We start from the raw sequence: 72,089 nt of genomic DNA, 5'->3' as shown, positions 1-72,089 counted from the left end.
GTAATTCCTGAGTCCGTTCCAGTGAGAGTAGTTCCCGAATCAGTTCCAGTGAGAGTAGTTCCCGAGTCCGTTCCAGTGAGAGTAATTCCTGAGTCCGTTCCAGTGAGAGTAATTCCTGAGTCCGTTCCAGTGAGAGTAGTTCCCGAGTCCGTTCCAGTGAGAGTAGTTCCCGAGTCCGTTCCAGTGAGAGTAATTCCCGAGTCCGTTCCAGTGAGAGAAGTTCCCGAGTCCGTTCCAGTGAGAGTAATTCCCGAGTCCGTTCCAGTGAGAGTAATTCCTGAGTCCGTTCCAGTGAGAGTAATTCCCGAGTCCGTTCCAGTGAGAGAAGTTCCCGAGTCCGTTCCAGTGAGAGCAGTTCCCGAGTCCGTTCCAGTGAGAGTAATTCCCGAGTCCGTTCCAGTGAGAGTAGTTCCCGAATCAGTTCCAGTGAGAGTAGTTCCCGAGTCCGTTCCAGTGAGAGTAATTCCTGAGTCCGTTCCAGTGAGAGTAATTCCTGAGTCCGTTCCAGTGAGAGTAGTTCCCGAGTCCGTTCCAGTGAGAGTAGTTCCCGAGTCCGTTCCAGTGAGAGTAATTCCCGAGTCCGTTCCAGTGAGAGAAGTTCCCGAATCAGTTCCAGTGAGAGTAGTTCCCGAGTCCGTTCCAGTGAGAGTAATTCCTGAGTCCGTTCCAGTGAGAGTAATTCCCGAGTCCGTTCCAGTGAGAGAAGTTCCCGAGTCCGTTCCAGTGAGAGTAATTCCCGAGTCCGTTCCAGTGAGAGTAGTTCCCGAATCAGTTCCAGTGAGAGAAGTTCCCGAGTCTGTTCCAGTGGTAGAAGATCCCACAGCTTAGCCCAGAGAGTGCAACACTGACCATGATAGCTTTTGCATTTATGTGTGTCTGCGCTCCAGCCTATGAGCCCATTTCAGTTCACAACGCCATAGCTCCTCCCACGAAAAGTTTTTTTGGAGGGAAGGGTTATACGTTTTTTTTTTTTGTGACACTCAGTCCTAAAGAGACAAGAAAACCTGTGATTTGTCGAGTGATCAGTGCCTTACAAGTGGAATTCATCGTTAGTGGTATTTCTCAGCAATTACCTCAACACTGAGTATCGTACAGAACTGATTGTTGCACTACAGACATTTTTGCACTACGCCAAACCAAGAGACTTTCACATTTGTTTGGATACATATTATTTCAAAGCAGCTTTACAGTAAGTGCATCTCATAAATGTATTTCATATATATAGCCGATATAAAGACCCGGCCGAACCCGAACTCGAGACTCGAGTGACGAACTAATCATTTGTTCTTATTCTGTTCACTGGCTATTTTATTTATAAATGGATTTAGCTGTTTTCATGAAACTGTTGGCTGACAATAAATCACATTTAACATTGAGGTCCAACTTCACCAAGATCTGCTCACTTTAAAGTTTCTGGCCTTGCCAGTCGCCACTGCTGTATATCTGCATGTATTCAAAAGAAGACCCTATAATTAGGCTACAATTACATAATAAGGGAGAAATGTAGAAAAACTGTAATTGAGTAAATGTGAATATATTGTTGAATCCATATATTATATGTATTATTGTGCATTATTAATTATTATAATAGTGGATTTGGTCCATAACAGAGTGGAGATGTGATTTACTGAATGCGGCCCCTTTAAGAAACATTACACCTGTGCATGCGCAGAAGAGAGAAGTGTGAGAGCCTTTATTTATTTATTTTTTATTGAGCAAAAAGCACAGGGGATACATGTATCAAGCACAAAAAAATAAAATAAATAAAAAATAAGACAGTAAATTCAAAGTAAAGCAAGGCAATAGATAAGGGATAGTCTACCAAAAAAATAATAACAATTCACAAAACATTCATAGAAACTACAAATACAGAAAATGAGCGAGAACCTCTCTATAGTTTTGTTTTCTTTCTTCTCAAGGGGGTAATCCAGCACCCAGAAAGCGTACCTTCCCCGGGCGCCGCCATTGATTAGCGGACCCTCACCTGCTGTTAGCATTCCATTGACTCCCATTCATTTCGGCGTCACTTTGACAGCGAATAACTTTACATCTGAGGCGTTTAAAGACTCCATTTGTCCATTATTTATTTCTAAAGAAACACGAAAATGTATAAAAGGCTCCATTACCTTGTATCTTACGTTATGGCCCCGTAGATGCAGTTTTTGTAAAAATAGGCTAACGATTGCGTCATAACCACGCGACTCTCTGTCGCACAGTAGAGAGATTACCGTATGGACAGGAGGAGAAGCTCGCGGGCAATCGGGGGACGTGGAGGCAAAATGACATAATAATGAATCAGAATACTTAGCAAAAGTTTCTCCTACTCCTAGCTCATGGACACCTCCTCCTCACGCTCTCCGTCTCTGCAAGATTCGGAAGGAAATGATTCAGATTTCTCTTGGCACAGCTACTAGAAGACAGACGGGTTGCTCACGTCACATCTACGTCGTCAAGCTCAGTTTGAGTCTGCGCAGTCGCTCAGCCATCAGGAAGTGAGTGCTTCTAATTGACTTCACTTTTCTCTGTTGAAATCTATGGGGTCACAAATTGACATTAAGAATTGAATATATCAGAACAGCTTATTATGCATTTCTTCCAATATACACAGATGGATCAAGAAATCCAGAGATGGGTCGTACTGGATCAGCATTTTATGTTCCAGAATTTAAAATAGAAAAATATGGGAGATTAACAGATGGGACTTCAGTGTATACCGCAGAATTGGTGGCAATTCAGATGGCACTTAGTTGGGTGGAAGAAGTGATGCCAAATAAAGTTGTGATTTGTTCAGATTCAATGGCATCACTTATAAGCCTACAAACATATCAAACAGTTAGATATGATATCTTTATAGAAATATTGAATATTATGTGTAGATTATGGCAAGCTGGAACAATAATTAAATTTGTTTGGGTACAAGCACATGCTGATATACCAGGAAATGAAAGATCTGATAAAATGGCTAAAGAGTCACTTAAACTGAACATCCCTACTATTACAGTTGCATTAAGTAGGATGGAAGGAAAAAGTATCATTAAGAAGCTTGCAACTAGAAATAGCAAAGAACTTGGAATGAACATTTTTTATAATATACATAATACTGTAAGAAAAAGTATATTGACCCAAAATTTAAGTAGAGATGATCAGGTTATTTTAACAAGACTATAGGATGTGACATACAAAACTTAATTCTACACTTCATATTATAGGGAAACATGGTACAGGATTATGCGAAATATGCCAAGTAAAGGAAACAGTTGAGCATGTGTTGTTATTTTGTCCTTGGTATGAACAGGAAAGGAATGAGTTAATAAGAGAGCTACAGGGAATGGGATGCAAAGAATTTACAATCAACAACATATTAAACACAAAACAAGGATCCGGGAAAATTGGTCAGTTATAAAATTCATTAAGCATAGTGATCTTAGCCTTAGGAATAGAATATAGACATATTTTAACATAGCCTACATCTAGACTGAAATCACTTCACAAGCCAGCACAGGTGGCGGCGGTATGCACCATAAGTTGGTAAATCCATAGAAGAAGAAGAAGAGGAATTCTATGGGGTCGCTGTGTCCATTTCTTTTGCTGTCTATGTTTCTTCTTTCTCTATCTTTCTTTTTGTTGTTTCCTTAGACGCTATTATGAATGTAACAGTCAAACACGTTGGGATCCCCTGTAAGTGTATGTTATATTACTGTCCTTGTTAATGCAATAAAAAAGAGAGAAGCGCGAGAGACACGAGACGAGCGCTGAAACTTTAACCAGTTGAGGCTTAAAGTGACGCTGTTAACGATCGTGAATGAAGGACAAATGTGGAATATTTTCTTCGGATGTCGTATATTTCCAGTCTGCAGGTCGGAGATGTTATATTTATCATGTAAGAATATATGTTTGTGTTGTCTAAATGTACATTGTTCATAGTGTAACGTACAGAGAATTAAATATAGTCATTATTTTTGATCAGCCACTATTCAGTGTGTCTAGGCATATTGTGCATGATTTCTGTTATCTTTGTTAGATTCCTGTTTAATTCATATATTAATTGAAGAATTTAACCTGTGACTTGTTTCATCCTTATAAAGTCACATAAAAATGAACAACCCTCATATAGAGCCTATATAACATACAACCATATCAAAATGCTCTATATTTCTAAAATCAAGCACACATGGTCATTTAATTTAAGAAGTGTAATTATTACAGTATTTCAGTATAAACTCTGTATTGTAACCTTGAATTTGGCAGATCTGGTGTCCCTCACAACAATTCACCAGATTTTTGAGCTTTTGTTCAACTGTTAATGGCAATATATGAAATTAAATGAAATAACCAGCAATATATTATTAATTAATTATTCTGAAAATACATTTAAATTATCATCATATTGTATTGTACTTGTTATCCACATTTTGATGGTCAAGTGTTTATTTCCTTTTGTGCATCATTCTCAGTCCCTTAATCGATGGTTGATTTCTGTCGTCTTATGTTATATTTCTGGGTATAATATAATTGGTTTAGATATTAATTGAATAATATAACCTGTGCCACGTTTCATCCTTATTATATCCTGGGTTACTTAAAAATTATCAACCTACTGTTGTTTTATATCCTACTAATATGTAACCATCAAAATGCTCTATATTTGAACTACATTAAAGGCACCATTATGTGTTTTGCTGTTAAAGTAATCCAGTATAAGTTCAGTAACTTATCTTTGATTTTTCCAGATCTGGTCCTGTGGGCGTCAGTATCACACAGATATCACAGTTCACACCTGCAGTGAAGCCCCTCCCACAACCATTCACCAATAAATACTGGGAATATTCCCATCATCCTACAAGAGAAGGACAAACTCCAGGAGTAGCAGCTGAAATCTGTGTGACTGTTAAAGATGGAGTTTATTAAAGAGGAGATTGAAGACATGAGTGATCCAGAACCATCCAGAATAAAACATGAAGATACTGAGGAACAAATAGGTTGGTGTCCATTCTTGATTCTTCATTGTTGACTGCTTCAGTAGCTCTGAAATATGAATGACAAATGATAGAGAAATGCATCTAAATGACCATAACCCAGTTTTAATCGAACTTTGCACATTAAAGAGACTTTATACAGACAGGTGTCTTGTTTTCTGCTTGCTAAGTGTTTTTAATTCTCACATTTAACCTCATTGAACTGATTCTAACTGATTAATATGTTTATTTTAGACCAGATGGAAGTGACGGAGCAAAGACAGAAACTAAATGACGTGAAGAAACACTGTGACTTACAAACTCAAGGAACAAAAGCCAAAAAGCTGCACTCCTGCTCTCAGTGTGGAAAGAGTTTCCAAAATAAAGGAAACCTTAATAAACACATAAGAATTCACACTGGAGAGAAACCGTATACATGCACTCAGTGTGGAAAGAGTTTTACTCATGCATCAGGTCTCAGTAACCATCTGCTCCGTCACTCTGGAGAAAAACCATTCAACTGTGATCAGTGTGGTAAAGATTTTAATTCATCATCAAGTCTAAAACAACACCTGATAGTTCATTCAGATGAGAGGCCTTATGTGTGTTCTCTCTGTGGAAAGAGTTTTCCACGGCTGAACAGTTTTAAACTGCACCAGAAAACACATGATGGAGTGAAAGATCATGTGTGCTTTAAATGTGGGAAGAGCTTTATTGCAGCTGAATATCTGGAACGGCACCAAAGAACTCACACTGGAGAAAAACCTTACAAGTGCTCATACTGTGACAAGAGCTTCATTCATTCTGGACACCTGAAATCACACGAGCGAGTTCATACTGGAGAGAAGCCGTATTACTGTACTCAGTGTGAGAAGAGTTTCAAAGATGCATCAGGTCTCAGTGTTCATCTGCTCCATCACTCTGGGGAAAAGCCATTCAACTGTGATCAGTGTGGGAAATATTTTAATTCGTCATCAATTCTAAAACAACACCTGAAAGTTCATTCAGATGAGAGGCCTTATGTGTGTTCTCTCTGTGGAAAGAGTTTTTCTCGACCGAGCAGTTTTAAACTTCACCAGAAAACACATGATGAAGTGAAAGATCATGTGTGCTTTAAATGTGGGAAAGGCTTTACTAGACCTGACCATCTGAGACGGCACCAAAGAACTCATACTAAAGAAAGAACATACAAGTGCTCATATTGTGACAAGAGTTTCATTTATTCTGGAAACCTGAAACTACACGAGCGAATTCATACTGGAGAGAAGCCGTAATACTGTACTCAGTGTGATAAGACATTTAAACATTTATCAAGCCTTCACACTCATATGAAAAAAATGTTTCAAGTGATCAGCATTCGTTTTCATGTCAAATACATTCTTCTTTCAGACGAATAAAATCAGAGAGAAAATGTTTTTTTTATGTTTTGAAGTCCACCAAAGTGCATCCACACTGTTCTGCGGGGGTTAATAAAGGCCTTCTGAAGTGAAGCAATGTGGTCTTGTAAGAAAAATATCCATATTTAAACCTTTATTCACTAAAATTACTAGAATAAATATGGAGTTTTTCATTAGAGTACTATATCATCTAGATTAATTTTGTTAATTTGGTGAAAAGATTGGTTAACTAGTAAGACTTAAAGGGAAAGTTCAGCCAAAAATTCTGTCATTAATTACTCACCCTAATGTCGTTCCAAACCTGTAAGACTTTCGTTCATCTTCCAAACACAAATAAAATTATTTTTTTTTATTATTAAATCTGAGAGCCTAATTTCAAAATGTTCATCATATAAAGTGACCGTGTCTTTTCAGAAAATGTTTGACTAAACCGCTGGTGTTACATGGATGATCTGTTGCCCATGTTTCATTTTGTTTTTGGTTTAGTTCTATGACCCAGTTCTTCTTCTTTCTTTTTTTTTGGCGATTCGCATCGATTTCGTGCATTACCGCCACCTACTGTGAACTTGATCCAGGGACTCTAACAACTACCCACTCCCCATCCTTACCCACTATATTAAAACCTTATGCTACAGCCAGCGCAGCGTGTTCAGCTCCTCTGGCTTAAAAAAAAAAAAAAAAAAAGAAAACACCCTTTCAATTCCTATTAATTAAACCTGTATTCTCAAGATATTTAAATAAAGCTTCTCTATTATCATTTTCCTGTTCTGGTTTTAATATGTTTCTCAAAGTTATATCAGTCTCCTCTTTCCTCGGAATCTCTTCAAATAATTTATCTCTATCCTCTTTATATCTTTCACAATACATGATAACATGTTCTACTGTTTCATTTTCTCCACACCATTCAAGAAAGTCCTGTCGGATGCTTGGACAATAATTTCAATGATTTATTAAGTCCTGTATGTCCTATTCTAAGTCTGCTAAGTCTTGATAAAATGTTTTCCTCCCTTCTACTTCCACCTGAGTACCTCTTTTTCCCAACTTTTGGTTGGATTGCATACATATGTCTACCCGTACTTCCTGTTTCCCACATTTGTTGCCATCTTTGATTTATTTGCTTTTTAATTATAGCTTTAATTTCATCTCTACTATGTGTTATCTGTGACCCAGTACTCCACTGTCTTTCTAATTAATCATCTCATTCACTTGTGTCCTGTTAATAATCTAATTAAGTTCCTTTTGTTTGCTCTGTGTATTTAGACACTGTGTTCTCCCTCAGTCTTCTCTATTCTCGTTAATGTTAAGTGTGGTTTTGTCATTAAAGACCTTTATTATCGTTCTCCTTCATGCTGTTTCCACCAACACATTAGGTAACAGCTGGATTCATATGGATTAGTTTTACAATCTCTTTATGAACTTTTTTGCAAAGTTGTTATTGCATAGATGTTAATGGAGGGACAGAAAGCTCTCAGATTTCATTCAAGCCGGATAATAAAAGATGTGGGGCAGTGGTGAAAAGTATCTGTATAAGTAAGGAATAATTGATGACAGGCATTTGAATTATTAGAAAACAATGCACACCTTAGTTGGTAATGTTACCCCTTGGATGTGCATTATTTTCTAATTCAATGGACTGGAGTCAAATATTCCACTTATACTATGGTTACCCACACCTCAAGACATTTGTCAGGTTTTTTTCAGATTAAGCGTGTATGAATTACCTCTGTGTCTCTCTCAACAGTGTTCGGCAGCATCATCTCTACTGTTTCAAGAATAGCGCTGATATTACCCTGCTAGTGAGAAAGGTCATGCAGCTTTTAAGTTGTTAAACTATTTTACTGATAATATCGTCAGAGCAGCCCTGACAACACATTTCTGTGCAAGAGTGTGTGTCCGTACTGTATGTGTGGGAGAAAGAGCGGGAGAAAGAGCATGCGCCTTCTGTACATAACAAAACTTATTTTTGTGGCCAAAAAAACATGGAAATAATTTGTCGTTTTTATCATATTGTTTAGTATGGGTGTGTTCACACTTGGCATGTTTGGTTTGATTAAAACAAACCCTGGTGGGATTGTTCAGTTAGTGCGTTTCATTTGAACAAGTGAGAACGCTGCCATCTGAACCCTGGTGCCACCAAACAAGCGGACCGAGACACTGAACAAAGAGCAGATCCCCAAATCTGTTCCAGTGAGAGTAGTTCCCAAGTCCGTTCCAGTGAGAGCAGTTCCCGAGTCCGTTCCAGTGAGAGCAGTTCCCGAGTCCGTTCCAGTGAGAGCAGTTCCCGAGTAGTTCCCGAGTCCGTTCCAGTGAGAGCAGTTCCCGAGTCCGTTCCAGTGAGAGCAGTTCCCGAGTCCGTTCCAGTGAGAGCAGTTCCCCGAGTCCGTTCCAGTGAGAGCAGTTCCCGAGTCCGTTCCAGTGAGAGCAGTTCCCGAGTAGTTCCCGAGTCCGTTCCAGTGAGAGCAGTTCCCGAGTCTGTTCCAGTGAGAGCAGTTCCCGAGTCCGTTCCAGTGAGAGCAGTTCCCGAGTCTGTTCCAGTGAGAGCAGTCCCCGAGTCCGTTCCAGTGAGAGCAGTTCCCGAGTAGTTCCCGAGTCCGTTCCAGTGAGAGCAGTTCCCGAGTCTGTTCCAGTGAGAGCAGTTCCCGAGTCCGTTCCAGTGAGAGCAGTTCCCGAGTCTGTTCCAGTGAGAGCAGTTCCCGAGTCCGTTCCAGTGAGAGCAGTTCCCGAGTCTGTTCCAGTGAGAGCAGTTCCCGAGTCCGTTCCAGTGAGAGCAGTTCCCGAGTCTGTTCCAGTGAGAGCAGTCCCCGAGTCTGTTCCAGTGAGAGCAGTTCCCGAGTCTGTTCCAGTGAGAGCAGTTCCCGAGTCCGTTCCAGTGAGAGCAGTTCCCGAGTCTGTTCCAGTGAGAGCAGTTCCCGAGTCTGTTCCAGTGAGAGCAGTTCCCGAGTCCGTTCCAGTGAGAGCAGTTCCCGAGTCTGTTCCAGTGAGAGCAGTTCCCGAGTCTGTTCCAGTGAGAGCAGTTCCCGAGTCCGTTCCAGTGAGAGCAGTTCCCCGAGTCCGTTCCAGTGAGAGCAGTTCCCGAGTCCGTTCCAGTGAGAGCAGTTCCCGAGTAGTTCCCGAGTCCGTTCCAGTGAGAGCAGTTCCCGAGTCTGTTCCAGTGAGAGCAGTTCCCGAGTCCGTTCCAGTGAGAGCAGTTCCCCGAGTCCGTTCCAGTGAGAGCAGTTCCCCGAGTCCGACAAGAGTTTCACTCAGTTTCCACACCTGAAATCACATGAGCAAGTTCATACTGGAGAGAAGCTGTACTACTGTGTGAGAAGAGCTTTACACGTTTATCAATCCTTCAAACTCATTTTAAAAAATGTTCTAAGTGAGCAACATTTGTTCCCTTTCGAGAACGGTCACTTCGTATTGTGTAGCTAATATGCAGTTGGGAAACTCCTTTCCTCGAGAATATTGAAGCCTATAATTTAAAACCTAGTGCAGCTGCACAGCAAATACCAGCAGAGCTACTAGCTCGCCCATTGGCTGTGCTGAGGCGACTGCTCATCTTATGGCGAGGCGGCTGAGACGTGCGAACCAATCAGGCAGCAGTAATACAGTAATCTAGGAGTTTTATAAAGCATTTTACAGTGGATGCCATTTAAAACACAGTAAGTCTATCCTTCACAGCCTCGCTTTCATTCCTGTCATGGCACTGCTCTGAATACGGTCTAGTTCCCTGTTTTCACCTCATTAATTATGGTGAGGTCATTAGTGTCAACACATTGAGGCAACCACCAATATGCTATTATTATGGAGAAAACTGATCCTAGACCAGCAGTTATGAGCAGTTTTTCTCTCTAAAAGCAATCAAAAGCTTCAGCTGGCAGTGGTTTGAGTGAGAACTCTTGTCACACACACCTCCTATGATTATTTACCTTCGTGTTTTGTTCTTATTCTGTTCACTGGCTATTTTATTTATAAATAAAATATATAATTCTCATATATTCTTTTAGACATTCTTTTGGATACCGTGCCAACTTATGTCGAAGAACATCTTGAGACAACATTGCTACATTGCAGCTCACCATAGCTGGTTGTTATAGACATCTGTCGGCAACTAGTTGTGTTTTACATTCTGTAGTGAATTTGTTGGCTTCTTTAAAATAATAAGAAACTGATCTTACTTGATGATTTGAATTGGATGCATACAATATCCAATCATTTTAAAATGCTTTGTGATAATCTAAATATTTTTCAATTGGTAGACTCCACTAGGCCTGACTCGAAATCTCTGGAAAAATCTACTTTAATAGATCTTGTCATTACAAATGTCCCATATAAATACTCTTCAGTTTCTGTTTTCGCAAATGATATCAGTGACCACTGTGTTGTGGCAGTAGTTAGAAATATGAAGTTACCTCAGCAAAATCCAAAAATTATTACTAGTCGTTTCATGAAATATTTTAATGAACAAGCAGTCTTATATGATCTTGCTCAAATTGATTGGGACAAAATACTGGATGTTGATTGCACATGGGAATATTTTTATGATAGTTTTATGTTAATTATAAATAAGCACGCACCCATGAGAAAATATAGAGTTGAATGACGTGATAATCCGTGGACGTGAAAAACAATACTATAATTGTAATTGAGTGAAGGTGAATATATTGTTGAATCGATATATTATATATATTATTAGTGAGCATTATTAATTATTATTATAATAGTGGATTTGGTCCATAACAGAGCGGAGATGTGATTTACCGAATGCGTCCCCTTTAAGAAATATGACACCGCGCGCACTGAGCATGCGCAGAAGAGAGAAGCGCGAGAGCCTCTCTATGGTTTTGTTTTCTTTCTTATCTCTTTTTCTTTTTGCTGTCTCTTTTGACGCTAAAATGAATGCAACAGTCGAACACGTGAAAAGAAAGAAACGCGCGAAAGACGAGCGTGAAACTTTCACCAGTTGAAGCTGAAAGTGACGCTGTTAACGATCGTGAATGAAGGACAAATGTGGAATATTTTCTCTAGATGTCGTATATTTCCAATCTGCAGGTCAGAGATGTTATATTTATCATGTTAGAATTGATGTTTGTGTTGCCTAAATGCACATTGTTCTTAGTGTAACGTACAGATAATTAAATCATTAGTTTTGATCAGCCTCTATTCAGTCTGTACTCTGTACATGTGTAGCCTACATATGAATTCTTTTTTTATTTTTTTATTTTTTTAGTGAACAAAAAGCACAGGGGATACATGTATCAAGCACAAAAACTAAAATAAATTAAAAATAAGACAGTAAACTCAAAGTAAAGCAAGGCAGTAGATAAGGGATAGTCTACTGAAAAAAAATAATAACAATTCACAAAACATTCATAGAAACTACAAATACAAAACATGAATACAAGTAATTAGAAATAAATAACATTGGGAATACATACATAATAATCTTCAGAAAGTCAGGAGGTAATTTATAATGAAACCATCATTTCTTTGAGCAACAAAGAAGTTTTAGCAGCTTTCTTATTAGAGAGTCATATAATAGAGAGTTATATAATAATTTTAAATCAACACAAAAAAGTCTAAAATTGGGCTTAGAATCAGTTACTTTACATTTATGAAGATGAAACTCGCCAAATAAAGTAAGCAGTTTTAATCTGTCATCCATCTCCTTTGACCCGGAGTCCCAAATCAAAAACAGCACATTCATAACCTCAAAAGTAAAGAGTTTGTTATAAGCAGAAAAAATAAGCCAGGCTACTTCTTTCTTTCCAGAACTCCTTTGCATAATCACATTCAAAAAACAAATGTGGTATTGTTTCAAGATTAGAATTACAGAATGCGCAGTGTGAAGAGATGTCTAACTTAAACTTAGAAAGAAGAGAGTTGTAGGGATAGTAATTATGTGGAATTTTAAAGTGAAGCTCTTTCCACTTGTTAGGTAACAGAAACTTATTAATGCCACTCCATATATTAATGGTAGAAAGAGAAGGATAATTTAATTTCCATTTGAAAAAAGCTTTGGGATGACAGCTGATTTTCCTAATAAGAAATCTTCTAATCCAAAAATTGGATGTCAATAGACCATTCGTTTGATTATTGCAGATCTAATGAGTTTTTATTTTAATGTATAGCCTATCTGAAGGGAAATGAATATCTTCGTAATAGCTTAGATGGCATCTTCTTTTTATCTTTCCTCAGTAATGCCTAATAAAGTAGTGTTTATAAGTGCTTGTGTTCAGGAGTAACCATTTCTGCTTTTCCACAAGCGCCACCTTCTGTCAGAGAGAGAATTTGCCTGTCTGCCTTTAAGTTAATTAACGCTCAAATGTGAGGTTTACCATTTTTTAATAACTTTTTATTTGGTAACAACTGTAACGTTTTTTAAATTGTATATTGTTATTTGACAGTTTATGATGTTACCAGACATTGACGTTGATTCAAAACAACTTTGTGACCTAAACATGTTTGTTCTAATATCAGAACTTTTTTGAAATTATTTCACAATTTTTAGAAGAATTGTTACTTATGCTTATTTCATGCTTATAATATCCTGGGTTACATAAAAACGAGCAACCTAGAGCTGTTTTATACACTATTAATATGTAACAATCAAAATGCTTTATATTTGAACTAAATATTTTTTAAGCACCATATGTGTTTTGCTTTCAAAGTAATCCAGTATAAATTCAGTAACTTATCTTTGATTTTTAGTTGTTCACACCTGCAGTGAAGCCCCTCACACAACAATTCACCAATAAATACTGGGAATATTCCCATCATCCTACAAGAGAAGGACAAACTCCAGGAGTAGCAGCTGAAATCTGTGTGACTGTTAAAGATGGAGTTTATTAAAGAGGAGATTGAAGACATGAGTGATCCAGAACCATCCAGAATAAAACATGAAGATATTGAGGAACAAATAGGTTGGTGTCCATTCTTGATTCTTCATTGTTGACTGCTTTGGTAGCTGTGAAATATGGATGACAAATGATAGAGAAATGCATCTAAATGATCATAACCCAGTTTTAATCGCATTAACAAGTGAATGACAGAATTGACCTTTGCACATCAAAGACACTTTGGTAACACTTTACAATAAGGTCTCATTTGTTAACATTAATTAATGTATTAACTAATGTAAATGTAAAAATCCAGCTGTTCATTGTTGGTTTATGTTACTTAACAAATGTTAGGGGTTGGTTGATTATTATTTGACTTTTCTAACTTTAGTTAGTGTGTAATGTTGCTGTTTGAGCATAAACAACATCTGCAAAGTTACAACGCTCAAAGTTCAAAGCAAAGGAAGATATTTGGAAGAATGTTTGTAATCAAACAGATCTCGGTCCCCATTGACTTCCATTAGGAAAAAATATACTATGGAAGTCAATGGGGACCAAGATCTGTTTGGTTACAAACATTCTTCCAAATATCTTCCTTTGTGTTCAGCAGAACAAAGAAACTCATACAGGTTTGGAACAACTTGAGGGTGAGTAAATGATGACAGAATTTTCATTTTTGGGTGAACTATCCCTTTAATAAACAAGTGTTTTCTGTGTCGACTGCAAAGATGAAGTTGACGATGCGTTGTGATCTTCGCAGAAGATCTTTTTATTTATTAAATCCAGGCAATTGGTTGATGAAACATTGATTAAAATTAAGATGCAATTAATAAAAAACGAAATTCACTATAAAGACAGGCTTTGTGCTTTCTGTTTGAGGTCTGTGTGATTTTTTTTTTAAAGTCGCTTTCAGAGCAGTCATGTCCGTAATGGAGAACTGGAGAAGTCATGTCATGCCCTTAACATTGTTTTGTTTTTTTTCACATAAATGCGAACACGAAAAATAAAATAAAACGAATATTTTATGTTCTGTGGAGGCCGACCCTTCTTCATCTGGTGGGTAAACATCTTTTGGTTTGCGCAGTGTAATTCATAGAATTACTAAAAAATATTTTGCCACCTAAAAGTTAAAGATTTTTTGTGTCACGTCAAATGTGTATTTCCCTCATATTAAATATAAAACGCATGTGTAGACTGATATTTTTCTAATGTCTTGACTCCTTTATTAAGGGAGTATGGATATATTAACAGACGTTTCAATATATTGGTATTAAATGCATTTTCTGAGAATTTATATTTCAAGTTTTGACTGCAAATGTCACGTCCATAACGCTGGAATTGCCCAATTTTAACGAATTTATCCTCAACTAGTTTTTTGGTGTAGGTCTACGCATTTTATTATGTTAACTTAAATAATATTAATAGTAATTTAAAGATGTGGTAGCCCTACATCTTACACATCACACTCCACTGTTATGGTGGCAATTTCAGTAGATTTACTCACTAACATTATTGTGGAAACAAAATAAGGATGGAAACTAAAATATGGTAGTATCGCGCTACAGCGCACATTCTATCAGCTGCAGTTCTGGCGCCTCAGTCCCAATACTGTAAAACTCGACGTACATTCACATCACATGTTAATGCAGCGGTAGAGTTACACTCACAGGACACTGCACTTATTCGCAATCACAAAAGTTCATTATTTGCTCGTGCTTTAAAACTTTGCCGGGTAAACATTTCATTGGCGTTCTGTTCTGACATGATGCACTTTTTCTGAGCGCGTACTGAAGTGCGCGCGCACTGTCAAACAGCGTCAAACTGGATTTTTGTTGGGTCAGACCCATCTGATATAGATGGGGGGCTGATACCGCGAGAGCAACATGGAGCTACATGTAAAAGATATGCAGCAAACAAGCCACTTTGAAATGTTGCTGTTTTCATGAATAAAAAAGTTGGATGACCCTCCCCTCAACAAAGAATAAAAAGACATGGCCCTCCCCTATTTTCCTCCGGTGGTCCTTTCCATAAATACCGAACGGTCCCTAAGGAAACCTTATTGTAAAGTGTCACTGATACTTAATACACAGACAGGTGTCTTGTTTTCTGCTATGTGTTTTTAATTTTCACTTTTAACCTCATTGAACTGATTCTAACTGATTAATACTTTTATTTTAGTCCAGATGGAAGTGACGGAGCAAAGACAGAAACTAAATGACTTGAAGAAACACTGTGACTTACAAACTCAAGGAACAAATGCCAATAAGCTGCACTCCTGCTCTCAGTGTGGAAAGAGTTTCCAGAATAAAGGAAACCTTAATAAACACATAAAAATTCACACTGGAGAGAAACCGTACCCATGCACTCAGTGTGGAAAGAGTTTCAGAGATGCAACAGTTTTAAAAATTCATCTGCACATTCACTCCGGAGAAAAACCATTCAAGTGTGATCAGTGTGGTAAAGGTTTTAATTCATCATCAGGTCTAATAGAACACATCAATGTTCATTCAGATGAGAAGCCTTATGTGTGTTCCCTCTGTGGAAAGAGTTTTCCACGGATAAAGAGTTTTAAACGGCACCAGAAAATACATTATGAAGTGAAAGAACATGTGTGTTGTGACTGTGGGAAGAGCTTTACTAGACCTGACCATCTGAAACTGCACCGAAGAATTCATACTGGAGAAAGACCTTACAAGTGCTCATATTGTGACAAGAGTTTTGCTCAGTCTGGAAACCTGAAAAAGCATGAGCGAATTCATACTGGAGAGAAGCCGTACCACTGTACTCAGTGTGAGAAGAGTTTCAGAGATGCAACAGGTTTAAAAATGCATCTCTGTTTTTACTCTGGAGAAAAACTATTTAACTGTGATCAGTGTGGTAAAGATTTTAATTCATCATCACGACTAAAATTACACCTGAAAGTTCATTCAGATGAGAAGCCTTATGCATGTTCTCTCTGTGGAAAGAGTTTTTTATGGCTGAACAGTTTTAATCTACACCAGAAAACACATAATAAAGTGAGAGATCGTGTGTTGTGACTGTGGGAAGAGCTTTACTAGAGCTGGTGAACTGAAACGGCACCAAAGAATTCATACTGGAGAAAAACCTTACAAGTGCTCATATTGTGACAAGAGTTTCACTCATTCAGGAAACCTGAAATCACACGAGCGAGTTCACACTGGAGAAAAGCCGTACTACTGTACTCAGTGTGAGAAGAGTTTTACTCATATTAAAAAATGTTGTGAGCGACATTTGTTTTCATGTCAAATAGTAAACACTGTGATATAAAATATGGAGTTTTTCCACTCAACAGTCAATAACTGTTTTTGTCCTAAACAGCGACACGCGACTATTCTATTTTAGAAATGTTTTCTATATTTCTGCTGCGTCGCGCTGGAACAACAAATACAAAGTGTGGCAATAATAATCTCAGGTACTGTTTATGTGCTTTATTTGTAAGCGTGTAATGTGACTTTGAATATCATTTAGTGCTCCAGCTTTGTAGCAACAATGGATAATTCACCTCAGATCTTGAAATTAAACAAATGGAAACAAAAACGTTCAAACTGTGAACAAACAAGTGTATTTGACAAATATTGTTTTAGTAACTCAGTAGCCTATGTATTTGAATAATGTTTAAATGGTGTAATAATTGTGAATTTGATTATGTAGCTTATCCATTTTCTTGCTAGTGCTGTCGGGGTGAATTGTGTGCTAATTAGTTCTTTCTAGAATTAGATATATTAATGTAATTTTCATATTTACTAAGTGTACTAAATTGTTATGATAATACATATTATGAGAAATAAAATAGAAACAACATCTTGTCTTGTTTGATCTATTTAATGAACACAGAATGAGTTATATAGTTTTAATCACATAAATGATTTTTTTTTTGATCATTCTATATCAAAGGGGTCATATAATGGTACATGCACTTTTACAAGTTGATTGTACGGAAATGTGTGTTGGCAGTGCCTGTACACAACCATCATAAAATGATAAAAATCCATCCAGTGTTGTTTTTTTTAAATCTCCATATATGTTTTCCCCTGTCTCAAATCAAGCCGTTCGACCTTGTGACGTCACACGGTCGGATGCCCCTCCCACGATTGTTGATTGACAGCAGCGTTTCAACACAGACCCGCCCTCGCTCGTGAGCGAGCTGTCATCATAGTCCGCATTGTTGATACGCTGGAGCAGAATGGTCTAAGCAGTGGCGTAACTTTGTTTTAAAAAGTGGGTGGGACAAGAGATGGGTACCGAAACCCGGTATTAAACGGGCCCCGGTGCTGAATTATGAAATTATTTATTTTAGATTTAGATTTTGGCTTCCAATGATTATAAAAAAGATGATATTTGAGGTATAACCATTAAAAACTAAAGCCACATTCTCTCCAGCGCAACTTCCTTCCCTTCACAGCGGTGCGAAGGGAACATCTAATTTAGGATAATAAATGGAGTGGAAGTGGACATTTTAAAGGCAGACTAACAGGTCTTTGAGGGTCAGAATTCTAGCTGATAGACAGGTGTTCAAATACTTATTTGCAGCTGTATCATACAAATAAATAGTTAAAAAATCATACATTGTGATTTCTGGATTTTTTTTAGAATATGTCTCTCACAGTGGACATGCACCTATGATGACAATTTCAGACCCCTCCATGATTTCCAAGTGGGAGAACTTGCAAAATAGCAGGGTGTTCAAATACTTATTTTCCTCACTGTATATGCGGACAAAAATATATTTATCGTGGCCACTGACAAGACAACCCTGTGTAATATGTATCTAGTCTACACTTAATTTAACAAGTATTTTTATAAAAACAAGTAAGATAGAAGTTCAAGCTTACCTCAGGAACTCTTGATCCATCCAAAATGGAAGTTTCTAGTAAGTCGCACGCATTGTAGGGGGGCACTCTGTGGGGTTTCCCTACATATTTATGCAGGGGCCACTCATATCTTAAGTACACTCAACATTTTAGTTGAACTGACTTATGAAAATGAATTGAGGTAGCAAAAGCCTCAAATCCTTTTTTACAGTGTATGCGATCGTCAGCTTCATCTCTGCAGCCGAGTCGACACTGTCAGAAAACACTCATTTATTAATAAAACAATGCACGCGTCACCGGATTTACAAATGCACATCTTGCTTGTCGCGCACACACACATATTATGTTGAAATAACGAGATATTATGTTGAAATAACATTATTATTAATAATACATTAATCAAATTAAAACTTTGTTATCATTAAAATAATTGAATATTGAATATTTTATGTAGGTATATATAGCCTATAATTGCGCAGGTCCCCTGTCAATGATCTAGCACCCCCTCAGCACATGCGTAAAAAATTCTCTGGCGCCGCCCGATCCACGGATTGAAGCGCACATCCGAGTGAAGACAGTGCGGTGGCGAGCCACAAGAGAAAACACTGTATCCGCGCCACTGATGCAGCGGCAACGAGCACTTTGATCACTTGATTTAAAAAACACATTTCAGCGCTAGATCGTCTCTTATTTTAAAAACAAACAAAATGAATGCTCTGTCAGTTAACTGAAGATGTTTTATTTATTTGTAGAATTGGTGCATTCGTGCTGTGAGATGTTTTAAAAAGTGGTGGGGACAATATCGACCCTGGCAAAAAGTGGTGGGGACATGTCCCACCCGCAAATTACGCCTATGATAATAAGAGAGACATGTAGAAAAACAATACTGTAACTGTAATTGAGTGAAGGTGAATATATTGTTGAATCGATATATTATATTTATAATTATTAATCATTATTCATTATTATAATAGTGGATTTGGTCCATAACAGAGCGGAGATGTGATTTACTGAATGCGTCTCCTTTAAGAAATATGACACCGCGCGCACTGAGCATGCGCAGAAGAGAGAAGCGCGAGAGCCTTTTTGTTTTCTCTCTTTTTCTTTTTGTTGTCTCTTTTGACGCTAAAATGAATGTAACAGTCGAACACGTGAAAAGAGAGAAGCGCGAGAAACGAAAGCTGAACGAAACCATTTGAAGCTGAAAGTGACGCTGTTAACGATCGTGAATGAAGAACAAATGTGGAATATTTTCTCTGGATGTCGTATATTTCCAGTCTGCAGGTCAGAGATGTTATATTTATCATGTTAGAATTTATATTTGTGTTGCCTAAATGTACATTGTTCTTAGTGTAACGTACAGATAATTAAATCATTAGTTTTGATCAGCCACTATTCAGTCTGTATATAGGCATATTGTGTATGATTTCTGTTATCTTTGTTAAATTCCTGTTTAATTCATATATGATTCGAATAATTTAACCTGTGACTTGTTTCATCCTTATAAAATCTGGAGTCACATAAAAATGAACAACCTTCATATAGAGCCGTTTAAAATGCTATTAATAAATATAACCATATCAAAATGCTCTATATTTCTTAAATCAAGCACACATGGTCATTTAATTTAAGAACTGTAATTATTACAGTATTTCAGTATAAACTCAGTAAACTCGAATTTGGCAGATCTGGTGTCCCTAACAACAATTGACCAAATAAGAAAGCTTGCTTTAGTTCAACTGTTAATGACAATACAGCAATTTCATTTGTGATTAAAATATGATTGGCATGATTTTATAACATTATATATCAACATAGTGCAAAACGGTATTAAAATTATGTGTAGAAGTCGTTGCTTTGTTATGAGAAAGAATGTCCGGAAAAATGATTTTCATTGATGTCATTCAGAGTAACCAATATAAAGGGCTCCATTTTGGTTCAAATCATGTGGTCGATATTATGTGACAGGATGTGACATCATTCAGACACCTGCAAAGGACCGTATGTTTGTGAAGCAAAGTATGTAACTCTCTCTTAACTATTAGAAAAATTCATGTTTTCACTTGCACATACACATGTCCCCAAATATCGGGTCATTCGGTACAACCGCTATAAAACATGGATAATGTAATATTTTAAAAACTTTTACTAAATATAAAATGTTTGATTGTCCTTTTGGTAGCTAACTAGCTAACTAACAAGCTAGGCAGCTAGATATCAGCCTGTTAGCATTGAGTGAAGATTTTGTCATTCGTTATAACCAAAAGAGTCATTCGGTTAAACCGAAATTTTGGTTATAACGAATGACTTACTGGTTGTATCGAATGACAGCAATGTATGTTGGTCATATTTGTACATATCTGGAATAAATAAATACAACATTTTATTAATTAGAAAATGTGCAGTGTATATTAATATATAATTTTGACTGAATTTTACCTTTGCAGATGCCTTTATCAAATAAGGAAAAAGCCGCTCACTTCTGGGCAAGGATCAATGCTGATCGAACGATAGAACCTACGTTAGAAGCCACATAGCAACATCCTAGCAACCACCCCAAATACTTTAGCAACTGCATAGCAACTGCCTAGTAACAACCTAGCAACCACGCTGAATACCCTAGCAACCACGCTGAATACCCTAGCAACCACATAGTAACACCCTAGCAACCACTCAGAAACCTTAAAACGAAATTTCAGTTCTGTCTCTCTCAATCCAAGTTTGTCTGGTCGAACTTTATCTAGTTATTTTTCATGAATTTATAGCCTAGCAGCTCATCGTTTAACAATTGAAACACTTGTTTCAAGACCAATTAAATGCTTCAATTGTTTAATTAATATAATTTGCGATACGAGTTATATGTTCATTCCAATATCAAAATGTTTTAATGTTTGAAGTACTTTTTACATTAATAGCCTATTATATTAACAATAAAATGTGCTTTTGAAGCTATTTGTGTCTGTTTATTGTCTTAAATATTCATAATGTCAAGGGCAGCAGACATGGTCATTCGGTATAACCGGCCTTGGTCATTCGGTAAAACCGATATAGTAAATATTTAAATGGAGTAATATTGTTTTTAATAACTAAAGGAACTACAATAATACAAATATAAATCAAATAAGGCTCTTTTTTTTTTACATTTCCCCTTTTTTCCTTTCCCTGTGCAATGTTTTACTTGAATATGTTGGAGTGTTTAGAGTAGTCCAATAAAATGATTACATTTATGAGATCAGTGATAATTTTATTTAATATTTCTTCTGTGGTACACACTATATACTATCTCAACATCAATGTCAAATCATTTTTTTTCATGACAAATTTTGTCCATCTTGTAAAAAAAATACAAAAACAGTGTTAATTGATTGTACAAACCACAAAATATTATTGTTAACACCTAGGCAAACTTAAAAATTGTTTCAAATATAGTTATATCTCCATTTTATTTTTTTACACTTTTAAAAACCTTATTCGTCAATGACCCGTTTACTGTATAAATTCAGTAACTTATCTTTGATTTTTCCAGATCTGGTCCTGTGGGCGTCAGTATCACACAGTGACCACAGTTCACACCTGCAGTGAAGCCCCTCACACAACAATTCACCAATAAATACTGGGAATATTCCCATCATCCTACAAGAGAAGGACAAACTCCAGGAGTAGCAGCTGAAATCTGTGTGACTGTTAAAGATGGAGTTTATTAAAGAGGAGATTGAAGACATGAGTGATCCAGAACCATCCAGAATAAAACATGAAGATACTGAGGAACAAATAGGTTGGTGTCTATTCTTGATTCTTCATTGTTGACTGCTTTAGTAGCTCTGAAATATGGATGACAAATGATGATAGAGAAATGCATCTAAATGATCATAACCCAGTTTTAATCGCATTAACAAGTGAATGACAGAGCCGAACTTTGCACATTAAAGATACTTTATACAGACAGGTGTCTTGTTTTCTGCTTGCTAAGTGTTTTTTAATTGTCACATTTAACCTCATTGAACTGATTCTAACTGATTAATATGTTTATTTTAGACCAGATGGAAGTGACGGAGCAAAGAAAGAAACTAAATAATGTAAAGAAACACTGTGACTTACAAACTCAAGGAACAAAAGCCAAAAAGCTGCACTCCTGCTCTCAGTGTGGAAAGAGTTTTTCACGGCTGAACAGTTTTAAACTGCACCAGAAAACACATGATGAAGTGAAAGATCATGTGTGTTGTGACTGTGGGAAGAGCTTTACTAGAGCTGACTATCTGAAACTGCACAGAAGAATTCATACTGGAGAAAGACCTTACAAGTGCTCAGTTTGTTACAAGAGCTTTGCTCGGTCTGGACACCTGAAAGAACACGAGCGAGTTCATACTGGAGAGAAGCCGTACCACTGTACTGAGTGTGAGAAGAGTTTCAGAGATTCAAGCAGTTTAAAAGATCATCTACACGTTCACTCTGGAGAAAAGCCATTTAACTGTGATCAGTGTGGAACAAAGTTCATTTTGTCAAAATATCTGAAAAGTCACATGATCGTTCATTCAGATGAGAAGCCTTATGTGTGTTCTCTCTGTGGAAAGAGTTTTCCACGGCTGAACACTTTTAAACTGCACCAGAAAACACATAATGGAGTGAAAGTTCATGTGTGTTGTGACTGTGGGAAGAGTTTTACTAGAGCTGCCTATCTGAAACGGCACCAAAGTATTCATACTGGAGAAAAACCTTACAAGTGCTCATATTGTGACAAGAGCTTTGCTCGGTCTGGACACCTGAAAGTTCACGAGCGAGTTCATACTGGAGAAAAGCCGTACTACTGTACTGAGTGTGAGAAGAGTTTTAAACATTTATCAAGCCTTCACGCACATATGAAAAAATGTTTTATGTGAGCAACATTCGTTTTCATGTCAAATACATTAAAGTAAACTGAGATAAAATATGGAGTTTTTCATAAAAGCACTATATCATCTAGATTCATTTGGTTAATTTGGTGAAAAGCTTGGTTACCTAGAAAGACTTAAAGGGTTAGTTCACCCAAAAATAAAAATTCTGTCATTAATTACTCACCCTCATGACGTTCCAAACCTGTAAGACTTTCGTTCATCTTCAAAACACAAATGAAGATCATTTTGATTAAATCTGAGAGCATAATTTCAATCTGTTCATCATATAAAGCGACCGTGTCTCTTCAGAAAATGTTTGACTAAACCGCTGGATTCACATGGATTATTTTTACGACCTCTTTATGAACTTTTTTGAAGTAGCAAAGTGGTTGTTGCATAGCTGTTAATGGAGGGCCAGAAAGCTCTCAGATTTCATCCAAGACAGATAATAAAAGATGTGGGGCATCTGGTGATACGTAACGTATCTGTATAAGTAAGGAATAATCGACGACCGGCCTTTGAATTATTAGAAAATAATGCACACCTGAGCTGGTAATGTTTCACCTTGGATGTGCACGGTTATACTACGGTTACCAGACCTCAAGACATTTTGTCAGGTTGTTTTCAGTTAAAGGGATAGTTCACCCAAAAATGAAAATTAGCCCATGATTTACTCACCCTCAAGTCATCCTAGGTGTATATGACATTCTTCTTTCAGTAGAATACAATCTAAGTTATATTAAAAATATGTCCTGGCTCTTCCAAGCTTTATAATGGCAGTGAATGGCTGTTTCTGTTTTGAAGTCCATAAAAGTGCATCTATCCATGATAAAAGTGATCCATGCATCTCAGGGGGTTAATAAAGGCCTTCTGAAGCGCAGCGATGCGTTTGTGTAAGAAAAATATCCATATTTAAGACTTTATAAAGTAAAATAACTAGCTTCCGGCTAAATGAACATACGGATTCCACTTAAATGTAAAGAGCAACTTAGTAATGTGACGTACTGCTGATATTTACTACGCCATGACGTACTACGCTACTTCTGACGTTATAAGTTGCGCATACTGCGTATGGCCGTTTGGCCTGAAGTTAGAATTTTACTTATTAACATGTTAATTATTAATATTTTTCTAACACAAACTCATCGCTTCGCTTCAGAAGGCCTTTATTTACCGGTGTGATGTGTTCGAATTTACGCTTCCCTTTGAGGAGGCGTGCAGCTGCATTTTGGACTAGTTGTAAACGGGTGATGCATTTCTGCGAAATACCGATGTATAGAGAATTACAATAGTCCAATCTGGATGTTACAAATGCATGCATTGCAATCTCAAAGTGTTTAGCAGACAGAAATGGCTTAACCTTAGCTAAAAGACGGAGGTGAAAGAAACAAGATTTTACCACAGCACATATCTGCTTTTCAAATTTAAGGTTATTATCAATCCAGACCCCCAAGTTCCGAACATAGGTGGTGCTATATGATGACAACGTTTGGAGGTCAAAATCATGTGTGGTACGATCGTTTGGACCAAACATAATAAATTCCGTCTTTCTCTCATTTAGACTCAAGAAATCACCAGAGAGCCATAGTTTCAATTCGTCCAGGCAGTCCATTAGAGGTTTTTAAGCAAACTTGTCGTCATGCTTCAGAGGCAGGTAAATTTGAGTGTCGTCAGCATACAAATGGAAGGAAACTCCGTGTCTAGACAAAATGGAGCCCAGAGGTAGCATATACAGATTAAACAATTCCGGGCCAAGAATAGAACCCTGCGGAACACCGGACCCCAGTTTCATTTTGGATGAACACTGTTGCCCGAAGTGAACAGAGAAGCTTCTATTAGACAAATATGAGCGGAACCAATTTAAAACAGTACCCCGAAAACCCGTGGACGTTTCGAGACGAGAGATTAAGATATTATGATCAACCAAATCAAATGCAGAGCTGAGATCTAACAAGACCAAAGCCACAGATTGCCCAGTATCAGTAGAGAGCATTATATCGTTCATGACTCTTAAAAGTGCAGATTCAGTACTATGACGTGATTTAAAACCGGACTGAAATTTCTCATAAATCTGACTATCAGTTAAAAAAAGACTGGAGTTGACTCAGAACCACTTTTTCCAGAATTTTCGAGATAAAGGGCAGATTTGAAATAGGGCGATAGTTACTCAGGATTTACGAGTCCAATTTAGACCCCTTAAGTTTGGGCAGAACTGAAGCATGTTTCAGGCTGTTTGGAACAACCCCAGTACAAAGACATTTGTTGATAATAGACAACAAGTCTGGACCAATAGCACAAAATCCTTGCTTAAAAAATCTAGTAGGAATCACATCCTGAAAGCAGCTGGTAGGTTTCAAAACTGAGACAATCCTAGTCAGAGAGTCAAGAGTAACAGGCTCAAAGACAGACCATGTAGAAGAGCATATAGGCACTTCAAGTGGCATAAAAGTTAACAAAGGCATTTGAGATCTAATCAGTGAGGTCTTCTCTTTAAAGTGAATCGCAAAGTCTTCACAGAGAGAGTCAGACATCTCTGGGAGTTTGTTAGTGGTGGGATGAAGAGCAGAGTCAATTACTGAAAATAAAACATTAGGCCTATTACTATTAAGTCTGATCAGTTCCGAAAAATAGTTGTTTTTAGCAGATTTAGCAACTCGCTGAAATGCAGCGAGTGATTCCTTTAAAAGTTCATAGGAGACATGTAGTCCGTCCTTATTCCACTTGCGTTCAGCCCTTCTATAGATTTGTCTTTGAGAACGAACATTGTCATTTAACCATGGTTTCGCCACATGATTGAGTTTGTTTTTCTTTTTACTGATAGGGGCCACAACATTTAAAACATCAGAGCAAATAGAGTTGAAACATATCAAGTGGTTATCAGCATCTAGGGAGCTTAATGGTTGAACCATGGCTTGATTCGCAGGTAAACCACGATATAGTGCCACAAAGTCCTCCTTAGCAGATTCTTTAAAAATTCGAGTTGTCCGTGAATAAGTATGAGGTTTATGTATAGAAGCATTAAGAGGCAGAGAAAACAGAATCGGAAAATGATCTGACAAACCAGTATTACTGATGCTGATGTCTGATACATGTAGTCCACGTGTTAAGATTAAATCTAAGGTATGTCCCTGGATGTGAGTGTGATCCAGGTCAAAAGAGGCAATAAGGTTCAAAAACTCTTTAGAGAGTGGGTTATTATCACAGCATACATGAATGTTAAAATCTCCCAAAATCAAAATTCTGTCATATCTCGTAACAAGATCTCCCACAAACTCAGCAAATTCATTTAAGAAATCCTTATTTGGCAGAGGCGGACGATAAATCAAGGCAAATACCTGAGAGATTGTTGTTGTAGGTTGCACCAATTGCACTTCAAAACTGCGACAAGGGCTAGTTGTTAGACTGCGGCAGGGCAAATGTTTTTTAAACAGTGATGCTAGGCCCCCTCCACGGCCAGATAGCCGCGGTGAGTTAAAGAAAGAGCAATCCTGTGGGACAAGTTCAGTGAATGGACTTAACTCATCCGGCTTAATCCATGTCTCAGTGATAAATAAAATGTCCAAATCCTGCGTCGTGAAGAAATTGTTTATTAAAAATGTCTTGTTCACCACTGACCGGGTGTTGATCAAAGCCATTTTAAGTGGCAGTGCAGCTTCCTCCAGCTGTGTTGTTTGAGTTAGCGAACAAAGATTGGAATGATTTACTCCACGACGTCGAAAGCTGGGTGAGATGACAGGTTGAAGCAACTGATGAGAAGAGAAAGACCACGCAAAGGCACCAGCAAGGCGACGCTCACGGGTTAGCACAGGACCAACACACTCTGGTGAAGACCGTGCAAGAGACTTTAAACGAGCAGCAATTCCACCCCGCTTGCCACACATCCTCCGACGCCGTCGCCTCCAGGGAAAACCAGCGGTACACCAGCGCCGCTTTACAGGGAGGTGCTCGCACGCAGGTGGGGGAAATCGGCAATATTCATCAACGTCATCCTTGGTTGAGTCGATAGCCATGCGGATGTTTAATAATGTTTGACGATCATACACAAATGACATATTGCAGTCCGAAGTCAGTAGCGACAGACATAAAAACAAACATAAAAAATATAAAAAGACCGAATTTAAAAGTGAGAAGGAGAGCAGCAGACGGCGTGCCACATACAACGGCGCCATCTTTCCCATCAATCTAACTAAACTAAATCTTTTTCAATTGGTAGACTCACCCACTAGGCCTGACTCGAAATCTCTGGAAAAATCTACTTTAATAGATCTTGTCATTACAAATGTCCCATATAAATAGTCTTCAGTTTCTGTATTCGCAAATGATATCAGTGACCACTGTGTTGTGGCAGTAGTTAGAAATACTATTATATATTGTTCAGCTTCCTCTAAGCAGCAATCTGTGGATTTTTTACAATCTGCTTTCGATATAATCCAAAATAGGTTTTGGGCCTTGAAGCTGGTCTTAAATGCTAAAAAAAACTAAATGTATGTTATTTTCAAACTCAAAAATTTCCAGTGAAATTTCAGTCTTTCTTTGGACTTCTCAGGGGAGTCTGATTACATCAGTATCAGAGTACAAATACCTCGGTATTATTATCGATAACACATATCGAATATTTGAGGCAAAAACTCAAGAAAAAATGTGGATTTTATTTTAGAAACAAGTCATGCTTTTTATTTAATGCGAGGAAGAAACTAGTGTCTGCTACTTGTTTTGACTATGGGGATGTAGTGTATCAACACACTCCCTCTTATCTTCTTGTCTCTCTGGATGCTTTGTACCGGTGCTCTGAGATTCATAACAGACTGTAGATTTTAAACACACCATTGTGATCTATACATAATGGTTGGTTGGCCTTCGTTGAATATTAGAAGAAAAATGCACTGGTATTTGTTGATTTATAAAGCTATATTGGGTTATCTGCCCTCTTATCTTTGCTGTTTTATTAAACAGAAACTTCCTGGCAATTACTCATTACGCTCTGAATCAAATTACAATCTGTGTGAGCCTTTTGCCAGAACCGAGCTTGGTAAAACTTCTTGCCGCAATATGCCCCAGCCTCAGAATGAAATCTTCTCCAGACTGAGATGAAGTTAAAAAATTTGGTGTCTTGTAGTCAATTTAAATTTTTAGTAAGTAATCTTCAGAGTAAATTAATGGTGTGTAAATGTTTAACCAGCTGGATGTTTTATGTTTATATTTAAGTTTTTTTTATTTTGTGTATGTCTTAACTTTGATGTATAACTGTCTATTTAAACTCAGCTGCCTATCTTGGCCAGGACACTGCTGTAAAATAGCTTTTAATCTCAGTGAGTTTTCTTTCTGGTTAAATAAAGGTTTAAATGGATTTTGTTGTTTTCATGAAACTGTTGGCTGACGAGAAATCATGTTTAACATTGAGGTCTAATCTAATTAACCGAGATCCACTCACTTTAAAGTTTCTGGCCTCGCCCCTGCTGTATATCTGCATGTATTCAAAAGAAGATCCTATAATTAAGCTGCAATTGTATAATAAGCAATGGCGTAACTTTGTTTTAAAAATTGGGTGGGACAGGTGGAGTGGGACAGGTGGGGTGGGGGTTGCTAATACAATGATAAATCATATGTACAATAACATCACGATGTCCAGCAATCAATTTAAATAGTAGGCTACATGGGGTTTAATTTGTCGTTTTATGTTATGAAATGTAGCCTAATATATGTTGTAAATAAATGCATAAATCCGCCTATTTGACCAATGTGTATCTTAATGGTCCAGTGGTAGAATTTTCGCCCAACCGTGTCAGAGGTTCTGGGTTCTAATCCGCACTCGTGTAGTTTTTTTTCTTTCTCGTATAGTTGTTTTTGTTTTTGTTTTTTTTTAAACCGATTATATTCATCAGTGGTTGTATATCAAGCAGGGACACGTTTGTGTGCATTATGTTTTGTGATTTCATCAGAACGAATAGAGAGTATCCACGACATGGGGCGGCGCTAGGGAGGGGCTAGCAGGTGCTTCAGCACCCCCAAGAAATACGAGAGCACCCCGATAGCACCCCCTAAAATAATTTCTGGAAGCAATTATATTCAGGCTGTATTCTATGGAAGCCCTGAACCGCATTTTGAAGAAAAGAAAAAAGAAAACTTATCTTGTTATTTCGAGATATTAAGTCGTCATTTCAACATAATATCTTGTTATTTTGACATAAGAAGTCGTTATTTCGACATAATATCTCATTATTTCGACATAATAAGGGGACATTCTAATCTGCATTTAGCTACATTAAGCGTTCTTACAATGGTTTTCTATGGGAGGAAAATGCTTAACGTGTAATTAAAGGTTGCGTTCATATTCTGGGCTCATCTGATTTTTTGTACATAGCATAGCCTACTTTGTTATGATTTTAGTAACATAATGATTAATAAATGCATGCACAATTATCCGTGAACTTGATTTGAACAAATGCCTTTCAACTTGTGTGTGCGAAATTCAGAATTAAATTAACGTACAGCAATTTGTACAAATAGAGAGTCTGTAGGCCTACTACACTGTTGTAGCCATTAAATAAGCGCATTTAGTTTCATATTTGTTAAAATATTATAATGTTATTTTTTTCCATTTATGTTGATTTATGAAAAGTGAACAGCATGAGTAAGATAAGGATGCACAATATATCGAGAGACATGGAGTGGGTCAGACATGATTTTGACCACTTCATTAAGTTTTGTTTTGTAGAAAGCCTTTCTTTTAAGTGAATTTCGTTTTGTATAAATTGTATCTTAATTTTAATCAATTTTTCATCAACTAATTACCTGGATTTAATAAATAAGAAGAAAATATAACAGACAATATAATCATGGAGGCGCCCGCGCGGTCACTTGCATTGCACGTTAACTAGAGTGCATCTCATCCTAACTTAACGAAACTCAGTGTATGCCTCACACAGACATGAGAAATACATCAAATACACAAAGCTTGAAATTTCTTTAAACGAAATAATTCAAAATGAAAAGAAAAAGGCTACTCTCTGATTATGTAATCCATGTGCATTTCTCTATAGGCGCCTTCGCTACGAATATGGCGATCGTCAACTTCATCTTTGCAGCTGACACTGTCAGAAAACACTCATTTATTAAAAATACAATGCACGCGTCACCGGATTTACAATTGCACATCTTGCTTGTCGCACACACACATATTATGTCGAAATAACGAGATATTATGTTGAAATAACATTATTATTAATAATACATCTAATTTAATAAAATTAAAACTTTGTGATTATTAAAATAATTGAATATTGAATATTTGATATATATATATATAGGCTATAATTGCACAGCTCCCCTGTCAATGATCTAGCACGCCCTCAGCACATGCGTAAAAAATTATCTGGCGCCGCCCCTGATCCACGGATTGAAGCGCGCGTCCGAGTGAAGACAGTGAGGCGTGTGCGCGAGCCACACGAGAAAACGCTGTATCCGCGCCACTGATCGTAGCGGCAACGAGCACTTTGATCACTTGATTTAAAAAACACATTTCAGCGCTAGATCGTCTCTTATTTAAAAAAAACAAACGAAATGAATGCTCTGCCAATTAACTGAAGATGTTTTATTTATTTGTAGAATTGGTACATTCATGCCATGAGATGTTTTAAAAAGTGGTGGGGACAATATCGACCCTGGCAAAAAGTGGTGGGGACATGTCCCACCCGCAAATTACGCTTATGATAATAAGAGAGACATGTAGAAAAACAATACTGTAACTGTAACTGTAATTGAGTGAAGGTGAATATATTGATGAATCGATATATTATATTTATAATTATTGAGCATTATTAATTATTATAATAGTGGATTTGGTCCATAACAGAGCGGAGATGTGATTTACTGAATTGCGTCTCCTTTAAGAAAAATGACACCGCGCGCACTGAGCATGCGCAGAACATAGAAGCGCGAGAGCCTTTTTGTTTTCTCTCTTCTCTCCTTTTCTTTTTGTTGTCTCTTTTGACGCTAAAATGAATGTAACAATAGAACACATGAAAAGAGAGAAGCGCGAGAAACAAAAGACCAGCGTGAAACTTTTACCATTTGAAGCTGAAAGTGACGCTGTTAACGATCGTGAATGAAGGACAAATGTGGAATATTTTCTCTGGATGTCGTATATTTCCAGTCTGCAGGTCAGAGATGTTATATTTATCATGTTAGAATTTATATTTGTGTTGCCTAAATGTACATTGTTCTTAGTGTAACGTACAGATAATTAAATAATTAGTTTTGATCAGCCATTCAGTCTGTACTCTGTACATATGTGTATGATTTCCGTTATCTTTGTTAAATTCCTGTTTAATTCATATATGATTCGAATAATTTAACCTGTGACTTGTTCCATCCTTATAAAATCTGGAGTCACATAAAAATGAACCTTCATATAGAGCCGTTTAAAATGCTACTAATATATAACCATATCAAAATGCTCTATATTTCTTAAATCAAGCACACATGATCATTTAATTTAAGAACTGTAATTATTACAGTATTTAAGTATAAACTCTGTAAACTCGAATTTGGCAGATCTGGTGTCCCTCACAACAATTCACCAAATAAAAAAGCTTTAGTTCAACTGTTAATGACAATATATGATAAATTAAATTAAATTAAATTAAAAGCAATATGTAGCCTTATACATTTAAATGATCATAATCTTGTATTGTACTTGTTATCCACATTTTGATGGTCAAGTGTTATTTCCTTTTGTGCATCATTCTCAGTCCCTTAATCGATGGTTGATTTCTGTTGTCTTATGTTTTATTTCTGATTAGTTTAGATATTAATTGAATAATATAACCTGTTTCGTACTTATTATATTCTAGGTTACATAAAAATATCCAACCTACTGTTGTTTTATATGCTACTAATATGTAACCATCAAAATGCTCTATATTTGAACCAAATCAAAGGCACCATTTGTGTTTTGCTGTTAAAGTAATCCAGTATAAGTTCAGTAACTTATCTTTGATTTTTCCAGATCTGGTCCTGTGGGCGTCAGTATCACACAGTGATCACAGTTCACACATGCAGTGAAGCCCCTCCCACAACAATTCACCAGTAAATACTGGGAATATTCCCATCATCCTACAAGAGAAGGACAAACTCCAGGAGTAGCAGCTGAAATCTGTGTGACTGTTAAAGATGGAGTTTATTAAAGAGGAGATTGAAGACATGAGTGATCCAGAACCATCCAGAATAAAACATGAAGATACTGAGGAACAAATAGGTTGGTGTCCATTCTTGATTCTTCATTGTTGACTGCTTTAGTAGCTCTGAAATATGGATGACAGTTGATAGAGAAATGCATCTAAATGATCATAACCCAGTTTTAATCGCATTAACAAGTGAATGACAGAACCGACCTTTGCACATTAAAGAGACTTTATGCAGACAGGTGTCTTGTTTTCTACTTGCTAAGTGTTTTTAATTCTCACATTTAACGTCATTGAACTGATTCTAACTGATTAATATGTTTATTTTAGACCAGATGGAAGTGACGGAGCAAAGACAGAAACTAAATGACGTAAAGAAACACTGTGACTTACAAACTCAAGGAACAAAAGCCAAAAAGCTGCACTCCTGCTCTCAGTGTGGAAAGAGTTTCCAAAATAAAGGAGACCTTGAAAAACACATGAGAATTCACACTGGAGAGAAACCGTATACATGCACTCAGTGTGGAAAGAGTTTTTCTCAAGCATCAACTCTCAGTGATCATCTGCTCCGTCACTCTGGAGAAAAAACATTCAGCTGTGATCAGTGTGGTAAAGGTTTTATTTCATCATCAAGTCTAAAACAACACCTGAAAGTTCATACAGATGAGAAGCCTTATGTGTGTTCTCTCTGTGGAAAGAGTTTTTCACGGCTGAACAGTTTTAAACAGCACCAGAAAACACATGATGAAGTGAAAGATCATGTGTGTTGTGACTGTGGGAAGAGTTTTACTAGAGCTGACTATCTGAAACTGCACCGAAGAATTCATACTGGAGAAAAACCTTACAAGTGCTCAGTTTGTGACAAGAGCTTTGCTCGGTCTGGACACCTGAAAGTACATGAGCGAGTTCATACTGGAGAGAAGCCGTACCAGTGTACTCAGTGTGAGAAGAGTTTCAAAGATGCAACAAATTTAAAAGATCATCTGCATGTTCATTCTGGGGAAAAGCCATTTAACTGTGATCAGTGTGGAGCAAAGTTCATTTTATCAAAACATCTGAAAAGTCACCTGATAGTTCATTCAGATGAGAGGCCTTATGTGTGTTCTCTCTGTGGAAAGAGTTTTTCACGACTAATCAGTTTTAAACTGCACCAGAAAACACATGATGAAGTGAGAGATCATGTGTGTTTGGACTGTGGGAAGAGTTTTACTAGAGCTGAATGTCTGAAACGGCACCAAAGAATTCATACTGGAGAAAGACCTTACAAGTGCTCAGTTTGTGACAAGAGTTTCACTTTGTCTGGAACCCTGAAAGTTCACGAGCGAGTTCATACTGGAGAAAAGCCGTACTACTGTACTCAGTGTGAGAAGAGTTTTAAACATTTATCAAGCCTTCACGCACATATGAAAAAATGTTTTATGTGAGCAACATTCGTTTTCATGTCAAATACATTAAAGTAAATTGAGATAAAATATGGAGTTTTTCATAAAAGCACTATATCATCTAGATTTTGTTAATTTGGTGAAAAGCTTGGTTACCTAGAAAGACTTAAAGGGATAGTTCAGCCTAAAATAAAAATTTGGTTATTAATTACTCAACCTCATTGTAGTTCCAAACCTGTAAGACTTTCGTTAATCTTTAAAGCACAAATGAAGATCTTTTTGATTAAATCTGAGAGCCTAATTTCAATCTGTTCATCATATAAAGCTACTGTGTGTCTTCAGAAAATGTTTGACTAAACCGCTGGATTCACATGGATTATTTTTACGACTCCTTTATGAACTTTTTTGAAGTAGCAAAGTGGTTGTTGCATAGCTGTTAATGGAGGGCCAGAAAGCTCTCAGATTTCATCCAAGACAGATAATAAAAGATGTGGGGCATCTGGTGATACGTATCTGTATAAGTAAGGAATAATCGACGACCGGCCTTTGAATTATTAGAAAATAATGCACACCTGAGCTGGTAATGTTTCACCTTGGATGTGTACGGTTATACTACGGTTACCAGACCTCAAGACATTTTGTCAGGTTGTTTTCAGTTAAAGGGATAGTTCACCCAAAAATGAAAATTAGCCCATGATTTACTCACCCTCAAGTCATCCTAGGTGTATATGACATTCTTCTTTCAGACGAACACAATCTGAATTATATTAAAAAATGTCCTGGCTCTTCCAAGCTTTATAATGGCCATAAAAAGTCCATAAAAGTGCATCTATCCATGATAAAAGTGCTCCATGCATCTCCGGGGGTTAATAAAGGCCTTCTGAAGCGCAGCGATGCGTTTGTGTAAGAAAACTATCCATATTTAAGACTTTATAAAGTAAAATAACTAGCTTCCGGCTAAGCGAACATACGGATTCCACTTAAATGTAAAGCGCAACTTATGCGAGTAATGCGACGTACTGCTGATATTTACTACGCCATGACGTACTACGCTACTTCTGATGTTATAAGTTGCACATACTGTGTATGGCCGTTTGGCCTGAAGCTAGAATTTTACTTATTAACATGTTAATTATTAATATTTTTCTAACACAAACTCATCGCTTTGCTTCAGAAGGCCTTTATTTACCCCCCGGAGCAGTGTGGATCACTTTTATTATGGATAGATGCACTTTTATGGACTTCAAAACATAAACATCCATTCATTGCCATTATAATTCTGATTGTATTTGTCTATAAGAAGAATGTCATATAAACCTAGGATGACTTGAGGGTGAGTAAATCATTGGATAATTTTCATTTTTGGGTGAACTATTCCTTTAAGGGTGCTTTCACACGGGCAGTTTACTCGGGCTCGGACCACAGCAAACGAGCCCAGTGTGAAAGATGCAAAAACGGTAACTTCTCTGTAACCCAATGTAACTTCTCTGTCTTTTACGGCCCTGACGAGAACGTCGGTCTCCTCGGCTGTGAACCGGTCCTGGCGCGCGCCTGGCAAATCCGCCGTTATAATAGCAATCCGCCATGGTCTGCTCTTAAAGGGAATGTGAGATGACGCTCTGATTGGTTTATTTCACGTTACGCCCAAACCACACCTATGAATAATGAAGCTACTTCAGACCAACCCATTTTAGATTTGCGTCTGCCGCAAGAGCCATTTATCCCATCAGTATTCATACTTTGCACGTCACAAGTACTGGCTGGCGGGCAAGAACGTCGTTCTCCAGCAACGAAACCCAGTAAACTAATCAAGGATCTACGTTATAACAAGTCATTAATATATTTTAACTTATATGCTTCATATACTAGTATTTAAACGAAGCTATAGATTGTGAAATTAAACACTTCTCGTTGTTAGTGTGTTTTTTATAATTAATAAACAACATATTTGAGCTTAAACAACTACATTCTCGACTGAGAAACTCTTATAAATACATTTCGTGACACAATAACAGTCGTATTTTAAATTCCGCGGTCTTTCTCCTTTGCTATTGACGCAGCTCGGACTCATCTCGGCAAAATTAATTGAAAATGAATGACTTCCGGGAACTTTGACGCTCTCGCCGGTGGCGGTGTGAACCCACAGTAACAGCTGTTGTCTTTTGCTAACAACAACAAAAGTGTGTGATATGTTGTTTTGAGGTTTGTGATATCTATGGTTTTCAATGAGAACCAGAGATAACCCAACAGTAGAGCTAGATTATTTACGGAGGAATTATTACTGCTCGATTATCGTAAAAAACCTTGTCTGCTTTACACAATTTAGCTACCTTGGAGTTAATCCTAGTCCATAGTTATGCAGCTAGCTCGCTAACAGACTTGATAGCTACTAGAAAGACCTGGAACTACAGGACTCTACGTTGAAAATACCCGTTTGTTGCCCACCAGGTATCCATGGTAGTCACGTGACTGCAAAGTATGAATAATAGCAACAGCGCCCCATACCAGCCCACAAAGTTACTTGCGTTTCATGCTTGATACTTGCGTTTCAGATCGTTAAAATAGGGCCCTAAATCTTTTTCAATTGGTAGACTCACCCACTAGGCCTGACTCGAAATCTCTGGAAAAATCTACTTTAATAGATCTTGTCATTACAAATGTCCCATATAAATACTCTTCAGTTTCTGTATTCACAAATGATATCAGTGACCACTGTGTTGTGGCCACTGATGGGCAGTAACGCGTTACTGTAATCCGATTACTTTTTTCAAGTAACGAGTAAAGTAAGGGATTACAATTGCAAAAACAGTAATTAGATTACTGTTACTTCCCCGTAAGCAGGCTGCGTTACTGCGAGACTGTCGCGCGACGTGAGCCGTGATGGGCCTTTCACACGGGACGCGGTATGCGCGGCGCTTGCCGCTGGCTTCAGCGTTGCCCTTCAGATACAACGCGATTTATATACTTTAATATCTGAATCAAAACAAGAATCATGAAGTCAGCTCTTTTTTAGAATAAAACATTTATTCAAACATTAATCCTGAAACTAAAAAACAAATTATATACTAGCCGTTCATCCATTTTGATTTCCGTGCTTGTTTGGATCCCCCGATTCTATTGGCCGCGCTGGTAATCGTCACAGAGCGCAGCGGCAAAAGTTGAACTATTTTGAACTTTGACCGCGGCGTGCGCGTGAGCACGCCAATGATGCGCACCGCTGCGCTTGCGCTTTGGTCGACGCAGCAACAAAACGTCCTTGCGCGGCGCAGGCCATTGAAATGAATGGGTTTTATAGCGCAGCGCCGCGCATACCGCGTCCTGTGCATAGACTGTAAAAAAAGATGGACGACGCCCCTTCGCTCTCTTCCATTGATGAGAACTGAAGCCGCCAGTGTCCCGATATGGCGCTGACATATTGGAACTTGAGTCTGCGCAGTAGCGATCTCGGGACCAGACCTGCGCAGTCGTGAGCAGGAAGTAAAGCCGCGAAATCAGCGCTCCGCCCTCACTCTCGCAGAACGCACTCAGGGAGAGTGGATTCTGCATACTTTTTTAAAAATTGATTGCAGTACGACAAGAGGCTTGTTAAAATAAAGTAAATACAATCTCCTCAGTCCTCCGAAGATCCCGAAAAAAATGTCCGTTGGTGCTTCAGTGACTACTTCGCTCAGAGAACCTGTCAATCACAGCTGTCCATCATGACGTTACACCACCGCATCACGTAACTAACTAAAAAACAACTTATTTTTGAAACAGACACTTGAACTTACATCAGCGTGATAAAAACGACAGCAAATTAAAGAAACCACCTTTGTAAAAAATATATTTGAAGTGTAATTTAATTGTTTAGTTGGTCTCGCGTCCCGTTGAATAACACGGGGAGGCGGGGCTTATGACCTATACTAGGACCAGTCACCAGGGGGCGATCGAGACGTTTTGGCTTCACTTTTCAGGGCTTGTGCGGCACGCTTGGTCCTGTGTGAAAGGCCCATGACTCGACATGAGCGCCGCGAAGTCAGTGGTAAACACTATGGCAAGCGATCGCGTTCAAAAGTCTTTAAACGAAACGCGTGAATTTTGACGCGTCAACACGCACCGTTTGTCCGTGTTCAGACGTCATGTTTATTCATGAACGATGTCGTAATGGTAAACTGGTATGCACGTGCAAACATCAGACGTTATATTTGTTCATGAGGGATAATGCATTGGTGCGTTGTGAGTGATGTCAGTCTTATGTCATGATTTGTCATGCCTTTTTAAGTTGTTCGTTTAACGTTCTTTCCCAAGGTAGAAAAGTCAACAGCTCTTAGAATGGGTCTTTTATTTTAGCAAACTGCCAAAAAACCTTTTCAGACTGTGTGCAGCTGAACCAAGAAAAGCTTAAGATTGCATGGAGCTGATAAGCATGAATGGCAGAAGAAAAAGACTGCAATTAAAAAACAAAACAAGAGAAAATTATTTTAATGCAAGCAATAAAAAACTGCGCACATCAGCTGTGGAATAAAAGAAAAGAAATGCATGATCAACTAGATTAAGGCAAACTCCTGTCTTAATGTAAACCCTGTCCACCACCCCCAAAGGTTTCACAAAGTTATTCTTGCCACTGTAACTTATGGGTTCTTAAAGACAGGTTTATAGGTAAATAAATGAATAATAATAAAAAATATATACCAGGGCTCAACATTTAAGCCTTTTCATTTGTCCTTCGGTCGGTCATGCACTTGTCCGAGTAAAAACATTTGTCAGAAAAGGAAAAAAATGTGATTTTTTTGTGTGTGTGTTGTAAATATAATTTATTCCGAATCAGTATTCTCATCAGTTCAGTCAGCTTTAACATATATAAATCGGCATATTTACGATATTTTAACCTTTATAAAGGGCATTTTTCCCTAATCGTTTGCTTCATCTTTCATTTAAAATTCTTAAATTTGATCAATAAATTACAATAGAATAATAAGATGCTAAAGGACTGTTACCAATCAAATAAACTGCATTAAATAATGTAATGAGATTATTTAAAATTATTTTTTGAATATACAAATAAGAAATATTATTTGTGCATAGAAATAATATTTATAAACCGCCAGTAGGAGGCGGCAGGCGACCATCTTGAGTGAGTCATTGATGCAATGTGCATAAAGTTAAAATACTGAAACTAATAAAACAAGTTTTAAAAAAGAATGTTTCATTTGATTCAATTTTAGATGATGGAATATGCAGAAAGAATAGAATTAAGCAGAAAGGTCTATTGCTTTATAGCGTATTCATTTCGTGCATCATGTTTTTGAAAAGTAACTAGTAAAGTGACTAGTAAAGTAACTAATTACTTTTGAAAATAAGTAATCAGTAAAGTAACTGGATTACTTTCTTGGAGAAGTAATCAGTAATCAGTAACTAATTACTTTTTCCAAGTAACTTGACCAACACTGGTTGTGGCAGTAGTTAGTTAGACATAATGAAGTTACCTCAGCAAAATCCCAAAATTATTACTAGTTGTTTCATGAAATATTTGAATGAACAAGCAGTCTTATACGATCTTTCTCAAATTGATTGGGACAAAATGCCGGATGTTGATTGCGCATGGGAATATTTGTATGATAGTTTTATGTTAATTATAAATAAGCACGCACCCATGAGAAAATATAAAGTTAAATGATGTGATAATCCGTGGTTTTCGACCGCTTTATGTGTTCTCATTCAAGAGCGGGATGCCGCATGGGCTAAGGTATACATATAATGTATATAAAAATATATATAATATATCAGCATCTATATAAATTGTCTGGATTGTAATATTGATAATACAAGGTTTAATTTTTATGCAGAGGATACTATTATATATTGTTCAGCTTCCTCTAAGCAGCAATCTGTGGCTTTCTTACAATCTGATTTCGATATAATCCAAAATAGGTTTTGGGCCTTGAAGCTGGTCTTAAATGCTAAAAAAACCCTAAATGTATAAATTACAATCTGTGTGAGCCTTTTGCCAGAACTGAGCTTGGTAAAACTTCTTGCCGCAATATGCCCCAGCCTCGGAATGAAATCTTCTCCAGACTGAGATGAAGTTAAAAAATTTGGTGTCTTGTAGACAATTTAAATTTTTATTAAGTAATCTTCAGAGTAAATTAATGGTGTGTAAATGTTTTAACCAGTTGGATGTTTTATGTTATATTTATTTCTTTTATTATTATTATTATTTTTTTATTTTTTTTTGTATGTCTTAACTTTGATGTATAACTGTCTATTTAAACTCAGCTGCCTATCTTGGCCAGGACACTGCTGTAAAATAACTTTTAATCTCAGTGAGTTTTCTTTCCTAGTTAAATAAAATTTTAAATGGATTTTGTTGTTTTCATGAAACTGTTGGCTGACAATAAATCACTTTTAACATTGAGGTCTAATCTAATTCACCAAGATCCGCTCACTTTAAAGTTTCTGGCCTCGCCACTGCTGTATATCTGCATGTATTCAAAAGAAGACCCTATAATTAAGCTGCAATTACATAATAAGAGAGACATGTAGAAAAAAATACTGTAACTGTAATTGAGTTAAGGTGAATATATTGTTGAATCGATATATTATATATATTATTACTGAGTATTATGAATTATTATAATAGTGGATTTGGTCCATAAGAGAGCGGAGATGTGATTTACTGAATGCGTCCCCTTTAAGAAATCTGACACCGCGCGCACTGAGCATGCGCAGAAGAGAGAAGCGCGAGAGTCTCTCTATAGTTTTGTTTTCTCTCTTTTCTCTTATTATTTTTGTTATCTGTTTTGACGCTAAAATAAATGTAACAGTGAAACACGTGAAAAGAGAGAAGCGCGAGAAACAAAAGACGAGCGTGAAACTTTCACCATTTGAAGCTGAAAGTGACGCTGTTAACGATCGTGAATGAAGGACAAATGTGGAATATTTACTCTGGATGTCGTATATTTCCAGTCTGCAGGTCAGAGATGTTATATTTATCATGTTAGAATTTATATTTGTGTTGCCTAAATGTACATTGTTTTTAGTGTAACGTACAGATAATTAAATCATTAGTTTTGATCAGCCCCTATTCAGTCTGTAACGTTACTCTGTACATATGTGTATTATTTCTGTTATCTTTGTTAAATTCCTGTTTAATTCATATATGATTAGAATAATTTAACCTGTGACTTGTTTCATTCGTATAAAATCTGGAGTCACATAAAAATGAACAACCTTCATATAGAGCCGTTTAAAATGCTACTAATATATAACCATATCAAAATGCTCTATATTTCTTAAATCAAGCACACATGGTCATTTAATTTAAGAACTGTAATTATTACAGTATTTCGGTATAAACTCAGTAAACTCGAATTTGGCAGATCTGGTGTCCCTCACAACAATTCACAAAATAAGAAAGCTTTAGTTCAGCTGTTAATGACAATATATGATAAATTAAATTAAATTATGAGCAATATGTAATACATTTAAATGATCATAATCTTGTATTGTACTTGTTATCCACATTTTGATGGTCAAGTGTTAGATTATTTCCTTTTGTGCATCATTCTCAGTCCCTTAATCTAAGGTTATTCTGTCGTCTCATGTTACATTTCTGATTAGTTTAGATATTAATTGAATAATAGAACCGGTTTCATCCTTATTATATCCCAGATAGCATGTAACCATTGAAACAATGTTGAGTCAGTGTTTATGCGTCAACGCGGATTACATTGAAATGACGTTAGAAAGTGATGTTGCTTTAGCATCACTCTTGCACCCTCAGTTAATATTGAAATAATGTTCAGATTTCAACCACAAATCAATAGTGTTAATATTGCTTCAACATTAAAAAGTGATGTTGTTTCAACGTCACTTTTGCACCCTCGGTTAATATTGAAATAATGTTCAGATTTCAATCACAAATCAATGGTGTTAATATTGCTTCGCTTCAACATTACAAAGTGGTGTTGTTTTTGCATCACTTTTGCACCCTCAGTTAATGTTGAAACTGTTGAACAAAAAATCAATAGTAATGCTACTGAATCAACATTACACTATGATTGATTCTACATCACTGCTGTTGAATCAACACTGAAATTAACTAAAATAAATCAATGGTAATATTGTTGAATCAGTATTACACTATGATGTTGAATCTACATCACTGCTGTTGAATCAACACTGAAATTAACAGAAATAATCTTTGGTAATATGGTTTGATCAATGTTACAATGTGATATTGATTCTAAATACATTTGGTTGAAACACTGAAAAGGAATGTCAACCAATGTTGCCATCTGATGTACTAAGTTAATGTTGAAACAACATTAATATTTCAACTACACTTCAATGAAGCGTCAACAAATTCCTGACCATTTAAAAATTTGGCAAAAACCTTTTAAAATATAAATGACACCTTTCCAGCAGTTGAGTCAATTTATTTTATTCAATCAATCAATGACAAAAATATATTAAAATATCATTCTTTAAAAAAGAAAGGGGGAGAAATAGGACAAAAGCATTTCAATCTTTAAAACTAAAATTGGCTTCAGAAGTCTGATGGCATAACTACAGGTGGTCCAAAGGTTCAGGTTTTTAAAACTGTCTTACATCAGACTACTGCCTCTTTTCCTTTGGGTTCTCTGAAATCTGAAAAAGAAAGCATGATGTTACTCGAGAACAAGTCAATTCAGTTGCCACATTCAAGAATATTAATATACTAAACACAATATGATTTACTTTTTAAAAAAATTGCTGAACACAAAATATTCTAACTATGATTAAAGTATCGTTAAATTCTGATTATTTCAGTTATTTTTCTAAAATCTATTAATGCTTCAATATCAAAAGAAATCACTATGGCAGGGGTGTCCGATTTTATCTCCAGCCATAATTAAACACACCTGAAGCAGCTAATCAAGCTAATCAAGGTCATTAGGATCAATGAACACTTCCAGGCAGATGTTGGAGCTAAACTCTTCATGAAGAGGAACAAACACCTATGAGCTATAGCCATTAACTATATCTCAGTTCAATTTCTGTGAAACTACATAGCATTCAAGTAACAAGTTTATCTTGTAGAATAAAAGAGCTTAGGTTTTTTCAATGAAAATTTCTTTAAAGGGATGGTTCAGCCCGAAATGAAAATTCTGTCATCATTTACTCACCCTCAAGTTGTTCCAAACCTGTATGAGTTTCTTTCTTCTGTTGAACACAAAAGAAGACATTTTAAAGAATGTTGGTAACTAGAAAGTTGACGGTGGCCATTGATTTCCATAGTAGAAAATAAATACTATGGAAGTCAATGGCTACCATCAACTGTCTGGATGCCAACAGTCTTCACTCTATCTTCTTTTGTGTGCAGTAGAAGAAAGAAACTCATACAGGTTTGGAACAACTTGAGGGTGAGTAAATGATGACAGAATTTTCATTTCGGGCTGAACTATCCCTTTAATTACCTGATTAAGCAGTGATAAGGCACAGGATATCATCAAGTCCCAGGTCAGGTGATTATGCTGTCGACAACAACTCGGTATATAATCAATGTCAGCATTATCAGGAGGGAGCTTCTTTTTTTTTTTTTTTTTCTCCATCTTCGTCGGCCTTCATTCCTTCTAAAGGAGCAATGTGCTCTGCATGCAAGCACTGACGGATGCAAGACATGGGCTATGTTTGCAGTGTAACTTTCTTGCTCATGTTCATGTCTCCTGCACTTCAAGAAATGTGTTAAATGACGTTAGAACTTTATTCAGGAAATTCGCAATAAACTTTACTAAAGAAATGTGCATTTTTTAAGTATGTAGATGCACCATTGTTTGAAACTGTGCTAGAGAAGTCATGTAAGTATGTCAGGTGCTTCAATAAACAAGACTTCTGTATAAGATGCACCTATGTTTTCTCTCTAATGAGGAAGCGTTACACTACTGAGAAGTGCGCATGCAAAACCAAAATGGGCGTTTACCAATCAGTGGCCAATTTCAAACTACAATAAATGTTTTTCAACCATTTTTCAACAGACTTGCTAAACCACCCCACCCCTAAACCAAGCCCCCAGTGGATTAGAGCAAATCAGGTAAAGCGGTTGAAAATGGCCATTGTGGTTTGAAAACGCCCCACTGATAGAGAAACACCCACTAGTGTTCTGCAGAGATACATGCCTGAATGATCTTGTGCTCATCAACTACAAATCGCTGTTAGTTCAATGTCACTGTCTCCACCCATGTGTGCTGTTGGCTTTCATAAAAATTTCAATGCTGATCCAACACACTTTAAACACTGAAATGTCAATCTCAACCAAAATTATGGTTTGGATCAAAACGCAACATTGTATCAATGTTCCCATGCTATCTGTGCGATTTATTTCAACACTTTACTTACTTTGAAAATTAATGTATGTTAGTAGATTTAGTAACAATAAATAAAATGCAAGTAAAAAGCATGCTAAAAACAGAAATACATTATATTATGCACCATTGTTTGAAACTCAGAGAGTTCATGCATGTCAAACACACAAGACTTCCGTATAGGATGCACCTTGTGTTTTCTCTCTAATAAGGAAGCATCAATTAACTACTGAAAAGCCCACATGCAAAACCAAAATGGGCGTATACCAATTAGTGCCAATTTTCAAACTACAATTGGTGTTTTTTCAACCATTTTTCAAAAGACTTGCTAAAATCATGAGGGCCCACCCCTAATCCAAACCCCCAGTGTATTAGAGCAAATGAGGTAACACCATTGAAAGTGCCCATCATGAACTGAAACGCCCCACTGATTGGGAAACACCCAGTAGTGTTTTGCACAGATACATGCCTGCAAGATCTTGTGCTCATAACTAAGACTCACTGTTAGTTCAATGTCACTGTCTTCACCCATGTGTGCTGTTCCCTTTCATCAAAATTTCAATGCTGATCCAACACACTTTAAACATTGAAATTTTGATGTCAACCAAAATGATGGTTTGGATCAAAACTCAACATTGAATCAATGTTACCATGCTGTCTGGGATTCTAGGTTACATAAAAATGATCAACCTACTGTTGTTTTATATGCTACTAATATAACCATCAAAATGCTCTATATTTGAACTACATTAAAAACACCATATGTGTTTACTGTTAAAGTAATAAGTTCAGTAATTTATCTTTGATTTTTCCAGATCTTGTCCTGTGGGCGTCAGTATCACACAGTGATCACAGTTCACACCTGCAGTGAAGCCCCTCACACAACAATTCACCAATAAATACTGGGAATATTCCCATCATCCTACAAGAGAAGGACAAACTCCAGGAGTAGCAGCTGAAATCTGTGTGACTGTTAAAGATGGAGTTTATTAAAGTGGAGATTGAAGACATGAGGGATCCAGAACCATCCAGAATAAAACATGAAGATATTGAGGAACAAATAGGTTGGTGTCCATTCTTGATTCTTCATTGTTGACTGCTTTAGTAGCTCTGAAAAATGGATGACAAATGATAGAGAAATGCATCTAAATGACCATAACCCAGTTTAATTGCATTAACAAGTGAATGACAGAACCGAACTTTGCACAGTAAAGATACTTTATACAGACAGGTGTCTTGTTTTCTACTTGCTAAGTGTTTTTTAATTCTCACATTTAACCTCATTGAACTGATTGTAACTGATTAATATGTTTATTTTAGTCCAGATGGAAGTGACGGAGCAAATAAAGAAACTAAATGACGTAAAGAAACACTGTGACTTACAAACTCAAGGAACAAAAGCCAATAAGCTGCACTCCTGCTCTCAGTGTGGAAAGAGTTTTTTACGGCTGAACAGTTTTAAACAGCACCAGAAAACACATGATCAAGTGAAAGATCATGTGTGTTGTGACTGTGGGAAGAGCTTTACTACAGCTGGCAATCTGAAACAGCACCAAATAATTCATACTGGAGAAAGACCTTACAAGTGCTCAGTTTGTGACAAGAGCTTTGCTCGGTCTGGACACCTGAAAGAACACGAGCGAGTTCATACTGGAGAGAAACCGTACCACTGTACTCAGTGTGAGAAGATTTTCAGAGATTCAAGCAGTTTAAAAGATCATCTGCGCGTTCACTCTGGAGAAAAGTCATTTAACTGTGATCAGTGTGGAACAAAGTTCATTTTGTCAAAACATCTGAAATGTCACATGAAAGTTCATTCAGGTGAGAGGCCTTATGTGTGTTCTCTCTGTGGTAAGAGTTTTTCACGGCTGAACAGTTTTAAACAGCACCAGAAAACACATGATGAAGTGAAAGATCATGTGTGTTGTGACTGTGGGAAGAGCTTTACTACAGCTGGCAATCTGAAACAGCACCAAATAATTCATACTGGAGAAAGACCTTACAAGTGCTCAGTTTGTGACAAGAGCTTTGCTCGGTCTGGACACCTGAAAGAACACGAGCGAGTTCATACTGGAGAGAAACCGTACCACTGTACTCAGTGTGAGAAGATTTTCAGAGATTCAAGCAGTTTAAAAGATCATCTGCGCGTTCACTCTGGAGAAAAGTCATTTAACTGTGATCAGTGTGGAACAAAGTTCATTTTGTCAAAACATCTGAAATGTCACATGATAGTTCATTCAGATGAGAGACCTTATGTGTGTTCTCTCTGTGGTAAGAGTTTTTCACGGCGGAACAGTTTTAAACTGCACCAGAAAACACATAATGGAGTGAAAGATCGTGTGTGTTGTGACTGTGGGAAGAGTTTTACTAGAGCTGCCTATCTGAAACGGCACCGAAGAATTCATACTGGAGAAAGACCTTACAAGTGCTCATATTGTGACAAGAGTTTCACTCAGTCTGGATACCTGAAAGTTCACGAGCGAGTTCATACTGGAGAAAAGCCGTACTACTGTACTCGGTGTGAAAAGAGTTTTAAACATTTATCAAGCATTCACGCACATATGAAAAAATGTTTTAAGTGAGCAACATTCGTTCTCTTTCATAGGTTCACACAACGCTGCGTAGCTTTAAGAAGCAGTGGGAACGCCCTCTGGGTGTGCCGATTGTCTAAAGCCTTTATAGAATCACGCCAATTCATTGACTGATGGCGCGGGCGCCGCCCCGACGCTCTTACGTCGTCACATTATACAGGCGCGTGTGCCATCTGCTCCTCAGATTTCTCTGCCTTCACAAAGCGGCCATTTCATGCCCTTCGTTTTTGGTTTTTCTGAGCCCGAAAATTCGGATTACAACTGCTTCGTCGTCTTCTGCACTTCAGCGACTGGAATAAGTGGAACTCTGTTCTCCTTATGGTGAAGTGCAATGGAATATCGTCGTTGCTCTCCGCCATGTGCTCACTTCATTGCGAGCGACGACCCTCACAGAAAGTGCGTTAAGTGTTTGGGTTTTTTGCATGCGCGTGAGGCTGTTTTAGGATCGCTAAATGTAAATTCTGTGACAATCTGCTTCTCAAAACCCTCCGCTCTAGGCTCGCGGTTTTTGAGAAGGAGTCATTCGTTTCTCCCCGTCGCGCTCCCGAGACCGCCGAGGCCTCTCGAGGATCCGCGACCTGGGGTTCGGATGTAGAGTTCAAAGATGTGGAGTATGAGCAGACGGGCCTCGCCCTTTCTCTCCCGAGCACGCACGTGGGATGCCAGTCGAGTTCACGCATGATTATATATGCCCCAGCCCGGGAGCACGCGACATGGTTTCTTTCGGGCTGGAAGATGTAATTTATACTGCAGTTTCCGACTCCGAGGATTTCGGGCCTGCTTTAACGGACGACGTTATCCCGCCTAGCGGCCAGGAAATGCGGCCTACTGCGGCTTACACGGAGCTTATGGACGTGCTTTCGCGCGCTACGGAGAAGCTCGCTATCGACTGGCCTGATGAGCCCCGCGAGTCACAGTCGTCTAAACTTGACGAGAGATTTCTTAGTGGCCCTAATTCTAGGCCAGAGCGAAGAAAGCTGCCCTTTTTCAGTGATCTGCATCATGAGATTTCCAGATCCTGGAAGCAGCCTTTCTCTGCTCATCTGACAAATGCGGCAGCCGCTGACTTCACCAACCTCGTGGGTTCTGTGGAGCAGGGTTATTCCGCCATTCCAGCGGTCGAGGACACATTAGCTAATCACCTCGCTCTGTCGTCTGCGCCGTCATGGAAGTCGCGTCCCCTCCTTCCTTCTAAAGCGTGTAGGACTACTTCCTCCCTTATCAGGAAATCCTACATGGCAGCTGGTCAGGCAGGCATGGCCCTACACACTATGGCCATTCTTCAGGCCTACCAGGCGGACGTCCTGAAGGAAATGGAGTGACTCCTGAAGCTGTCAAAAAGCTTCGTAAAGCCATGGATCTGGCCCTAAGAGCCACCAAGCACACTGCACGCGCTGTAGGCCGTTCTATGGCGGGTGCAGTTGCCGCGGAGCGCCATCTATGGCTTAATCTCACGGAGGTCCGCGACAAAGAGAAAATTTTTCTCCTAGACGCCCCTATTTCACAGTCTGGTCTGTTTGGGGAGGCGGTCAACACGGTGTTTGAGAAATTCCGAGCTGCTAAGTCTCAGTCGGCTGCGTTTAAGCCATTTATGCCTAGGAGGGTTAGGGAATCTTCCAACCCCTGCCCTTCTCAACCCAGAGAACGCCCCTCTCATAGAGTGGAGTTCCCTACTAGGAGGAGTGACCTGGCTCATCTCCCACCAACCACGGTTTGGGGAGCCCGCGGTCGCCCGTTTACCCGCCAGCGACCTCACAGACGTCTTCAGCTTAAGCGGTCCAACAAACCGGCCGCTCCAGCTTCCTCGAGCCATTCCTGACCCTCTGGTCAGAAAAAGGAGAGCTCCTCTCCATCTACGAGGTTGGGACGGACCGCGCAAGCGTTTCTGCCCGCCTCTAACCAGCTCTCCTTTTCCTACCCTGTCACCTTCGCCACCCAACGTGTTTCGAAGTGCAGTCCCTATTTTACCCTTTTCACTCAGTCCGGCGCGGGAGGAAGGAGACGCATTTTGCTCTCTCCCCTCACCCCCGACACACTTTATACCTGCCGATCGCATCCTCGGAGGCACATTTCATTTTCCTCAGGAGCAAGCAGACCCAGTCACTCTGATCCAGGCAGTGGCACCTCCCATCACGTGTCAGGACGCCAGGTGCTCTCCTCCACGGCAAACCCCACGGAACCCTGACTCAGGTATGTCCTCTGCACTGCAACACCCCTCTTCCTCTATCACATTTCTTCAAGAATGGGAGCGCCTACCAGGGGTATCGCCTTGGATCCTTCGCACAGTTCGACTCGGCTACACGCTTCAGTTTTGTCGCAACCCCCCCCCTGCTTCAACGGGGTCTTTCCTACTGTAGTCAACAGCGCCGCAGAGGCTTCTGTACTACAGCAGGAGATTTCGTCCCTTCTACTCAAAGGGGCGATAGAGGAGGTTCCTTCGGGGGAAATTGAACAGGGCTTCTACAGCCGTTATTTCCTAGTCCTGAAGAAGTGCGGCGGCCTGCGACCCATACTAGACCTCCGCCGACTAAATTTCTCCCTTTACAAAGGGAAATTCATGATGTTGACGCTGAAAGCTATCATATCTCAAATTCGGTTGGGAGATTGGTTCGTGACAGTAGACCTCAAGGATGCCTATTTTCACATCCAGGTCGTACGGCGACACAGGAGGTTCCTCAGGTTCGCCTTTGGAGAAAGAGCATACCAGTACAGGTTCTTCCCCTTTGGCCTCGCTCTAGCACCGAGGACGTTCACAAAGTGTATGGATGCTGCTCTGGCCCCGTTGCAGCTCCAGGGCATCTGTATTCTCAATTACCTGGACGATTGGCTCCTTTTAGCTCACTCCAGGGAGTTAGTGACTCACCACAGAGACCTTGTCCTTCATCATATTCAGTCTCTCGGTTTGAGGTTAAATACGGAGAAGAGCGTTCTTACCCCAGCTCAACACACAGCTTTCTTGGGGGTACACATGGATTCCGTTCTTATGCAGGCCCGCTTGGCTCCTGCGCTGATTTCCAGTTTGGTAACATGTTTGGCCCGCTTCACGCTAGGCCATCATGTTTCTGTAGGCACTTGCCGCAGGCTTCTGGGCCTCATGGCCGCAGCCTCCCCTGTGCTATCCCTAGGTCTGCTCCACATGAGACCTTTTCTGTGGTGGATGAAGCTCTCAGGGGCTCGGCCCACGGGAAAGGGGTCAGCATGGGTGTGGTATTCCGTCGGCTGATGATTATGACGGATGCCTCTCTGACCGGCTGGGGAGCGATTTTCGAAGGCAGACCAGCATGTGGGATCTGGACTGGCGAGACCCTCTCTTGGCACATAAACACGAGGTTTATGGAGCTGAGAGCCGTCTTTATGGCTCTGCATTACTTTCTCCCTTTTCTCAAAGGACACCATGTCATTATCAGAACAGACAATATGATGGTAGTGTCCCATGTAAACCGGCAGGGGGGTTCACAGTTGCGCACCCTGGACAGGCATGTGCGCCACCTCCTCCTGTGGTCTCAGGACAAGTATCTCTCACTGAGGGCAGTCCATGTCCCTGGGATCCTGAACCTCGCAGCGGATTTTCTATCGAGGCAGAAGCTCAGGTCGGGGGAATGGATGTTGAACCGCCGAACAGTAGCCCTGATTTGGGACGTGAAACCAGCACGCTCCCCTGGAATTCCCCCTTGGGACCTGTCGGTCGTCCTGGAGGGCTTAACGGAGGCTCCCTTTGAGCCCTTAGAGTCAGCTCCGGAGCAGATTCTGACTCTCAAGGTTACTCTTTTGTTAGCTTTGACTTCGTTGAAGCGGGTGGGGGATTTGCAAGCTCTTTCTGTCAGCGAGTCATATATGGACTTCGCTCCTGGTCTGGTCAGGGTGACTTTGAGAACGAGACCAGGATATGTGCCCAAAGTATTGTCCACAGCATTCCGCTCTCTTAACCTTCACTCTTTCCATCCTCCTCCTCTTGTTTCTGAAGAGGACAGGAAACTTAATTTGCTCTGTCCTGTCCGAGCATTGAAGTTCTATGTGGAGCGCTCTGGCAGTTGGAGAAAATCTAACCAGCTCTTGGTATGTTTTGGTGCTGGCCGCCGCGGGCTTGCCGCATCAAAGCAGAGAATTTCCCACTGGGTTACAGAGGCTATTTCATTGGCATATGAGGTGCGCGGTCTGCCTTCACCTCTTAGCATCAGGGCACATTCCACCAGAAGTGTGGCTTCCTCTCAAGCACTTTTTAGAGGGGCCCTCCTAGAAGACATTTGTGTGGCGGCAGACTGGGCCTCTCCACACACTTTTGTCAGATTTTACAGTTTGGATCTCGACATGACTCCAGGTTCCCCAAATTTTATCTGCTTGAACCAGTCGTGTGAGTTATCTGGTCATTGTACTAATTACGGCAGCGTATTAGCTTGGCGAGTTTGGTATTTCGTTCCCACTGCGTCTTAAAGCTACACAGCGTTGAGTGAACCTATGAAAGAGAACGTCTCTGGTTACTTATGTAACCTATGTTCTCTGAATAGGGAACGAGACGCTGCGTTCGCTGCCAAGCTCCTCGCGCTGCCGACAAGCTGCTTTTTCGGCAGAGAAATCTGAGGAGCAGATGGCGCGTGCATCTGTATAATGTGGCGACGTAAGAGCGTCGGGGCGGCGCCCGCGCTATCAGCCAATGAATTGCCGTGATTCTATAAGGGCTTCAGACAATCGGCACACCCAGAGGGCGTTCCCACTGCGTCTTAAAGCTATGCAGCGTCTCGTTCCCTATTCAGAGAACATAGGTTACATAGGTAACCAGAGACATTTTCATGTTAAATACCTTAAAGTAAATTGATAAAAGCACTATATCATCTAAATTCATTTGGTTAATTTGGTGAAAAGCTTGGTTACCTAGAAAGACTTAAAGGGATAGTTCACCCAAAAATAAAAATTCTGTCATAATTACTCAACCTCATTGTAGTTCCAAACCTGTAAGACTTTCATTCATCTTCAAAACACAAATGAAGATCATTTTGATTAAATCTGAGAGCCTAATTTCAATCTTTTCATCATATAAAGCGACCGTGTCTCTTCAGAAAATGTTTGACTAAACCGCTGGATTCAAATGGATTATTTTTACGACCTCTTTATGAACTTTTTTGAAGTAGCAAAGTGGTTATTGCATAGCTGTTAATAGCTTTATAATGGCAGTGAATGGCTGTTTCTCTTTTTAAGTCCATAAAAGTCCATCTATCCATGATAAAAGTGCTCCATGCATCTCCGGGGGTTAATAAAGGCCTTCTGAAGCACAGCGATGCCTTTGTGTAAGAAAAATATCCATATTTAAGACTTTATAAATTAAAATAACTAGCTTCCAGCTAAACGAACATACAGATTCCACTTAAATGTAAAGCGCAACTTATGCGAGTAATGTGACGTACTGCTGATATTTTCGCTACGCCATGACGTACTACGCTACTTCAGATGTTATAAGTTGCGCATACTGTGTATGGCCGTTTGGCCTGAAGCTAGAATTTTACTTATTAACATTGTAATTATTATTATTTTTCTAACACAAACTCATCGCTTCAGAAGGCCTTTATTTACCCCCCGGAGCAGTGTAGATCACTTTTAATATGGATAGATGCACTTTTATGGACTTCAAAACATAAACATCCATTCAATGCCATTATAATTCTGATTGTTTTCATCTATAAGAAGAATGTCATATAAACCTAGGATGACTTGATTGTGTGTAAATCATTGGATAATTTTCATTTTTGGGTGAACTATTTCTTTAAGGGTGCTTTCACACGGGCAGTTTACTCGGGCTCGGACCACAGCAAACATTTTGTCATTTTTACATTTAGTCATTTTGTGTTTGTGTAAGAACAACATTTTCACACAACAGTGTGAAAGATGCAAAAACTGTAACTTCTCTGTAACCTAATGTAACTTCTCTGTCTTTTACGGCCCTGACGAGAACGTCGGTCTCCTCGGCTGTGAACCGCTCCTGGCGCGCCTGGCAAATCCGCCGTTATAATAGCAATCCGCCATGGAACAAGCGCGCCTGCTCTTAAAGGGAATGTGAGATGACGCTCTGATTGGTCGGGCGCAAGAGTCATTTATCCCTTTGGTATAATAGCAACAGCGCCCAAAACCCGCCCACAAAGTTACTTGCGTTTCGCGCTTGATACTTGCGTTTCAGATCATTAAAATAGGGCCCTAAATCTTTTTCAATTGGTAGACTCACCCACTAGGCCTGACTCGAAATCTCTGGAAAAATCTACTTTAATAGATCTTGTCATTACAAATGTCCCATATAAATACTCTTCAGTTTCTGTATTCGCAAATGATATCAGTGACCACTGTGTTGTGGCAGTAGTTAGAAATACTAGTATATATTGTTCAGCTTCCTCTAAGCAGCAATCTGTGGCTTTTTTACAATCTGTTTTCGATATAATCCAAAATAGGTTTTGAGCCTTGAAGCTGGTCTTAAATGCTAAAAAAAACTAAATGTATGTTATTTTCAAACTCAAAAATTTCCAGTGAAATTTCCGTCTTTTTTTTTTACTTCTCAGGGGAGTCTGATTACATCAGTATCAGAGTACAAATACCTCGGTATTATCGATAACACTTATTTGTGCAAAAACACTTTTTGCCAGAACCGAGCTTAGTAAAACTTCTTGCCGCAATATGCCGCAGCCTCAGAATGAAATCTGAGAATGAAATTTTCAGAATGAAAATTTGGTGTCTTGTAGTCAATTTAAAATTTTTATTGAGTAATCTTCAGAGTAAATTAATGGTATGTACATGTTTAACCAGTTGGATGTTTTATGTTTATATTTAATTATGTTTCTTTTTTTCTTCTTTTTTTTTTTTATGTTGTAACTTTGATGTATAAATGTCTATTTAAACTCAGCTGCATATCTTGGCCAGGGCACTGCTGTAAAAGAGCTTTTAATCTCAGTGAGTTTTCTTTCCTGGTTAAATAAAAGTTTAAATGGATTTTGCTGTTTTCATGAAACTGTTGGCTGACAATAAACCACGTTTAACATTGAGGTCTAATCTAATTCACCAAGATCCGCTCACTTTAAAGTTTCTGGCCTCGCCACTGCTGTATATCTGCATGTATTCAAAAGAAGACCCTATAATTAAGCTGCAATTGTATAATAAGAGAGACATGTAGAAAAACAATACTATAACTGTAATTGAGTGAAGGGGAATATATTGTTGAATCGATATATTATATTTATAATTATTGAGCGTGATTATTATAATAGTGGATTTGGTCCATAACATAGCGGAGATGTGATTTACTGAATGCGTCCCCTTTAAGAAATATGACACCGCGCACGCTGAGCATGCGCAGAAGAGAGAAGCGCGAGAGCCTTTTTGTTTTCTCTCTTCTTTTTATCTCTTTTGACGCTAAAATGAATGTAACAGTCGAACACGTGAAAAGAGAGAAGCGCGAGAAACGAAAGACGAGCGTGAAACTTTCACCAGTTGAAGCTGAAAGTGACGCTGTTAACGATCGTGAATGAAGGACAAATGTGTAATATTTTCTCTGGATGTCGTATATTTCCAGTCTGCAGGTCAGAGATGTTATATTTATCATGTTAGAATTTATATTTGTGTTGCCTAAATGTACATTGTTCTTAGTGTAACGTACAGATAATTAAATCATTAGTTTTGATCAGCCACTATTCAGTCTGTATATAGGCATATTGTGCATTTTTTCTGTTATCTTTGTTAAATTCCTGTTTAATTCATATGATTAGAATAATTTAACCTGTGACTTGTTCCATCCTTATAAAATCTGGAGTCACATAAAAATTAACAACCTTCATATAGAGCTGTTTAACATGCTACTAATATATAACCATATCAAAATGCTCTATATTTCTAAAACCAAGCACACATGGTCCTTTAATTTAAGAACTGTAATGATTACAGTATTTCAGTATAAACTCTGTAACCTTGAATTTGGCAGATCTGGTGTCCCTCACAACAATTCACCAAATAAGAAAGCTTTTGTTCAACTGTTAATGGCAATATATGATAAATTAAATTAAATTATGAGCAATATATGATGTAATACATTTAAATGATCATAATCTTGTATAGTACTTGTTATCCACATTTTAATGGTCAAGTGTTAGATTATTTCCTTTTGTGCATCATTCTCAGTCCCTTAAGGGATTCAATTAATATCTAAACTAATCAGAAATATAGATTCTAGATTCATAGATCTAACATAGACATTTCTGTCGTCTTATATTTCTGATTAGTTTAGATATTAATTGAATAATATAACTTGTGCCCCGTTATATCCTTATTACATTCTAGGTTACATAAAAATAATCAACCTACTGTTGTTTTATATACTACTAATATGTAACAACTAAAATGCTCTATATTTTATCTACATTAAAGGCACCATTATGTGTTTTGCTGTTAAAGTAATCCAGTATGAATTCAGTAACTTATCTTTGATTTTTCCAGATCTGTTCCTGTGGGCGTCAGTATCACACAGTGACCACAGTTCACACCTGCAGTGAAGCCCCTCACACAACAATTCACCAATAAATACTGGGAATATTCACATCATCCTACAAGAGAAGGACAAACTCCAGGAGTAGCAGCTGAAATCTGTGTGACTGTTAAAGATGGAGTTTATTAAAGAGGAGATTGAAGACATGAGTGATCCAGAACCATCCAGAATAAAACATGAAGATACTGAGGAACAAATAGGTTGGTGTCCATTATTTATTCTTCATTGTTGACTGCTTTCGTAGCTCTGAAATATGGATGACAAATGATAGAGAAATGCATCTAAATGATCGTAACCCAGTTTTAATCGCATTAACAAGTGAATGACAGAACCAAACTTTACAATAAAGTAGGGGTGCACGATATATATTGAATCAATATCGTTATCGCGATATCACGTTGTCCGATATCATATCGAAAGTCTCGCGATATTTTTGCGATATTTTGTTTATTATGCGTCCCGCCCGACATGCACCGTTGCATTTCCCCCGACTGATTTCCTGGTTCTACTTCTCCATAAACAACATGAAATCAAGGAGAGGGTTAACTTTTCATGCTACAGATTTCCAACAGTGGTCAGAAAGAACAGGGGAGACACTTTGTTTCTCTCAATATGACTGTAGAGTCGCTCCAAAGCTAATCGCCGTCACTCGCTCACTTCTCCCTTGCTCTACCACACAGTCCCCACACACACACACACACACACACACACTTGCCGGCTCGACACACACACCAGCGCACAAGTATAAACATCAGGCCACCTGGCCACTTCATGCGTTTTCACAGATCGGATAACTATCTGATTTATCAAAACGATTCCTTTTACACCTGTTCACATAAATGTGTTTTTGCAAAACGGATATAATTCCGATCTTCAATTCCCGCGCTATATGCAGATTTAATGGAGTTCACGTCACCGAACACAGTTATGAGCTGCATTTTATTGATCATTAGCTAAAATGTCAAAATCAAATACCGCAATAATAGAGAACGGCAACAGAATGAAGACAGAATGAAGATACTTGTGTGTAGTTGTACAAATACATCTACTGATGCTACTGGACACATCTTCAGTGATGTTCCTGGAATCACTGGGTGTTTCGGGTCTTTCAACATCATACACCCTCATCCAGGTGACCCAGCTGAGGCTGATCAGACCCCAGCTTGTGTCCAGTTGGCTAATCTAGCTACTTTGCCCCCATGGATCTCCTCTCTTAAGCCATAGCCATCTTGAGGCTTTTTCTGCCGCTTCGGTGGTCTTGTGGATGGCTCTTCTCCTCCTCACTCCATCGATGCCTAACAGACTGAAGGCTCTGCACAGGGATCGGGCTGCAAAGCCCCTGCATCCGACCTCTATTGGGAGACACCTTGCTCTCCATCCGGCCTGTCGACACTCGCTGACCAGTCCCTCATACTTGGCGAGCTTCCTTTCAAAGGCCTCTTCCAGGCGGTCTTCCCAAGGGACTGTTAGCTCCAACAGAACAACTTGCTTGGTGGAATCAGACAAGAGAACAACATCTGGTCTTAAGGTGGTAGTCACAATGTGGTTGGGGAACTTAAGTTGCTGCTCCAGGTCCACCAACAGCTGCCAGTCCCTTGCCGTGGCCAGGAGGCCTGCAGATGTTTTTGCAGCTGGTCTTAGCTGCTCGCCAGCTCTGATGAAGGTGATGGCTTGTTTGGGTGGGCGTGAGCACTTGGCCCACTCAACGCCTGCAGCAATGGCTTCAGTGATGGCCTTCAGGACCTGGTCATGTCTCAACCTGTACCTTCCCTCTCCCAGTGCCTTTGAGCAACAGCTCAGAATGTGCTCTAGGGTTCCACGCCTGGAGCACAGTGGACATGTTGGTGACTCCACTTTGCCCCATATGTGAAGGTTTGATGGGCTGGGAAGCACATCATATACCGCCTGGATAAGAAACTTGATCCTCTGCGGCTCTGCCTTCCACAGCTCCGCCCATGTCACCTTCCTCTTGATCGCGTTCTCCCATCGTATCCAGGCACCCTGTTGCCTCATTCCCACTGTCCTGCAGGTTCTCTCCTCCTCGACCACTGCTCTCACCTCCTCCTGGATTAGCCGGCGCCTTTCCTTACCTTTGGTGGTGTCAATGTGGGGAGTTGAAAAGGAACCCAGTCCAGCCCTGCCTCTTGTTACCACTCCCACCAGCCTGTTGTGCTGCAATCTTGCAGAAAAGCGTCTGCGACTTACTTTCACTTTGATTTGCGATAGTTTGCGCGTTGGCTTGATGAATACCGGTAGATGCTCAGCTGCTCATGCGGTGATGCGTGTTCCAGTAGCGTCGTCATATCTGGCCATAACATGACATGTAGCCTATAACACATTCTCACACGTTTATTTTTTAATGTTTTTGGGAGGAGTATATTTTACATATGTGGTTTCAACAACCAGATGCATTTAAAATTTCAGTTTCAAGTCCAGTTTCATCTGGAATGCCGCCCAGATCTCCTCCTGATGTGGTTTCAGCGATCAGATTCAAATCCGTCTCGAATGCTCATGTTTGTCAGTATCATGCACCCCTACATTAAAGATACTTTATACAGACAGGTGTCTTGTTATCTGCTTGCTAAGTGTATTTAATTCACACATTTAACCTCATTGAACTGATTCTAACTGATTAATATGTTTATTTTAGACCAGCTGGAAGTGACGGAGCAAAGACAGAAACTAAATGACGTGAAGAAACGCTGTGACTTTGTCACAAAGCTGCACTCCTACTCTCAGTGTGGAAAGAGTTTCCAAAAGAAAGGAGACCTTAAGACACACATGAGTATTCACACTGGAGAGAAACCGTATACATGCACTCAGTGTGGAAAGAGTTTCCAAAAGAAAGGAAACCTTAAGACACACATGAGTATTCACACTGGAGAGAAACCGTATACATGCACTCAGTGTGGAAAGAGTTTTTCTCGAGCATCAACTCTCAGTGATCATCTGAACATTCACTCTGTAGAAAAACCATTCACGTGTGATCACTGTGGTAAAGGTTTGAATTCATCATCAAATCTAAAGCAACACATGAAAGTTCATTCAGGTGAGAGGCCTTATGTGTGTTCTCTCTGTGGAAAGAGTTTTATACAGCTGAATCAATGCAAACAGCACCAGAAAACACACACTGAATTGAGAGATCATGTGTGTTGTGACTGTGGGAAGAGTTTTACTAGAGCTGAATATCTGAAATTGCATCAAAGAACTCATACTGGAGAAAGACCTTACAAGTGCTCAGTTTGTGACAAGAGTTTCACTCATTCTGGATACCTAAAAGTTCACAAGCGAGTTCATACTGGAGAGAAGCCGTACGACTGTACTCAGTGTGAGAAGAGCTTCAAAGATGCAGGAAGTTTAAAAGATCATCTGCGCATTCACTCTGGGGAAAAGCCATTTAACTGTGATCAGTGTGGAGCAAAGTTCCTTTTGTCAAAACATCTGAAATGTCATATGATAGTTCATTCAGGTGAGAGGCCTTATTTGTGTTCTCTCTGTGGAAAGAGTTTTTCAAGACAGGGCAGTTTTAAAAAGCACCAGAAAACACACAATAGAGTAAAAGATTGTGTGTGCTGTGACTGTGGGATGAGTTTTTCTAGAGCTGACCATCTGAAACGGCACCAAAGAACTCATACTGGAGAAAGACCTTACAAGTGCTCATATTGTGACAAGAGTTTCGCTCAGTCCGGAAACCTGAAATCACACGAGCGACTTCATGCTGGAGAAAAGCCGTAATACTGTACTCAGTGTGAGAAGAGTTTTAAACATCATCAAGCCTTCACGCACATATGAAAAAATGTTTAAAGTGATCAATTTATTTTCATTCGTTTTCATGTCAAATACAGTTTTTCATAAAAAACACTATATTATCTAGATTCATTTTGTTAATTTGGTGAAAAGCTTGGTTTACTAGTAAGACTTAATGGGTTAGTTCAGCCAAAAATTCTGTCATTAATTAATCGCCCTCATGTCGTTCCAAACCTGTAAGACTTTTGTTCATCTTCAAAACACAAATACATTTTATTTTTATTAAATCTGAGAGCTTAATTTCAATCTGTTCATCATATACAAGCGACCGTGTCTTTTCAGAAATTGTTTGACTAAACCGCTGGTGTCCCAGTGTGAAGGCTGCATCCTCCGAAGGCCGCATTTGAAGGCCGATTGCATCACAGCGGCGCGATGAAGACTACCCTGATTCAAAAGCGATGCCAAATGCACAGTTAAAAGCCACAAGTTTTTCTTTCTTATAAACTTAAACTTAACTCCTTCGTCACTATTGTGTGGCTTCATTTGTCAGGTGGTTTGAGGCAAAACGTGTGTTAATATTAGTTTTAAAATTGTTTCAGGGAGCAAGGAGCAGACAGCTCCTTAGATATTATTTTTAGCTATATACAGCGGGGGAAATAAGTATTGAACACGTCATCATTTTTCTCAGTAAATATATTTCCAAAGGTGCTATTGACATGAAATTTTCACCAGATGTTGGTAACAACCCAAGTAAGCCATACATACAAAGAAACAAACAAAAATAAGTTCAGAAATTAAGTTGTGTGTAATAATGTGAAATGACACAGGGAAAAAGTATTGAACACATAAAGAAAGGGAGGCGCAAAAAGGCATGGAAAGCCAAGACAACTGCTGAAAACTTACAGTAATTAAAAAGCAATCCAGCCCCCTGTCAGTGGATATTAATAACAGCTGGTTCAGTCCCAAATGATGGCCTACAAAAAGGTCTCATTGCCAAGGTGTCACACAAGACACATCTCATGATGGGTAAAAGCAAAGAGCTGTCTCAAGACCTTCGCAACCTAATTGTTGCAAAACATAATGATGGCATTGGTTATAGGCACCATTCTAAGCTTCTGAATGGTCCAGTGAGCACTGTTGGGGCCATAATACGGAAGTGGAAAGACAATAATTTCACCATAAATTTGCCTCGACCAGGTGCTCCTCGCAAGATTTCTGATAGAGGAGTGAAAAGAATAATCAGAAGAGTGCATACAGGCCATGGCGGTGGAGTGCATTACTTACTGTTTTCTTTGAGACAACAGTACCTGCTATGTGCAGGTCTTTTTGAAGCTCTCCACAAGTGATCCTTGGCTCTTGGACAACTCTTCTGATTCTTTTCACTCCTCTATCAGAAATCTTGCGAGGAGCACTGGTCCTCTACTGGTCAAACTATGGCAGCGATACAGTGAATAGTTGTTCTAAAAGACGGCGCCATCTGCGGAGCCCTTTCAAAAGCCAGTGAAAGCATAGGCTACTGTCAGTTAAGTCCTATTCGGACGTTCATTGTTTATCATGGGCTCGTACGGTATTTTAAACATTTACAGGGGTAAGTGATTTTATTGCTGTCCAAATCTAGCCTAGAAATCTAGACGCACCCTAGCGGCAGCAAAAATTATTTTGCAGCCAGGGTAGTGTAGAAACTCTCTGTTGACTTTCGAGCTGCAAAAACCTAAATTGGGTCAGGCCAATCACATTGTGTATAGAGTAGGCGGGGCGGGCTTAACACAATGACGACAGAGTTGCGGTTCCCTGCTACTTGAAAAAAAAGAAGAGCTGCTGCTTGCGAACAGCGGTCTTTCGAATCTGCTTTGGCCGCGACTCTGGAGGACTTGGAGTTAAGTTTTTCTTTGAGAAAAGAGCAAAGAACGGCACTTAAGTCATTCTTAAAAAAGGAAGATGCCCTGAAAAAAATGATTTTTGTTGCTTGTTCAAATTGCTTGATTAAAATGAGCTTAAGCAACACAATTGCTATACATTTTGTCCAAACTTAATTTGATTGTGTTCAATCTGCTTAAATATAGGTACAATTTAAGTTTACTTAATCCATTTGTGTTGGATTACATGAATGATTTGTGTTGCATTAACTGAAACTGGGCGGTGCTTGTTAGTTCCCAGCATGCTTTGTATATGGCTGAATTAAGAGAGAATAAATGTTAAAATTAAGTGTTATTTTATGTGTTTTTGAGAAAATTAGAAAAGGGGAAGACTTGATAGTGTGTAATTGTGTTCAATTACATTCAAATTATTAAAACCATTTAAATTACAGAGGGTTACCATTGTGAAGAAGAGTGGAGCATTTGGTTAGGTTGTGGACTGATTCAACAACACTAATAGTAAATGCTTTGGCTGAAAGAGTGTGTAAATTCAGCATTTAAGATTGGTTCATGCACTGAAAAGATTTATCAATTTATATTTAGTATAATCTACTTTGTTGATCGAACATGAATAGTCTGTGTTCATCTGTGTTGTTTGAACGTGAATAGTCCTTGTTGTCTAAACGTGAATAATCTGTGTTGATGGAACACAATTGTGTAAGTGGCTACCAAAGCAAACAATTTGTGTGCAACCAATGTCCACTATTCAATTGAGTAAATCCAATGAATTATTTTTTTTCAGTGATGTGTTCGTAGTTTTGCCGGCCATATATGGCAAAATTTGAATCTATCAACTAACGTTAGCTCCGCTCTGGTTGGTTGTAGCGCTGTCCTGTTGCATGCAGAGGGAATTTGAAAGACAGCCGTTTATCCCGCCCCCTCGGATTGAGCCTTGTCAATGGTGAGTTGCCAGACCTAACATCTTGATGTAGGTCTGGTTTGCCAGGCTAGTCCGAATCCATAATGTCAGTGTTTTTTTCTCACCCAACCCGCGTAAAAATCCCTAGCCAAATTGTTTTTTGACAAACAGGCCGTGTGGTAATTTAATTGCCGTCTGAATCCACATCTCTGAGTTTAGAAGAAGAGATTCAAAATCCACTGTTTAAATCCTTTTTGATCACTACCGAGCACCGTATGTAAGATGTACACATTTATTACTGAAATGCTGGCTTTTATTACTGAAATCTCAGCTCCACCTCAGCGAACAAAAATGGGAAAGAGAAGAAAGCATGTACAATTTTTGAAATGGTTATTATGGCAGCAATATATGATACAATTTTAAAATATGTAGGCTAGGCTATTATAAGCTATTATAGTTTGGATTATTTTTTATAATATCCCATGAATCCTAATAAATGCAATTTCAACTATTTCTGAAGTGCTTCTTTTATAAAGAACACCGCTTTCTCACATAACGCAGTGAAACAGCCCCTGCTCGAGAGAATAATTGATTCTCGAGCCATCGATATCAACCAATTCAGCAGCATCGCCAGGGACCCTCCTACGGTATAGTTCGGGGGACACACCAAGAAATTGTATACCTTTAGTTAAGTTATACTTTAGAGTCTTCGTAGCGTGCTAATAAACAACGTTATCGGGAAACACAGCCCAAGTCTCTTTAGAAAATGTTGACTAAACCACTCAATTCATATGGATTTATTTTAAGATCACTTTATGAACTTTTTGAAGCATCAAAATATCATTTGAATATCTGTCAATGGAGGGACAGAAAGCTCACATTTCTTTAAAAAGATCTTCATTTTTGTTCAGAATATGAATGAAAGTCTTATGGGTTTGGAACGACATGAGAGGGGAGTAATAATGACAGAATTTTCATTTTTGGGTGAACAATCCCTTCAATAAATAAGGCTCCAAAACTACTTGCCTAACACATAATACAGTCAGTAATAAAATAAAAACAAATAAGCAAATTATAAGCAAAAATACAAATAAATTAGTGCTATTAAACGATTAAAATATTTAATCATGATTATTTGCATTAATGTCATAGTTAACTCGCAGTTAACTCGCAATTAATCGCACATTTTTATCTATTCTAAATGTCCCTTAATTTATTTTTGTCCCATTATGTTTTTTCTCATTTTAATGCTCTTATCAACATGGAAAAGTGGATCGGCTTGCTTTGTGCAAATGTTTTTTTTTTAATTGAAAACAACATTGGCATATACTGTAGTGTTTTCACACTAACATTCACACTCAGAGCAAATAATCGCATCAGAGAATTCGCATTCGCGTCAAGTGGCATTTCAGACTGGACGTGCTGCGATGATGGCTCAGTTCACATTGACAAAGCACACAGATCACTTTGGTCTTGTCAATGGAATAATTTGGCAACTTTTTAAAAGTAAACTTTCCATTCAGAATCTTATTGGCATGGCATCCATCTCGCGCTCGCCATCCACTCAAAACGTAGCGTTAAAGGGGTCGAACTTTTTGTCACCACTGCCTGAAGATGATCTGGTTAAATTTTCGTGCAAATTGGACAAACCGTCTAGAACGAGTTAGAAAAAGTAGCTTTTTTGGAAAATTCAAAATTCAAAATGCAAAATGCACGTCATAGGGTGCAATCAAATTGCCATGAGCTCAGGAATCAGAGGAAAATGGAATTTTGTTGATTGGCCTTACGGTTCAAAAGTTATCAGCGTAAATATGAGTGAAACTTTGGACAGGTGGTGGCGCTAGAGGGAATGACTTAGACACACCAAAATTGGTGTATTTAATGTTGGGACTGTCCTCTATCAGAATGTCAAACCGTTACAACTTTCCCGCAATCGGTTCTATGGGCTGCCATATACTCTCAGAGCGGAATAATAATAATAATAAGAACGGGAACAGAGACAATAGGTGCCTCCGCACCTTGGGTGCTTGGCCCCTAATTAAACAAGTAAACCCAAAATAAAGAAAAGATTAAAAACCATGAACATGCAAATGTTTGTGGAATTATTGAAATATTAAGTTAAAATCTGAGCGTTCAGGTGACAAAAAAAGTTTGGGAACATCTAGTCTAACTGAAGCTGAGGAAAGGAGCGGGTTACAAAAGAACAAGAGTTCTGTGTTGCTTGTAGACTGAGAGAGAAAAAAGCCTGTCGATCGCCCCCTGGAGGAGGAAGAAATAATGACGAGGCTGAGCTGTCCTTTGCTCACCGAAAGCAGACAAAAGCCAGAGAGAAAACAAAATAAAAGACAAATAAATGAAGCAATTGAATTTAAAAGGATAAAGGAACAACCGTGGGAGCCGAGCCATGAAGTGTATTAGTGAAGATAAAGCAAAAGCTTACAGCACCTGGTATTCCCAGGCGGTCTCCCATCCAAGTACTAACCAGGCCCGACCCTGCTTAGCTTCCGAGATCGGACGAGATCGGGCGTGTTCAGGGTGGTATGGCCGTAAGCGAGAGTCTCAGCCAATAAAGAGCTATTTAAAGAAGGGACACCGGGCTCGGCCCGCATTCACACACGTCCCAGACTGCAGCTGAAAGACAAACAGGAAGCACCAAGTGTTTTCATGCAGGCTTGTCCATGAAACTGAGAGGACTTGTAACCAGGCAGGTCAAAAGTGGCACGATACTCAGACAAGCTCTGAATGGTGTTGTCCAGCAATGTCACGGCCTTCTGCATGTCAGTGTTTGTAGCTTGAAGCATTGTAGATACAGCATTCACACTCTCCAAAATTTTAGTCTGTAGAATAACTTGAAAAATGAAAGGGAATTTCTTTTTAAAAAAATTCTTTATTCCTGTTGCTTCACCACACTCGTGCTTCTTGTCACTTGTCAGATATATTTTTGTCAGTGCTTTCATTACATCCACATATCTGTACCGAATAACAACAATGGATTCATATCTAGAGGACCAGCGGGTGGGACATAGTCCCACAAAATATAAATGAGCTTAGTTTGGATAGAGGGACTGAGGTATTTAATTGACCCCTTGGGCCGTTTGATCTGCTCTTGCAGCACAGGGTCATAGGTCAATAATGTTCAATAATGGCAAGGAAATTCCCACTGTTTGGCTGTCCCAAAATGTCTCTGTGTCCCCAGAACGCTAGGTTGCACAATGTGCTTTAGCACCTGTTTAAAACAAAGCGCAGCATCATGCATGTCCCTCTCCAACTGCGCATCAATGGTGCCATTAAGTTTCCACTGTTCATACAACTAGTAAAAGTTGTGAAACTGTCAAACTTTACACAAAAATGCTTAAGGAGTCATTTTTCAACACTAAAATCCACCTTAACAACCACATTATTTATGTCTGTAGTTTTATCTTTGAAACTGAGATTACTAGTATAAGGTTTGGCCCCATTTAGGATACTTCCATTTTCTCACTGTCACGCAAATGCCCGTAAACTAAAGTTTGTCCAGAATCATCCAGTTGTGCGCTCAGGAACCAATACATCACCATTTCATTCATAAAGTAGACAACAAACTCATGACAAATATGGAGTTATAGTGCTTGTAACTTGTAAATATATAACTTGTAAAATCAAATAATTATTTTGTCATTAATTAGGCGTAACAAATACTCCTTTGTTAATTATTTCACAGGACAGTTGGACCTAATATCCAACATATTTATATTTTCATTTTTATAATTAGAGTTAAAACTATTTTATTATGATAATATCAATAGGCCCTATACTTGCAGCCCTATATTAAAATAAAACCAAAAAAAAATGTAAACAAGTAAACCCAAAATAAAGAAAATAATTAATATTTCATCTGTTTACTTGCATGTCTCTTCTGACTGTTCCCCACGTCAGAAAACCACGAATATGCGAATGTTTGTGGAATTATTGAAATATTAAGTTAAAATCTGAGCGTTCGGCTGACAAAAAAAGTTTGGGAACATCTAGTCTAACTGAAGCTGAGGAAAGGAGCGGGTTACAAAAGAACAAGAGTTCTGTGTTGCTTGTAGACTGAGAGAGAAAAAAGCCTGTCGATCGCCCCCTGGAGGAGGAAGAAATAATGACGAGGCTGAGCTGTCCTTTGCACACCGAAAGCAGACAGATGCCAGAGAGAAAGCAAAATGAAAGACAAATAAATGAAGCAATTGAATTTAAAAGGATAAAGGAACAACCGTGGGAGCCGAGCCATGAAGTGTATTAGTGAAGATAAAGCAAAAGCTTACAGCACCTGGTATTCCCAGGCGGTCTCCCATCCAAGTACTAACCAGGCCCGACCCTGCTTAGCTTCCGAGATCGGACGAGATCGGGCGTGTTCAGGGTGGTATGGCCGTAAGCGAGAGTCTCAGCCAATAAAGAGCTATTTAAAGAAGGGACACCGGAGCTCGGCCCGCATTCACACACGTCCCAGACTGCAGCTGAAAGACAAACAGGAAGCACCAAGTGTTTTCATGCAGGCTTGACCATGAAACTGAGAGGACTCTTAAAAAAATGTTTTCAGAAAAATGGCCCCAATCTCTGACTCCCTTCACCCATGCATTATTGTAGTGGGGTGAACTGCGGTCTCCAAATAGCCAACAGGGTTCACAGTATGCACTGTCACACTCATTCATTCATGGACAGTGGTTCCACGTGATTAAAACAAGTAATCTTAACAAAACATGAACAAATAAAACGCAATAAAATCTACCCTGTAAAACCAACTAGAACTAATGGTGTTCACTTGAATGAAAGGTTTTAGTTATTTAGTAGACAATCTTGGAATGGTGTTGTCCAGCAATGTCAATGCCTTCTGCATGTCAGTGTTTGTAGCTTGAAGCATTGTAGATACAACATTCACACTCTCCAAAATTTTAGTCTGCAGAATCACTTATAAAAAATGAAAGGGAATGACATTTCATTCTTCTGACTCTCAGATTTTCGAAAGTTGTCTGAGATTCCCATTTTTCTGCGAGCGTTTCTGAGATTCCCATTTTTCTGCAAGCGTTTGACATACTGACACACACAAAGTTTGGTGTCAATATGTTAAGGCATTGCAGAGATAAAGCCTGAATAGTGCTTTTGCCAATATGCCTCAACTTCGCTTCTGCGGTATACGAAAATGGTTTTGTCTATCGACACGAAATCCATAACTTTTTGTCGGCACAGTCTGGAGATGATACGATTCGATTTTGGTAAAAATCGGACAAACGGTCTAAGAGGAGTTTGAAAAAGTAGGTTTTGAGTGAAAATCAAGATGTCGAACAGGAAGTTAGGCCAAATAAGGAAAACTTGGTATCTATGTTCTCGGCGTGACCCAAGGAATCTATTAAGACCAATAGCCTTTTTGGAAATTTAGTTATAACTTTCAACCACTAGGTGGTGCTGTCTCAAAATATTTTGAGTACCTTCAAGGGATGGTGCTGATGGCACATTCTGAGTTTCGTAATATTACACCAATGCATTTGTTTAGTATAGCATTTTATTTCACAAAACTGTATGAAGTCAATGGGAATTTCATGTTTTATTCTATTATAGCGCCACCAAGTAACTCAGTCCCACCATTTTTTTATGTGTCCTCAGAGTGAGCCCATACATCTGTGTGTTAATTTTGGTGAAAATATCTCAATTCACTTCGGAGTTATAGACATTTATATGAAAAAACACTTAAAAAATGACAGACACCTGACTTTGTTTGGATTTTACTACCCCTTACTATCAATATTTTCGCATTTGGGCTTATTAATCACCTATCAACCTATGTTTCCAAACTTCTGACGGTGGTTTCGTCTCGATTGAACTAGCGGTTTCGAAGATATCACCAAATGTTTTTTGAGCGCTAAATCACAACGCTACACAAACCGTAAGGCAAAACCTAGCATGGGTGGTATCGTTGGACTCGGCAAGGATTCAGGAGACTAAGGAGATTGCTCACGTGAAAATAAGTCGACCACACCCAAAGTTATAGGCATCTGGAAAAAAAAATTTCACTGCTAGGTGGCGCTGTTTCGAAACTTCTTAGGCTCCTTCAGGACATTGTGCTGATGACCAATACCAAGTTTCGTAACAATCCGTTCATGCGTTCTTAAAATACAGCATTTTAGCACATAATTCAAAATGACCGGCAGCCAAAATGGCCGGTATGGTAAAATTGGATATCAGTCGACTCGGCATGTTGCCCTGAATCTAACGAGACCAATTTTATGATTTTTGGACTAACTGTTCAGAAGTTATACAGTGAGGAAAATAAGTATTTGAACACCCTGCTATTTTGCAAGTTCTCCCACTTGGAAATCATGGAGGGGTCTGAAATTGTCATCGTAGGTGCATGTCCACTGTGAGAGACATAATCTTAAAAAAAAAATCCAGAAATCACAATGTATGATTTTTTAACTATTTATTTGTATGATACAGCTGCAAATAAGTATTTGAACACCTGAGAAAATCAATGTTAATATTTGGTACAGTAGCCTTTGTTTGCAATTACAGAGGTCAAACTTTTCCTGTAGTTTTTCACCAGGTTTGCACACACTGCAGGAGGGATTTTGGCCCACTCCTCCACACAGATCTTCTCTAGATCAGTCAGGTTTCTGGGCTGTCGCTGAGAAACACGGAGTTTGAGCTCCCTCCAAAGATTCTCTATTGGGTTTAGGTCTGGAGACTGGCTAGGCCACGCCAGAACCTTGATATGCTTCTTACAGAGCCACTCCTTGGTTATCCTGGCTGTGTGCTTCGGGTCATTGTCATGTTGGAAGACCCAGCCTCGACCCATCTTCAATGCTCTAACTGAGGGAAGGAGGTTGTTCCCCAAAATCTCGCAATACATGGCCCCGGTCATCCTCTCCTTAATACAGTGCAGTCGCCCTGTCCCATGTGCAGAAAAACACCCCCAAAGCATGATGCTACCACCCCCATGCTTCACAGTAGGGATGGTGTTCTTGGGATGGTACTCATCATTCTTCTTCCTCCAAACACGTTTAGTGGAATTATGACCAAAAAGTTCTATTTTGGTCTCATCTGACCACATGACTTTCTCATGACTCCTCTGGATCATCCAAATGGTCATTGGCAAACTTAAGACGGGCCTTGACATGTGCTGGTTTAAGCAGGGGAACCTTCCGTGCCACGCATGATTTCAAACCATGACGTCTTAGTGTATTACCAATAGTAACCTTGGAAACGGTGGTCCCAGCTCTTTTCAGGTCATTGACCAGCTCCTCCCGTGTAGTTCTGGGCTAATTTCTCACCTTTCTTAGGATCATTGAGACCCCACGAGGTGAGATCTTGCATGGAGCCCCAGTCCGAGGGAGATTGACAGTCATGTTTAGCTTCTTCCATTTTCTAATGATTGCTCCAACAGTGGACCTTTTTTCACCAAGCTGCTTGGCAATTTCCCCGTAGCCCTTTCCATCCTTGTGCAGGTGTACAATTTTGTCTCTAGTGTCTTTGGACAGCTCTTTGGTCTTGGCCATGTTAGTAGTTGGATTCTTACTGATTGTATGGGGTGGACAGGTGTCTTTATGCAGCTAACGACCTCAAACAGGTGCATCTAATATAGGATAATAAATGGAGTGGAGGTGGACATTCTAAAGGCAGACTAACAGGTCTTTGAGGGTCAGAATTCTAGCTGATAGACAGGTGTTCAAATACTTATTTGCAGCTGTATCATACAAATAAATAGTTAAAAAATCATATATTGTGATTTCTGGATTTTTTTTTTTTTAGATTATGTCTCTCACAGTGGACATGCACCTACGATGACAATTTCAGACCACTCCATGATTTCCAAGTGGGAGAACTTGCAAAATAGCAGGGTGTTCAAATACCTATTTTCCTCACTGTAGCTAAATTAGCCATTTTTCATATCTTCTGACCAGTAGGTGGCGCTGCGCCGAAACGCAGCATTTAGCCTCAAGTCATGCTTGTGAGTACATGTACCAAGTTTGGTCTGAATACAATAAACCGTTGTGGAGATACAGCCTTATGACTGTTTTTGCAAGCGCTACGTAAAATTTGTTTGTGCGTTTATCGAAAATGGTTTGACGAATCAATTTGAATTCCATAACTTTTTGTCACCACTGCCTGAAGATGACCTAGTTTATTTTTCGAAAAAGTAGCTTTTTAGGAAAATTTAAAATGGCGGCCATATTTTTATGATGGAAAATGACGTCATAGGGTGCAATCGAATTGCCATGAGCTCAGAAATCAGAGGAAAATGGAATTTTGTTGATTGGCCTTACGGTTCAAAAGTTATTAGCATAAATATAAGTGAAACTTTGGACAGGTGGTGGCGCTAGAGGGAATGACTTAAACACACCAAAATTGGTGTATTTAATGTTGGGACTGTCCTCTATCAGAATGTCAAACCGTTACAACTTTCCCGCAATCGGTTCTATGGGCTGCCATAGACTCCCAGAGCGGAATAATAATAATAATAAGAAGAACGGGAACAGAGACAATAGGTGCCTCCGCACCTTGGGTGCTTGGCCCCTAATTAAACAAGTAAATCCAAAATAAAGAAAAGATTAAAAACCATGAACATGCAAATGTTTGTGGAATTATTGAAATATTAAGTTAAAATCTGAGCGTTCGGCTGACAAAAAAAGTTTGGGAACATCTAGTCTAACTGAAGCTGAGGAAAGGAGTGGGTTACAAAAGAACAAGAGTTCTGTGTTGCTTGTAGACTGAGAGAGAAAAAAGCCTGTCGATCGCCCCCTGGAGGAGGAAGAAATAATGACGAGGCTGAGCTGTCCTTTGCTCACCGAAAACAGACAGAAGCCAGAGAGAAAGCAAAATGAAAGACAAATAAATGAAGCAATTGAATTTAAAAGGATAAAGGAACAACCGTGGGAGCCGAGCCATGAAGTGTATTAGTGAAGATAAAGCAAAAGCTTACAGCACCTGGTATTCCCAGGCGGTCTCCCATCCAAGTACTAACCAGGCCCGACCCTGCTTAGCTTCCGAGATCGGACGAGATCGGGCGTGTTCAGGGTGGTATGGCCGTAAGCGAGAGTCTCAGCCAATAAAGAGCTATTTAAAGAAGGGACACCGGGGCTCGGCCCGCATTCACACACGTCCCAGACTGCAGCTGAAAGACAAACAGGAAGCACCAAGTGTTTTCATGCTTGATCATGAAACTGAGAGGACTTGTGTATTTAAAAAAATAAAAATTCAGACAAGTGGCTCTACAATTAAATAGCAATAAAATCAACCATGTAAAACCAACTAGAACCAATGGTGTTCATTTAACTTGAATGAAAGCTTTTAGTTATTTAGTAATGTCAAAAATAACAGCAGAGCAGTGCACACCTCAACATTGGTGGATGTTATGGAGTCCACGATCAACATCTTGGCAAGTTGATAGATTGAGGACTGCTGAGCAATTTCTGCTCTAAAACAGGCCCTGAATGACAGTAGTTGTGCAGGAAATGTAAATCCTATGTCCCTGTTGTAGTGGTCAGACAGATGTTTTGCCTTGACATCCAGCTCATCATCACTTGCGAGCTAAAGAGTCATGGGGTGTAGGGCCTCAACATGTCAGAGGTTGCTCGCATACTGTTGAATCTTTGAGAGAGCTTGTTGATTATTGTGTCTCGATTAGCGTTAAAAATTTTGATTCTGAAATAACGTTCTGTGTTGGACAGGCGCTCTGCTTCACACAACTACCCATAAAACTTCAAATAATAGCCGAGTCCCAAATAGACGCCTGTCTCTTTTACACGCCTGGTGTGGCTACAGGTTTGGATAAATAAAGGCCGGTCTCTAATTATCGGCTCGGTCTGTTTTATAGTTTCAGGTTGTATTTAATCTTCTAAAACCCGTCAGATCGTCTGTTTAAGCCAGTTCTATGGAGCAGATTGCACACCGTTGGAGAAGCGTCGCGTCGCGTCTATGACAACTCGAGGTATCGCACACCGGACGCTCACTATGTCAGTTAATGGCCAGTAATATGGCGTCTGTTAACTGAATGAATTGAGAATATCACCTGAAAATCCGATAACATCAGCAATTTTCATTCAAGCAGCTGATTTCTGTAAATGAATGTAAAACTGAATGTATATTGCAGCACAGGGGGAAGTCAGTATATACATTAACGACGATTTGAGACAATGTACACTCATAAAGAATGTGTGCAAACTTTAAAGATGTGGCGCTGCGCTTCTCGTCTGGTGTGCGAAACCCTTTAGACATACGGAAATATAGTAGGCTAATTCTTACATTAACTGATCTGTTAAACACAAACACAGATTTGGTAACCTCCTACTGTCATGCTCATCTCAACACTAAATTCAAGGCCTGTCTCATGTAGACGCCTGTCTCAAATACAAGCCGGTGCAGTTCGGCGATTTGGGAAAATAAAAGCCCGGGCTATTATTTGAAGTTTTACGGTAGTCATATTGACATTTCATTCTTCTGACTCTCAGATTTTCGAAAGTTGTCTGAGATTCCCATTTTTCTGCGAGCGTCTGTGCCTTAATCTTTGCCTGGTCAAAAGCGGCACGATACTCAGACAAGCTCTGAATGGTGTTGTCCAGCAATGTCACGGCCTTCTGCATGTCAGTGTTTGTAGCTTGAAGCATTGTAGACACAGCATTCACACTCTCCAAAATTTTAGTAAGTAGAATCACTTGAAAAATTAAAGGTAGTTTCTTTTTTTTTTAATCTT

General features: G+C 38.9%; 4 protein-coding genes across 14 annotated transcripts in view; all 4 read left to right on the top strand.

The window, feature by feature from the left end:
* LOC307167614 (uncharacterized protein) overlaps window positions 1-17,176 on the top strand; it is a 21,650-nt gene extending 4,474 nt beyond the window's left edge. Inside the window, exons 2-4 of one of the 4 annotated variants that reach the window (XM_079886861.1) lie at window positions 3,809-3,857; window positions 4,731-4,979; window positions 5,211-7,522. In XM_079886861.1, the coding sequence (XP_079742987.1) occupies window positions 4,895-4,979; window positions 5,211-6,229 (1,104 nt within the window). In that variant the 5' untranslated portion in view covers window positions 3,809-3,857; window positions 4,731-4,894 and the 3' untranslated portion in view covers window positions 6,230-7,522. Of the gene's footprint in view, window positions 1-3,538; window positions 3,881-4,730; window positions 4,980-5,210; window positions 11,387-13,045; window positions 13,258-15,351 lie in introns of those variants that run through there. The other 3 variants (XM_079886859.1, XM_079886860.1, XM_079886862.1) reach the window with 3 other exon arrangements.
* A 1,880-nt stretch (window positions 17,177-19,056) lies between these two features.
* Window positions 19,057-23,381, top strand: LOC307167624 (uncharacterized protein). Of its 2 annotated transcripts, XM_079886878.1 has the most exons (4): window positions 19,057-19,289; window positions 19,914-20,024; window positions 21,532-21,780; window positions 22,041-23,381. In XM_079886878.1, the coding sequence occupies exons 3-4, from the start codon at window positions 21,696-21,698 to the stop codon at window positions 22,880-22,882; spliced, it is 927 nt and encodes a 308-aa protein (XP_079743004.1). In that variant the 5' UTR covers window positions 19,057-19,289; window positions 19,914-20,024; window positions 21,532-21,695; the 3' UTR covers window positions 22,883-23,381. The 2 variants fall into 2 exon arrangements, with proteins under 2 accessions (XP_079743004.1, XP_079743003.1); XM_079886877.1 differs by lacking the exons at window positions 19,057-19,289; window positions 19,914-20,024 and having other exon boundaries at window positions 20,401-21,780.
* Window positions 23,382-30,804: 7,423 nt separating this feature from the next.
* LOC307167604 (uncharacterized protein) lies at window positions 30,805-35,157 on the top strand. 2 transcript variants are annotated; one of them, XM_079886840.1, is made up of 3 exons: window positions 30,805-31,035; window positions 31,884-32,132; window positions 32,389-35,157. In XM_079886840.1, the coding sequence occupies exons 2-3, from the start codon at window positions 32,048-32,050 to the stop codon at window positions 33,480-33,482; spliced, it is 1,179 nt and encodes a 392-aa protein (XP_079742966.1). In that variant the 5' UTR covers window positions 30,805-31,035; window positions 31,884-32,047; the 3' UTR covers window positions 33,483-35,157. The 2 variants fall into 2 exon arrangements, with proteins under 2 accessions (XP_079742966.1, XP_079742967.1); XM_079886841.1 differs by having other exon boundaries at window positions 30,805-31,058.
* A 4,988-nt stretch (window positions 35,158-40,145) lies between these two features.
* LOC307167589 (uncharacterized protein) lies at window positions 40,146-59,749 on the top strand. 6 transcript variants are annotated; one of them, XM_079886804.1, is made up of 3 exons: window positions 40,146-40,392; window positions 44,578-44,826; window positions 57,516-59,749. In XM_079886804.1, exons 2-3 carry the CDS (start codon window positions 44,742-44,744, stop codon window positions 58,598-58,600), a joined length of 1,170 nt encoding a protein of 389 aa, XP_079742930.1. In that variant the 5' UTR covers window positions 40,146-40,392; window positions 44,578-44,741; the 3' UTR covers window positions 58,601-59,749. The 6 variants fall into 6 exon arrangements, with proteins under 6 accessions (XP_079742930.1, XP_079742929.1, XP_079742932.1 ...); XM_079886803.1 differs by lacking the exon at window positions 57,516-59,749 and adding an exon at window positions 45,083-47,076; XM_079886806.1 differs by lacking the exons at window positions 40,146-40,392; window positions 44,578-44,826 and adding exons at window positions 53,632-53,906; window positions 54,573-55,065.
* The last annotated feature ends 12,340 nt before the right edge of the window (window positions 59,750-72,089 follow it).

This window comes from Squalius cephalus (genome assembly GCF_949319135.1).
Source record: "Squalius cephalus genome assembly, chromosome: 11".
NCBI classification, from domain to species: Eukaryota; Metazoa; Chordata; class Actinopteri; order Cypriniformes; family Leuciscidae; genus Squalius; species Squalius cephalus.
Note: the sequence above shows the minus strand (reverse complement) of the source record. Positions and strands in the feature narration are given on the sequence as shown.

What these genes read in the sequence shown, in the direction of transcription:
- LOC307167589 (XM_079886803.1), top strand. Translation starts at nt 44,742, where the DNA reads ATGGAGTTTATTAAAGTGGAGATTGAAGACATGAGGGATCCAGAACCA. An exon ending in AGATATTGAGGAACAAATAG is followed by an intron (nt 44,827 to 45,082) that starts GTTGGTGTCCAT and finishes TGTTTATTTTAG; the next exon opens with TCCAGATGGAAGTGACGGAG.
- LOC307167624 (XM_079886878.1), top strand. Translation starts at nt 21,696, where the DNA reads ATGGAGTTTATTAAAGAGGAGATTGAAGACATGAGTGATCCAGAACCA. An exon ending in AGATACTGAGGAACAAATAG is followed by an intron (nt 21,781 to 22,040) that starts GTTGGTGTCTAT and finishes TGTTTATTTTAG; the next exon opens with ACCAGATGGAAGTGACGGAG.
- LOC307167604 (XM_079886840.1), top strand. Translation starts at nt 32,048, where the DNA reads ATGGAGTTTATTAAAGAGGAGATTGAAGACATGAGTGATCCAGAACCA. An exon ending in AGATACTGAGGAACAAATAG is followed by an intron (nt 32,133 to 32,388) that starts GTTGGTGTCCAT and finishes TGTTTATTTTAG; the next exon opens with ACCAGATGGAAGTGACGGAG.